The following is a 72,089-nucleotide window of genomic DNA, read 5'->3' as shown; positions in this document are numbered from 1 at the left end:
AAGGATGGATGAATGAAATATGGACAGAAAGAAAGAAAGAAAAAACCCTGAAGAGTTAAAGAGAAAACCAAGAGAGCACCATACCTGAGCAGGAAGGTACACAGGGACGAGTCAGACGGCCTGATGTGAAGAAGTCTCTGTCTTCAGACTCTAAATGTACATTTTATTTTCTGGAGTAATGACGAAAGCCACTTTCACACTGTTTCACTGTTTCCACACTTTGATCCATGTTTTATGGAAACATATACGACAGCTGCTTTGATTGAATAAACAGATGATTCACACGTCAAAGGCAAGTTTATATTATTTTATTTAATTAAACACACATGTTGGTTCCTCTGTCTGTGTTCAGGTTCTGGAAGGAAACATGAGGTTCAACAGGCTGCAGGTTCCTGTTCCAGTCACACACACACACACACACACACACACACACACACACACACACACACACACACACACACACACACACACACACACACACACACACACACACACACACACATCAGGATCATTTCTTTTCTCACATTATGAAGCATTCGTGCAGCATTTGTTCCAAAGCTTTCTAAAATGTTCAACAACAGTATGACAAAGGGAGCAAGAAGTCTATTGAACTTTTAACCTTCACGACCTCTGACACTCACACACACACACACACACACACACACACACACACACACACACACACACACGCGCGCGCACACACACACACACACACACACACACACACACACACACGCACACACACACACACACACACACACACACACACACACACACACACACACTGATAAATACTGACAGTGTTTGAGCATTCTTCTGATGAAGCTCTCTCCTGTTAACCTCCTGCAAACACATACACACTGTCACGTTTCACACACGTCTACACACTGAGCATACACACACGTCTACACACTGAGCATACACACACGTCTACACACTGAGCATACACACAAAACCCCAGTGAAACACACACTGAGGACAAACAGAGAGTTTTTCTTCTTGGTGAGACTGAAGAGTGGAACCATGAACACTTCTCCACGGTCCTGTTTCATCAGACTGGTTCCAACATATTCACCATATGTCTGTAATTATGACGTTGTGTTTGTCATCTTGTAAACAGGGAAAATGATTGTGTCTGCCAACGTGTCCACGAGTCACCGCAGAACTATTCTTCTCTCACCGCGGAGCACGAAGTGCAGACAGCTCCCAGCTTGTTGGGGTTATCAGCAGTTCTCAGGAGGTAAATCATGTCATGTGTTCATAACGGAGAGGAACGCTGGCTGACTGGAGGTCTGCAGGTTATAAAGAAGAGAGACAGAACCGGAGTCATTATCAGGAACTCTGAAGGGGACAAACTAACTTCCTGATGGCTCACCTGCAGAGTTGTATGGAAACACAAAGAAACACAGCAGTGTAAGAACTCTGATACTTCAGTAAAATTATTGATAATCAATACACAACAAGTAGTTCTGACCCAGAGATCTGATTGGTCAACATGCTCAAATCATGATGACATCACATCCTGCTCATCACTACAAATATCACTCCACCTCCTCAATGGGAATATATTTAAAATTTTAAAAATTTCCCCTCGGGGATTAATCACCTAACCTAACCTGGAATTAGAATAGAATTTCATCTAATAAGTAATATAATGTAGTTTCTACTTGTTCCAGATCTATTAAATGTCCCATTTGGTGAAGTCGGGTCTCTTTTGGTCCTTTTTGGTCGCTCCGAGCACCCGTACCGTAACACCACGGATAGTCACGCACTTACAATCCTAGAGGAGGCTAGCTGGACCGGTTTGGTTTGAACACATGACACGGAGCTAAAATGTTAAAAACACATGAGTCCATGGATATCTTTGTTCATCAGATATCTTTGTTCACCAGATATCTTTGTTCATCAGATATCTTTGTTTACCAGATATCTTTGTTCCTCAGATATCTTTGTTCATCAGATATCTTTGTTCATCAGATATCTTTGTTCACCAGATATCTTTGTTTGTCAGATATCTTTGTTCGTCAGATATCTTTGTTCGTCAGATATCTTTGTTCACCAGATATCTTTGTTCATCAGATATCTTTGTTCACCAGATATCTTTGTTCGTCAGATATCTTTGTTCACCAGATATCTTTGTTCATCAGATATCTTTGTTCATCAGATATCTTTGTTCATCAGATATCTTTGTTCATCAGATATCTTTGTTCACCAGATATCTTTGCTCGTCAGATATCTTTGTTCACCAGATATCTTTGTTCATCAGATATCTTTGTTCATCAGATATCTTTGTTCATCAGATATCTTTGTTTACCAGATATCTTTGTTCCTCAGATATCTTTGTTCATCAGATATCTTTGTTCATCAGATATCTTAGTTCATCAGATATCTTTGTTCATTAGATATCTTTGTTCATTAGATATCTTTGTTCATCAGATATCTTTGTTCCAACCAGACTGAGCTAGCTGATCAGTTTAGTGTTTCTATTTTTCTGTATTTATTCAGTTGGAGACTAGAAATCCTCTCTGTTGCTAGGGTGGTTGCTAAGGGCCGGACTACTTCCTGGAGTAGGAAACATTACGTACGTTACATAAGAGTCTACTGATTTTTTTCCAGTTCTTAGTCATACCTTGTTTGTTGCCATGGAAACGGAGATGCACGAACAAAAAGTTTAAAATCTTGAGAGTAAGTTGCTCCACATTTTAATTACATGTTTTATTTAGATGGTAACTTGTTGTATAATTTTAACGCCATTAACAACAGTCGTGCCAAGAAGGACGTTGAAGCACTCGAGTGTAATCTTGCATAAACAATCTCCTCCAGACATGTTGGAAGATGAATAGTCTGCTTAGAATTTAAATTTATGTCTTGTGATTTTCCATAAAAAACATTCCTTCACCTGGTTAGAAACTCAAAGTGACTCCTCCCTCTTCCTCCTCCACTCTGGGATGCAAATATTTTACCTTTCTACAGAGAAACTTTGTTAAAGAGAGATGAAACTCAGATCCTTCAATCAACAGAGGTTGAATCTCTTAAGTTGGACAGAAACTGATTTTGATTTCCAAACCGACCTCTGGATGTTTCTGCATTTTGTTTTCTTGGAAATCAACAGTAGTTTCTGCTGCTCCGTGGATCCGAGCCTGTTCGGTGCTGAGAACAGATTCAGGAATGCCTTTCAGCATCTCAGCTTTGCTGTGCTTGTGTTTCTGGCTCCAGCTGTAGCATGACCTTTGACCCCCTCTGTCTTGTTTGCCCTCAGAGTTACTCAGGCCTGAATGCCCTCCGCAGATCTGCATATTGTCAGTGCAGTCAGTGGGAGGCTGGGCCGGGGAACAGCTGCTCTGTCAACACGTTCTGGTACGACCCGTGTGACGGTGTCACTTCATTGTCTGATTCAACAACAACATACTGATGGTGGGCTGCTTACAAAGCAGCACAATGGAGGGAACCACGACCAATAAGGGAGTAACAACCAGACTTTTTAAATAGACTATAAACTCAATTTAATATTATTTTCTTAGTCCCCAAAGAGATTACCTCACCTCGCCTGGTGCGAACCAGAACCTAATTTTCCTCCATGAATACGGTCTGTCCGCCTCCAGAGAATCGTTAACAATCGTTCAATCCTATTGGGCGAAGACCTCCGGCTCATTTTAACCAATCAGCTCTCACCAAAACCTCTGCAGCAGAAGATACCTCACATCAACTGAGCTGCTGAGACAGTAGGTGGTGCTGAGGCTCCGCCCACAAAAAGAAGAAGAAGAAGAAGAAGAAGAAGAAGAAGAAGAAGAAGAAGAAGAAGAAGAAGAAGAAGAAGAAGAGGTGTTAAAAGGAAGCGTATTCGTTTCAAATAGCATTCTTTTTCTTTTTACTACAAACGTTGCACTACAGATGTGACAAAGTGGGTCAAAGTTCAAGACGCATGTTTATGATGAAGTAGTCCGTCCCAATGGGATTCATACGACATACAACAGTACATATGTAACTGCAGTACGTACTAAAAGTCAAAAGAAATACTGTGAGATTCAGAAAAGTGAAGCTGTGAACCACCTTGTTTCTGTTCAAGCCACGTTCTCCTTGTTCTCCTGATGACCTCGCTGCACCACACACCAAAATAATAATCTAGTTTCCAAAAGGAATAAACAGCGAACTGATACCGTAGTACTGACATTTTTGTTTTGCAGAGAACCACCGACCCCGCTAGATTTACTGTTGTTTGAAGGCTGACTGACTTTTGTACTAAATCACACTCAGCCAGCAACCAGGACCACTTAACGTTTGGAAACGAGCCAGACGTGAAGGCAGGAGGAGTCTTTACAGACCTGCTCAGGTTCTGGACGGAGTTACAGAGTCTCACCTGACACATGTGGGCTCCCACATGCTTTTTATACTCACACTTGGTAGCATGACACACCCATGTGGGCTGATTGTACTGGTCAACTGGCCTGCATGAAGCGCTCCCTGCAGTTTGTGTGTGTGTGGTGTGTGTGTGTGTGTGTGTGTGTGTGTGTGTGTGTGTGTGTGCGTGCGTGCGTGCGTGCGTGCGTGCGTGCGTGCGTGCGTGCGTGCGTGCGTGCGTGTGTGTGTGTGTGTGTGTGTGTGTGTGTGTGTGTGTGTGAATAATAAAAGTGAATAATTAATGGCGGTGCAGGGTCTGGGGGCAGCAGCAGCTGCTGCAGTGTGGAGAGGGACAGGAGGAAGTTTCATGGTGTTTGTGTGTGCATTGAGGGTCAGAGAGGATTCCCCCCCCCCCCCCCCCCCCCCCCCCCCCGCTGAGTGCTGATCCTCAACCACAGCTGTTAACAACACAGAGGATGAATGCTGTAGTGTGTAAAGTGTGTGTTGAGGTGAGAAATCAAGGTGAGCTCTGATGTGCAACAAGAGTTCGGCGCTGACAGCGACTCATCAGCAGTAGATCTAATTATACCCGGTAGTACAACACACTTCAGCTCCAAGAAAACCACATGTAGAGAAGTCAATGAAATCTTTTTATCAATTCAATATTTTAATAGTATATACAAAGTTATGAAATGCAATAAAAAAAAAAAAAAAAAGGATATTGTATGAAAATAAGACTCAAGCTGAGACAAACTGGACTTATTCTATAAAATGTGTACATTCATGCTTGAGTTATCTGGATAACGACACAGTCAGTGTCCACGTGTAGCAGGATGAGGGGAAAAGAAAGAAAAAGTACCGAAGAGCCACCGTGTCAGGGAGGAGGTGAATGAAGCACACCTGTTAACACCGGACACAAAAGCCAAAGCAGCATGGAGGAGAACTGAAGGAGGAGATAATTCAATGTTCAATTCAGTTTCTGGACATATTTACTCTAAAAAAAAGTGAAGTTTAGTTTATCCAAGAGCTCTTGTGGAGATCAAGGCCCTGTTGGAGCCGTGTGGATCGCTGTTTGGCTGAGATACGTCTCTGTTAAAGACACTGCAGGCTTCTCCCTTTCCTTCCTTTACGTTACCCTTTCAACCCTAAATCAATGAATCCTCATCTTCCTGGACATTAGAGCCTTGAGGTGAGGTAAGCAAGCTCTCCCTAACTCATTTGTATTTGCATTTCGTAAAACGGGTAGAATTGTGATTATTCTCCTGTCTGGCGCTCAACTCTTGTTTTGACTATTGTGGAGATAAACTACATGTTAATCAGTGACTGTGCAGTAAACAAACTCTGGTCTTGTACATTGTCTGTACTGTGTAGTCTTGCTTGTTATATTTATTGTACACGTAGCTCTTTCTGTACTGCAGGAACATCAACATAAATGGAGGCCAGTGTGAGAAGCTGCAGAGGAGCAGCACTGTCCTGGAGGTTTGGAGGCTGAACCAAAAACAACAGAACAGATGAGGCTGTTGGGAAGATCAGCAACAGACGGTCACACTGCAGCTCCTCCACACTGAAAGGAAGTCACATGTATCTCAGCCAATAATTTTGTTCTTTCTGCAGTTTTTCTAAAGATACATAAAGTTTAAACAGAACGAAACCTGCGATTTTGAAAAACAATTTGATCAGAAACTGAAGAAGAAGAAGAAGAAGAAGAAGAAGAAGAATGAGCAAAATGTATATCGTGTAACACTTACATTGGTACACTAAATGAGAGCAAGTGCAAATAAACAGTCTGAACAAAAGACAGACAGACAGACAGACCTACAGACAGACAGGCAGACAGTCAAACAGACCTACAGACAGACAGGCAGACAAACCTACAGACCTACAGACAGACAGACAGACAGGCAGGCAGACAGTCAAACAGACCTACAGACCTACAGACCTACAGACAGACAGACAGACAGGCAGACAGTCAAACAGACCTACAGACCTACAGACAGACAGGCAGACAGACCTACAGACCTACAGACAGACAGACAGACAGGCAGACAGGCAGACAGACCTACAGACCTACAGACAGACAGACAGACAGACAGGCAGACAGTCAAACAGACCTACAGACCTACAGACCTACAGACAGACAGACAGACAGGCAGACAGTCAAACAGACCTACAGACAGACAGGCAGACAGACCTACAGACCTACAGACCTACAGACAGACAGACAGACAGACAGGCAGACAGTCAAACAGACCTACAGACCTACAGACCTACAGACAGACAGACAGACAGACAGGCAGACAGTCAAACAGACCTACAGACAGACAGGCAGACAGACCTACAGACCTACAGACCTACAGACAGACAGACAGACAGACAGGCAGACAGGCAGACAGACCTACAGACCTACAGACAGACAGACAGACAGACAGACAGGCAGACAGTCAAACAGACCTACAGACAGACAGGCAGACAGACCTACAGACCTACAGACAGACAGACAGACCTACAGACAGACAGGCAGACAGACAGACAGACCTACAGACCTACAGACAGTGTTTGGGGGAGTTGAGTCAGAGGGAGGTGAAGGGCGGCCTGGTGGGAAAGCGACCGACTGTCTGACAGACTGAATTGATTATTCCAACAACAGCATTATCTCAGAGAGCACGTGGTGTCTGGAGAGCAGCAGAGTTTTCCTCTGAGACATCACCGTCCTCCTCCTTCACACACCAACACACCGCTGCATCGCTGCTGCTGCTCTTTACAGGAGCAACACCAACCCTCCATATTCATGAGCAGCCAGGAGGGAACATGTGCTCAACCACAGATGGAGTGACGCTGCATACAACCAGAGAGTTTACCCTTCACATCTGCCTCCAAGCCCAGTTAATAAATGACGAAGCTGTTCTCAGTGAGAATCAGGCTCCTGGAGGAGGAAGAGGAGCTGCCTGAATACTGATGACTTGTGTTACCTATTTAGGAGAGTGCTTCCACACAGAGAGTTAATGTGTTCAGTGATTTCTCAGACGGCTTTTCTTTATGCTTGGAAGGAGACCATGTTGTCATTTGACACGTTGGCAGACGCTCAGTGTTTTGTTCTGGCTTCAGTCTTCGATCTGTTAGTGTTGTGTATGTGTGTTGGGAACAGGATGTGAGAGTAAACCGGGTCCTTCAACAACACATTTATCAACATGGCTGCTTGGAAACACCGATGCTCTCACATATTGGCATACAGCTCGTTATAAACAAAGTTTTCCGAGCACTTTCCATTCACCCACACACACATTCACACTCAAAGGGTTCAGACCTCTCTACTATCTGAGCCACAGCCAGGGCACCGACACCAACCATCATCCATCAGTGATGTCATCAACCATCATCCATCAGTGATGTCATTGTTGGTTTGTGAATGTTATGAAGCCTCCAGTTCAGATTCTGTCCGTCACCATCTTTGCTAGTTCGGAGCAGGAAGTGACCATATTTGGACGAGCTGGGGGAGGAGCCAGCGGTGGATCTCACTGATCTGATTGGAAACCTGACGATACTACGTCCCGCCCACCGATAGCTGTAACCTGACTGTACCACAGGCCTGTCAATCAAACAGACACAGCTGAACCCCAGTTGGACAACTCTCTGTCCTCCACTGTCACCTTGAACTACAGTACAGCATGAGGCCATGTGCTGAACCTCCTTCTGGTACTGTCTAGTCCTCCATGACTTATGGTTCCAATTATAGACTAGAAAAAATAATGTCCACACTATTTAGTGAGCCAGAAAAAGATTCAGTATGTCCCAATATATTGCATGGTAAATGCAGCGTGCCAAAATCACCAGGATGTTCTACTACATCAGGTCATATTCTGTAGTCTCCAGGCCGGCTGCTTCGCTGGCTGTTCTGACCCACAATCCTCTGCAGCATAAGATACACATGGACTGAGCAACAGAGAGAGATGGTGGTGCAAATACACAAAAGAAAGAAGAAGAAGAAGAAGAGGAAAAGAAGAAGAAGAGGCAATAAAAAGAAGTTTAACTTTAAGTTTAACTTTAAGTGTAGATCTCATTTCAAATTGCATCTTTTCTCGAGTCAGATCCACATCTCGCTCTTTCCTAACTCGTCCAAATACGGTCACAAAACAGTGAGATGGTGATGGCTGAAATACCGAACTTAAGGCTTCATAAGCGGGACGTCACTGATGTTTGCTGCTTGTTTCCATATTCAACCACAGCGGTAGACGGCGTTCAGCCCCTGACACCTCAACACCCACAAGAACTAGGAGATCACTGTCGGCTAGGAGCGACACACCCATCTACCTACATCCACATCTCTGCTGACCTCACCTGACCCATAAACTCCTCCATCCTGGTCAGAAAGGCACGTCAGAGCCTGAAGGAGTCTCACCTGTGCTGCAGGATACAGGTGAGCTGAAGCTCGACCCTGCAGAGCATACACACACACTGCTTCTCAGTTTGGCATCATCAGACCTGGTTACCCCTAAACATTTATTACAAGTGCTGCCTGGATGAAGCTGAAGACATCGTTAGGACGCCTCCCACCCTGACCGTGGACTGTTCACCCTCCTGACATCACTACAGGAGCAGCAGCAGGAGCAGGAAGAGCTTCCTCCATGAGGGGGTGACCCTGCTGAACTCTGATCAGCATCACTGCTCTCATTACTGTCCTGTTTACAGTCATTTGGAGTGCACGTGATTTGCACTATTTATATGTTGTGCAGACTAATTCACCTACATTGTTCAAACAATGTTCATACTGTACTTACAGTCTTACATCTGCACCCTCTATTATCTAACTCGATCCACTTCCCTTCTGCATGTACATATTTTTATATTGTGTCCCTCACTGTACGTATTGTAGGATGTAGCATCTCTCACGCTGGAGTACTTATCTGTAAATCTTACTATATTTAGCTCTTCTGTTTAGACGCTAACTGTGTTTCATTGGCGTCTGCAAGTTGAATCTAATCTAATTTAAATAAACTTTGTCTTTTGTAAAATTGTTTATTCCCTATAGAAAAATCCCCAACAGCCTGGGCTGCTGAGTCGAGTGGAAAGTGTGTCCAGAGCCGGAGGAGCTCTTCAGGCCATCGTGTCCACTTACAGAAAAACGAGCACAATTAGATTGTCTGCTGTAATCAGGTTAGTTGAAGAGGAGCACACTCACTTCAATAGAGAGAAAAAGGCTTTTAACCGTGTTGCATGAGGTAGTCAGTCTGTGTTCAAACAACTAAATGTTTAATATTCATAAAATGTGTCTTTTCTACAGAGAGTCACGGACCAGGTCCAACTGCTGCAGAGCCGTTTCCTCATCGACGCCTTTATTCAAGCTTCAGGTCTAAACCTGAGTACATGTCTGGACAGATGCTGCTGTTACAGCGTTGAGCTGCACATGTATGAAGATCCTTTACTATAATAATATGATTGATAAAACACTTGTACTAATGTTAATTGCAAAAGGTAACCTCAAAGTGTGAATAGTGAAAGCACACATTAGACATCGTAACCATCACCTTCTAATGGTGAGACTGTTGTTGGTGAAGGTGGACGACTGTTGAGGGACTTTTTGGATCAAAGTCTGGATCTTTGTGAGCTTCTGGACAACCTTTGTGTTTAACTTGTGGGATTCAGTCAAGGTGTCTAACTCCACCCCCACAGAGCAGGATGCATTGTGGGAAGACAGTGAGCTGGCAGAGGCAGTGTGAGGCATGTGGGTGTTACTTGGGACACGATCACATGACAGTGGCCTCCTCTAACAGGATAATGGTCCCTGTCACACAGCAGGTTTTGAGGTTTTGGGTTTGAGGAACATGACAGAGTTCGAGGTGTTGACTTGCTGTCCGTCTGATGGAACATCTGTAAACACCAGATGATGACCAGAGGAGCTAAAAAAACATGTTACTGAAAAACACACACGTCTATTTGCTTTTAAATTGGCTTTATTGTTAATGCCGTGGTTGTCATATACATTTTGTTGTTATTTGTTGCCCTTATTTTGATATATGTTTTCTCTACTGTGAACTTTTAACATTATCAGGTGGAAGCTTCAAATAAGCCCACTGGTTATTTTTTGCTTCTCCCTGCGCTTCACTTGTGTTTTTAAATTTGTGCAAAATAAATCAAATCACATCTTCACTGATGCTCTAATTACATTTCCTCACATTCCTCTGTGAGCTGCCTCGGGCACATAACTCTGATTCTCCAGCATTAACAGCCACTTCTCAATCAGAAAAGCTAATGATGGATATTAAGTCCAACACTGTGCCAAAGTTTCAGGCTGTCCGTCACACAGTACCATCAGAGAGGAGTCGGGTTCATCCTGCAGCAGGACAACCAACCTGCACAGGAGAGGCAGGAAGAAGTATCTTCAGCAGCAGCAGGAGGAGGAACGAGGAAGGAGGAAGGAGTCCTGCAGCAGATGATGTGAGACTCAGCATCATGGAGTCAATCTGACCGAACACAGGGACAGACTGAAGAACGTCTCTGAGAGTTCCTGCTGTCACTTCAAACCATTCAGTGATATAAATGATCAGAAAGCAGTGGAGGACGGTATTTATGTTGCTGAAAATATTCATGCAGGACATTTATTTGTACTGGAATAGTTTTACATTGCTGTGTTGGTATTTTTACTGAAGTTAATGATCTGATGACTTGTTCCTTCAGTGCCGGGTAGATAGATGAGCTGGACACCAACCTGCTGCTGCATTACCTCAACTCCAGTGACTGCATGGTGACGTCATGCCTCATTTCCAGATGATGAAACTGGATGTAAACCGAGTGCAGACAGTGTGACGATGACCACCACATGATCAGCCCCTCTGACTGCCGTCCACGCGCAGGTAGAGGTACAAGGGCTCCCCCTGCTGCCCATGCGGTGTAGTGAAAAAAAACAGCAGCTGAGCCAGCTGAGCCTTTGACTCCTCTAACGGAGAGCAATGCTGTTTTAATCGTTTTCATACAAATATGAGTATTTAAACCATAGTACACATTTTAGGGGTTAAAAGATGTTTTTTTCTTTAAACAAGAAACCAAAAGATTGAAGAGAAGGAGGAATGAAACCACAGATGCTCTCTAATGTATGTGTCTTTAAATCTGTACACATTAATAATTGTTCTACATTTCTTCCACAATAAATCAGCTGCATTTCTCACAAATCTCTCCCCTCATCTAACCTTCACCTGAGATGAACTCAGCTCATCAGTTTACACGCTGAGATCTTATTACGATCGGGAGCATATTATGGATTAAAGATAAGTGATAAAATGTAAATATCCAGATAGAGGCTGCATGTAAACATCAGGTGGAGACGGAGCCAGCGTGGCAGACAATGACAGGTTTTCTGACTCCAAAACAAATATTGTCTTTATCATGAAACAGACCAGAACATGTTTGAACATCAGCGGTGTAACTGTAGGAGTCACCGTGTGGCCACTGGTAGTATTACATCTGTTCTCCTGTGTCTTTAGTTGTCTGGTTTGGAGCTCTGTGCTGCTCCACATCCTTGTAAGACCAACTGGCTGTGAGAAGTGCACCAGGATTGGTCCTCCAGCTTCCCCCTCGTCTCCCTCTCCTGACACCCGCCCACATATAACAACACACTCCACACCAAACATTCACTTACCGGCTTCTGTTCTGACACACTGACAGTCTCCAGTCACGACCCCCAGCAGCAGGAAGTGTGTGTTCGTGTCAGGACTTCAGCCTCTCTTTCTCTGCAGCTGAAGTCCCTCCTACAGTACAGAAGCTCATTTAAACAATTCATTTATTTTTTATTTCCAGCCTCGATATGGAGTTTTGTTTTCAATAATAGATCTAACAGTAGAAGATTTCCCTCTGGTTGATCACCTCAGCTGCTGGTGTTGTGGTGTAGCTCGTTTATTTCTTACTCTACCAACAGGTCTGCTTCTCTTTTAGCTCTTTCATTCTTAAATACCTTGACATGCTCTGATCTGTGTTTTTCACTCCTCTGCTGGAAGCTTTTTATTGTTGCCAAGAATCACTGTCATTCCCTTTATGGTCCACTTTCTTTCTTCACCAGCTTCCAGTGGAGTGATTGGATTTGAAAGACTTATTGATTTTTCCTCTAAAAAAAATAAATAATTATCAGACTCAAATACAGAGAAACAGGAAGTTCAAAATCTAAGTCAATGCTTTCAGTCCAAAGTTTTAACCGATAACATGATCTTTAAAAGTTATCTTCTTAACAGCAGCTTTATGTGTGTTGTTCATGTTACCAGGAAGCTTGTGGGTTTGTCACGGTTCTCTGTAGCAGCTGTTCTTCCTGTGTTCCTTCATTCTCCAGGTGGATGCTGCTGGTGCTGCTGCAGGAGGATGCCCAACGTGTTAACACACTAGTCTGCACTAAACTACAGGATGAAGGATTAGTTCAACATGTCTGTTTACCTACGCTGCTTGTTATTGTGCATTCGGACCACAATCCTTCGTGTTACCGTCCTAAACGTGCAACAAGAACCAGTGTTTGATGATCTGGTCTCTGTTGGTGCAAGCTGCTGAAATCAAAGATGTTTGACCCTGACGTGTCTGTGGATCTCTTTCTGTGGTCAAGGTGTATTTTATTTATTTTGTATGTATAGCTTGATTGTCTGTGTGTATTTATACATTGGTTGTTATTTTCTTTTATGTTTTTCCCCCCAAAAACTTTTTTATTTTATTGTATTCTTTTTATATGCGTATTTGTAGGTTTTGATTTCTATGTATTTATTTTTCCCACCTGTATTCTTATCTGATCTGATCTGATCTTATATTATTACAGTGAAAACTAAATGGTCATGGAGCAGGTGACATGTAAACATCAGGCAACATGTTTCTATCTGTTTTATATGATTTTCTCTTTGTAACTTTGTTTTGTAAATACAGTTTAAAATTAATTTTATTACAGTTCCATCAATCCTGACCTCCTCCCCACTGTGCCTCTATAACCTGACTTCCTCCTTAAAAACAACATATCGTTAACACACCAATACCTAAATTACAAAAGCAAAATATTGACAATGTAGACTTCCTGCACAGAAAATTGTATAGTGCAATATTTAGTGAAAACAATGTTCCCTAGTTTAACGAGGAGTTCACTTCATTTCAAAAACTACAGAAAGCTGAACTTCAGGCTAAAAGAACAAATTTCCTCAAATTTCCAATCCCCCCTAAATTTAAAGAATTACATTCCAAAACTTGAAATGACATTTATCCCTCAAATGAATTCGTTCAAACAAGATTTAAGTTTGAGGTAGAGAACTGTCATTCACGCAGCACGAATATAGAAACAACTGAACATCTCGTTTATAATGAATCCAAAGATGATGGAGATCCCTACATGATTGGTTCAAATCCAAATCCATAAATATAAGATTTCCTCTCCTTTGAATTAAGCATTAACTTTGAAGGACAAACAAATTAAATGTCTTGTTAACAACATCATAATCGTAACCAAACAATATATACATAAATGTGGATTTGCTAAATCCTCTAGTGTGGAAGAAGTTTACTCTCACTCCTAAACAACTATATAAGAAAAATAAGGCAAACCCACGTGACCAAATATGATTTAATTTAACCCCTTGCTCTAGTTTGTTTGTTTTTGTTTTGTGAAATATTGTATTGTATATTAGGAAGTGTGACCTTACGGCATTTGATACTCGACTGACGTAAAGAAGCGAGACATTGTTCTGTTTTATGTTCTAAATAAAGATAATGGATTAAAAAAAACAACTGACTTTCTCCTTCAGCCACTAGATGGCGCTGTCACAATGAAACGCAGCTGCTTCGTTAACCTGATTCCCTGCTAATCTGTGTCGATCAGGTGGATCCAAATAGGTTACTGCTCTCTGTGGGTTCACAAAGGTTCTTCATGTCAGTGAGTTGGTTTTATTCAGACTTTGTCTTTTAATATAAACATGATCTGAATCCATCTTTCTGTAAAGTCTGGCTTTCAGGTTCTTCTCCTGAGTTAAAAACAAATAAGTTTCTGTGAATAATGAGCTATCATTAAAAAAAATTGTTTCAATAAAGCCTATGTTTTTATTGTAAATGTTTGGTTATCACATTCTTATAAAGAGTTTGGACATTAGATGTTATGAATTTGTGAATTGAGAGTGCAGGAGCAGCTGGGAACAGAGAGCCAATTAGCGGAGAAAGGAGGCGCATGCGCGGTGCAAGCAGGGAAGGGAGGGGGGGAGGAGAGAGAGAGCTGGGTGATGGGATTAAGGGAACGAGGCAAAGGAGGAGAGAGAAACACACCAAGAGAGACACAAAGTCGGGGTACACCTGACCTCAGGAAGGGAGGCACACAAACACACGCACGCACGCACGCATACACATACGCACGCACGCACGCACGCACCGCACACATACACACACGTTGCTCACAGGCAGAGGCAGCGAGCCAGCCAGGAGAGAGCCGACCAGCAGCCATGACAGACACCGGTGAGTAGCTCCATGTTTATCCATCTTCTGAGTGTGTGTGTGTGTGTGTGTGTGTGTGTGTGTGTGTGTGAGAGAGATAACTAGGTAGATAAAAAGATGATTTAATGTTGGATAACACAGACACACACCACCTGTCAAAGAACTGTTTCCCATCAGTAAAACAAGGACTCCTCTTTTCTTTTTTCTTTTTTTTTTCTTATTGTACTGCATAAAATGTAAGATTGTCCGGTGTGTTTTGGTGCAAGGCGTGAGGTTGCACCACTCCCCGGGCTCGGAGCAGAGCGTCCTGGGGACACTCACAGTGTGTAGCTGCAAACTATCCCATCATGCATTACAAGCAGAGGCTCAACCATCAGCGCCAGCGCCGCCCCGTGTGGAGCTGTGCAGCCTCCTCGCTGCTCCTCGCTGCTCCTCGCTGCTCCTCTGAGGCGGCAGCGGCTCCTTTCATATCTGTGTGTGCGGCACGGACCAAAACAATTCAGATAATCTGCACAGCCTGTCCCCGATTAACCTCTCACCACACAGAGGCAGCATCACACATCTACCAGCTCGGAGACGTCCTGAGCATCAGTGAACAGATGTGCGTCTTTGGTCCTGCTGTTGCCGCGGGTTACATTGTGTACTTGTTGTGATGACCACCACTCGGCACATGTGTGTGTGTGTGTGTGTGTGTGTGTGTGTGTGTGTGTGGGAACATGCAGCAGGGTTGAAGCAGCGGTAATAAGCACCCCGGGGACTCCCTGGCAGAACACCATGAGGCTGAAAAGGAAATTGCTGGGCTGCTCTCTAACACACGAACACGTGCACATGGTCTCTCACACACACACACACACACACACACACACACACACACACACACAGAGGAGGGCATGTGGGTTAGATCCTGACGTAGCTGGCTGGGTATCAGCCTGATAGGCCCCTCCACTCAGGCTATTTTCATTCGACTTTCAGGGGATTAGCTCAGGTGATTACCATCTGCAGGTCTCTCCTCGCTGTGTGTGTGTGTGTGTGTGTGTGTGTGTGTGTGTATGCGTGTGTATGTGTGTGTGTGTGTGTGTGTGTGTGTGTGTATGCGTGTGTATGTGTGTGTGTGTGTGTGTGTGTGTATGCGTGTGTATGTGTGTGTGTGTGTGTGTGTGTGTGTATGCGTGTGTATATGTGTGTGTGTGTGTGTGTATGCGTGTGTATGTGTGTGTGTGTGTGTGTGTGTGTATGCGTGTGTATGTGTATGTGTGTGTGTGTGTGTATGCGTGTGTATGTGTGTCATGCACTGTAATGTATGTGTTTAAGAAGAATGAAAAGCCTGCGCTGTGTGTGGTTTAAGAGTGTGTTTTATTAATATTGAAGATATTTCAGTTCAGATGGCTTCGATCAGGTGAACGGAAACTCATCACTTTATTGACATTATTGGACAAGTCTAGAAAAAAAACAGCATTATTCTCGCTTGGGGGGTAGTTCAGGTCCTAGAGGAAGATTGTTGTCATGGCAAATAATATAGGTGTCGTGTATTGTTAAGGTGAGGCCATTAAAACACAGAGTTAAAGTTAAGGGAAGACTATGGACACTGAATGAATAAGACAACTGTTTGCTGCAGGCTTGTTTCTTTATGATCATACTGAATGAGTATGTTCAACAACGATAGAAGAGCTGATGATCTTATCATTATGAATATTTTATTTAATCCTGCTTATTTACAATATGTAATCGGAGATCTCTCGAAACCCTGAAAGAGTTTTTTTTTTTTTAAGACTACCAGCGTTGTGTTGAAGCTACTGTATTCCTGAACTCCACTGGTGTATCGTAAAACATGTCATAGAAGCACTGCAGGTTAGTGCTAATCACAGACTGAATATGAAACCACCGACTGAATATAAAAGAGTTCGTAGCTTCAGGTCTGTAAAATGGTTCTGATCCAGAAGTGTCTTCAGCTGCAATACCAGCGAGTGCCACTAGAGGTCGGCTCCAAAAAGCCTCCGGCTCCATAGACTCCCATTCAACTTCTCTCATCAAATCCAAAGTGAATAAAATGTGTCCATCAGTTATCTCGGTGTTGTTAGCTAAAGTCACTCCTTCTTATTAGTTTTCTGGAGGTCCATCTGAAAATAATCCCTCATTCATTAGAAAAGAAGATTCAAGAAGACCTGTTTTTGGGGGCGTGTCTGTTTGATTGACAGGCCTGTGGTGCAGTCAGGTTACAGCTATCGGTGGGCGGGACGTAGTATCGTCAGGTTTCCGATCAGATCGGTCAGATCCACCGCTGGCTCCTCCCCCAGCTCGTCCAAATATGGTCACTTCCTGCTCCAAACCGCTCCGAACTAACAAAATGGTGACGGACAGAATCTGAACTGGAGGATTCATAATGTTTTCAAACCAACGATGACATCACTGATGGGTGATGGTTGATGACATCACTGATGGTTGATAGTTGGTGTGAAGACATCCATAAAAACCTCACATCCTCTCTTTTTCTACAGTATGCAGAGTGTTTCCTTTAACTCTCAGTTGAAATGGACCAACACTCTTACTGTTCATATGAATATGGAGGGTCAGAGGTGATGCAAAATGTACTGAGGTAGCGCTGGGCAATAAAAATGATATTGTGATATTTTTAGGCTATATATCACAATATTGTGAAATATTCTCTAAACCACTTCAGAAATGCTTAATTGAACCCTTTGATGCATTAAAATATCACCAGTATGATAATTCTAGCAACATTCAACATACGTCTGCATTCAAACATTCTTGTTTATATTCATTAGTGGCTTCTGTTGGAACAATTTTAAACTTGCACGTAAAAAGGATGAAATCACAACCAAGTTAAATTCAACAAAACAATATTTATTTAAACCAGCCGGGAAGTTGCCTTTGGGGATATCAACAGCAGTACTTCTTATTGTTACCGATGCCTCATACCGGGATAGGTTTGTTCCGTTTGTTCATTTGATCAGACGACATCATGCCAGTATCGATCTAGAACTGGAGCCCCGATGACATCGTTCACTTTCACAGAAGCTGAAATACTTCGACTGATAATTCATTTACATTTCATTTACGATTCACCGCCAACACCGTCGACTGAACTGACGCTGTCGGACTCCTGCAGGAACTTTGGGGGATCTTCTTTAGATTTTGCTTGGTAAGTTGGTCATTTTTGTCTGCTAATGTACTCTGTTAAAGTCCCTGACATTAACCTGGTAGGATAACTCGCTAACTAGTTATTTAATTTTTAATTTACCAGGCAGCATTGAAAAATATTTAACCTTCTAAAAGATGTTTACATGTGAATATTTAAATCTACGCTGTCGGAGAAGTAACAGTAACTCAATGACTTCTGTATGAATCCTTAATAACACAAGAAAACTGGCTCATATCACTGAAATGTTCAATTATTCAGAAATGTATTATTTCACACTGATTGTGTTATTTTGAAGTTGAGGTATTTGAACACGCAGAATTAAAACAGGTGACATTAAAAATACGCTCCTCGAAGTACAAACCGAACGCACCAAGAATCAGTTTACCTTCTTTACCTTAATGTGATATTCCATTCTTTTGTTTTGTAATATTTTCTGTGTTCACCTTTATTTTTGCCGACAGATTGGATCCTCCAGGACATCGATGACGCCAGACACTGATCGGTTCACACATGCGGATTAAAGCACCAGATTTATCTCACGGAGTTTGTAAATCTGGTGTTTGGTGAGACATTCCTGTGTGAGATGGATGAATGCTGAGCATGCATATTAAAAACTTACATTGTTTTTCTTTTCAAATTGTTTTGAAAATTCTCCACATTAAACATAAATCTCACCTCCGTGTGGCTCGTCCATTTCTGTTTTGGAAAAGTCGTAATACAGGAAACACAAAGACTCGGAGGAAAAAGATGAGGCTGTTGGGAAGATCCACATTTTCCTCAGACGTCGGCTGTTATCGAAGTTATGAAGACAAACTCTACGTGGCTAAAATTACAATTATATTAACTTAACATCCAACCAAAACATGAACTTCCATGACCTCTGACCTTTCTGGAAACGTCAGCAAACACGTCACAACTCCGAATATCACAACAGGGCGTCGTTCATATGGACTTTTCTTTGTGCTCGGTAAACACGAGACAGGAAGAGAGGAGACGGGGAACAAACCGAATCTTAAAACAAGCACAGACCAAAACCAGGACAAACACTCTGCACCTGCTGACGCAAACCACCGATCCAACGTTTCTGTTCGCCCACGGCGTTCAGCTGCACACTGCACAGAATAAGATCTAAGATTGGTTTACATTAAAATGGTTTTCAGTCAACACACTTTATTTTGTTTGACTGTTTCCTCACATAAAACCCTTTCTAACTCGGGTGTTTCTGTGAATGACCTGTGGTACCCATGGAGATACTGGAGACGCATCAGTGCAGATCTGAAGTGCGCAAGTGAAGTTTGGAAGCCATTAATTAAAAGAGAAAAATGGGACTCAACCCAGTGGAAAAGATCCGTGGAGTTCTGTAAAAACCTACGAAGAGTCCGTTAAAACTGTCCAAACATCGGCTGCAGAGCCGAGCTGGGAGACTTCCCTCCTTTAATTAAGATTTAAAAAAGAACAATGAAAAGACTTGATGGAGTCAGACTCAAAATACCAACACAGAATGATATCTGAACCCAGGAAACAATATCTGGAAATCAGATGTCAAAGTAATACTACGAAAATAATCCCCAACTCACAAATAATCCAAATAGATAAAGAAAAAAAACAAAGATATTTTAAACTGAAAAAACAGGAATCCAATTCATACATAAACTAGAATGCTACATTTTACTAGACAGAGAATTTCAATTAGCAAAATATCTGAGCCAAATAAAACCTATAAAATACAAACCCCGACTAAATATAGAATCAGTGATCACAGACTTGTTGAAACTGGTCACCATTAAAGAACGAAGAAGAAACAGGAGATCTTGAAACTGAAATTCATTTTCTGAGAAGCTGCTCAAAATATAAATAAATTAGAGAAGACTTCTTGATAAAGTTCCTCCTGATAATGTCTTTAAAGACTGTCCTCCCAGAAGACTCACTGACACCTGCTGGGAGAAGACAGATTGACAATAGAAGATGTGTTTGATCATTTTATCTTTTATATTCTACTATTTATGTATAAGTTTATGCTTTGGCGACATGTTGAATCCAAACGTCGTGGCAATAAAGAGAATAGAACTGAATAAATGTGTGAACATGATGTCGCCCTTCATCTCCACCATGAACAACAAGAGTGTGTCAGTGTTTGAGTGAAGCAGAGTGTGGTGCTGGTGACAGATGGCTCACCAAGAGCACAATATTTTGTAATAAACGGAGGACTGGACGCAGATCAGAAGGTAAAAAGACAAATGTAATCTGTTTTAAAAAAGTTGGCTGTGGATCGCAGGACGATGCCGACGGGGAGGATCGTCAGAGCAGCGACTCGGTAGTGAGGAGGAGGCGGCAGGTGTGATGATTCCTGATGAGGAACAGGTGTGCAGAGACAGAGGGAGGTCACATGGGTCCAATCCCAAACCGGCCCGAGTACACCCTCTGAGGAAACTCCTAAAGAAGGTGGTGGTTCACTGAACAGCTGATGTGGTGTGCACATTTAAACACTCCAAAAGCCGTCCCAACAATCCATTGTCCATTCATTGGAAATGGATGATTTCGTATCACTAACTGGCTGTTTCCATCCTCTTTAAGGTAACTAAACATACTGTCGGAGCCTCTTTGTTCTTGTGTTTGGAGGGAGGAGAGGCTCTGCAGGCCGAAGGGGCGGAGTTCTACAGCTTCCTGGGAGTGTCCATGAAACAGACACACCCAGGAGGGTCGTGTTCACACTGCAGGAAAATTTGATTTTTTTTTTTCTCAAATCAGATCTTTAGGATTGACTATCTGCACTATTGCTAAAGTAAAGATATCGGATTTGGCGTTTCTGGACATCACCAATTTATCGTGCATCGGTTGCTATAGTAACGGCATACGCGCAGCTCCTAACACGGAAGTGGCAGCGGACCGTTTATTTCGGACTCTGTCCGTGGGCTGTCGTTGTCGTCTACAGCGGCAACATCTAGTGCTTCTGATAGCGCTCTGCTCGCGGCAGCAGAGATTCTGCTCACTCTGTCGCTCAGAAAATGACGTTATGACGCCAGGAATCTGATCCGAGCCAGCGGAGCGTCTGGACCAAGACGCATCGGCAAAAATCTGATTGGAATCACATTTCAAACCTCCTCTAGATGTGGTTTGGATCTGAATTGCAAAAATCGCATTTCATGTGTTTTTTTCTGCTGTTCAGACTTTCAAAAAAAATCTATCTGGATTTGACAAAAATGTGATTTGGGCAGGCAGTCTGAACACAGCCGTAGATGGGAGGACGTCAGGTGTAGTTAGGTCTCTTCAAACATGTGATTTCACACCCTGCGTTGGCGTGAAGGTTCTTCTCCAAACCAGCTGCCCTCAAGAACCTCCCTCCCTGAGAACGGGATGAACAAACGTTGGTTCTGTGTGGTTATTTCTAAGAGATATCATCTCCAAACTGTTCTGATTGGATCGATCTTCAGCTCTCAGGACTGAAGTTGTGTGTGAACCATCAATGTTTTAGAAGGTACAGCTTCTTCTTAGCATCATCTAATGAGTTTGGTCAGATATGAATGTAAGCTGTAACTTGACTGGTTGGTGAGGCAGACAACCACTAGACGCTCATTATATTAAGTCAGAGATTTCTTTCGTGCTCCACCATCTCTCAGTGTTAACACACAAGATTCCATCAAATGCAGGTATTTATGAAGCAGGACGATCTGCCAGGGGTTCGATAAGTTTTGCAAAATGCTGTGACATCTGAGTAATCTACCTACTTACCGTCCTCATGGCCAAGGAGTTTGTCTCTTTTAGGGTCCCTGAATTCCTCAGTGTGAATCATCCCGTCTTCAGGTTCCTGCCTGACATGAAAATCACAAATCTTACGTTACATTTACACTTTAAAACACTTTCAAACAGGATGATGGTGTTTTCTTTAGATACTATAGTGCTTTAACATTTAAAACCATCATAGAAAGAAAAAGAAATGGGCTTGGGATCATTTTGCTGTGTGAATATGATACTTACAATAGTTAACTGAATAACAAACAAGAACATGAAACATACTACTCTCAAAATAAAGGATTATGGATGGTTTTCATAAATCCAGATGATTGACGTCCGTCGTTATTGATGAGGTGAAGGAGTGAGAGGAGAGAGATCACTCCCCAGTTATAAGGTGAGGACATGAACGTGTCCTTGGCTTGATTCTGCATCAGCAGAGATTCGTCCCGGCTGTCGGTTGTCTCAGCAGAACCAACCCTCGACGACGTTGGGGCGTCCTGACGGGATCTTTACCCCACATCCACAATCAGAGTCTGTCACACCTGAGAATCTCCCTGACTGCTTTGATTCCACGTTTCAACCATGTTTTATAATTATTTTTGTAAATATTTTTGTAATACATAAAAAGATATCAGGGTACCAAAACTCAATAACCGCTTTGTTTTTCCGTATCCGGTAACATAATGTGGAGCATCAAGACACAAATAAACAACAACTAATGTGTGATAGTGATATTTGATAGTGAGTATATATTATGTAAGACAAGTGACAGTAACAATGGAAGTTCTGCATATTTTATTCTCCAATCATTTTTTCGTCAAAACTATGATAGATTTTTTTTATATTTGTTTTTAAACCAGAAGAAACAGTTTCTCACTGCTGAACAACTTTTATTTTGTTTTCCAGAAACAACGATGTGTCATCTGCATAATGACACAAATTTATGACCTTCATCTACTGGAGATAAACCGCTGTGTTCCTCATCAGTGAACGTGTTCAGTCTTTCGTTTATTATCTGTGTAACTTCTGACGGCATCGTTCATTTCAGTCTCTCTCCGATCTTCCTCACACGGCTCCTGTGTTTTTCTGAGGTTTTAAGGAAACAGTTCTTATTACGTGTCAGATTCACAGAGCTGAACAGGTTTTGGTGAAACACGCAGGGGTTGGATTACCATTCATCATTAACTCTTCCATTTTCCATTTCATTGTGTCTTGATCGAACATATGCATCCTCAGTTTTCTCTTCATGTAAGCTCTAATTTATGTTTTTATTTCTCGGGTCTCCTGTTTGGTGACAGTTTTTTTCCGAGAGGGATATTTGTGATATCTATAATACCATTTAAATGTTTTTCTTTCTTTCTGTTGGCACTCCAACTTATCTCTATAAGCACACGCCTCCAGTGTCTGTCCACGGTTTGTTTGACGTCTTTTTTCAGTCCCAGAGTTTTATGTTGGTCGGCTCGGTCCACAGGGACTCGTTGTCTGGTGAAGCCAGGCGGGTTGGATCATTAATCCAAGTATACATTCATTTGTCTTTGTGATTTACTCTTCATCTATCAGTGATGATCCATTTTAAGAAAGTCCAACATCACAGCTCAAGTTAACAGCTCAAGGTCTCAGTGTTTGATTCAATTACTTAGAAAGATGAGTTTTTTCGTCCCAATAATGACGTTAAAACACGCTCCAGTGTAATATTGTGATTATACAACAAGTTACCAACTAAATAAAACATATCATCTAAATGTGTTCATATTGGAGCAACTCACTCTCGACATATACAACTTTTTATTAGTGGGATCTCCGTTTCCATGGCAATACGAGGTATGACTAACAACTGGAAAACAATCAGTGGCGTCAGTAGACTCTTATATAACATAAGTAATGTTTACTACTCCAGGAAGTAGTCCGACCCTTGGAAACCACCTAGCAACAGAGAGGACTTCTAGTCTCCAACTAAATAAATACAGAACATAGAAACACTAAACTGATCAGCTAGCTCAGTCTGGTTGGAACAAAGATATCTGATGAACAAAGATATCTGACGAACAAAGATATCTGACGAACAAAGATATCTGGTGAACAAAGATATCTGATGAACAAAGATATCTGATGAACAAAGACGTCTGATGAACAAAGATATCTGATGAACAAAGATATCCATGGACTCATGTGTTTTTAACATTTTAACTCCGTGTCATGTGTTCAAACCAAACCGGTCCAGCTAGCCTCCTCTAGGATTGTAAGTGCGTGACTATCCGTGGTGTTACGGTACGGGTGCTCAGAGCGACCAAAAAGGACCAAAAGAGACCCGACTTCACCAAATGGGTCATTTAATAGATCTAGAACAAGTAGAAACTACATTATATTACATATTATATGAAATTCTATTCTAATTCTATATTCCCATTGAGGAGGTGGAGTGATATTTGTAGTGATGAGCAGGATGTGATGTCATGATGATTTGAGTAAATTGACTAATCAGATCTCTGGGTCAGAACTACTTGTTGTATAATTTGGGTTTTATGGTATAGCTATTAATATAAGATGGATATGTTTAGTTTAACTACTGCTCACACACAAACTAACTGTTTTTTGTTCCTGTTTCATATTGTTGATTTACCTCAGATTTAATATTCATGCATGTGTTTCTGAAAGGTGTTAAAGAAGAGATGTAAAGCTGGTATATTATTATTTGTCGTTGTTGTTGTGGCCTGTCTGTGACTTATGTTTGTGCGTGTTTCTCAGACTCTCTAAGCGAGGCATTAAAGGCCATCAGCGTGAGCACAGAGCTGATTGAGGAAGAGCTCAAGCCTCATTTGGACACAGTGTTGGCTTCGCTGCTGGAAAAGAGTAAGTTACGTAACACACCTGCACACACACACACACACACACACACACACACACACACACACACACACACACACACACACACTCAAGCAGTCGCGCTTTTAACCCCTTCATTTCCTGCAGACTAACTCCCCCTAACCACTATTCCCTATTTAACCTAAACCTCAACTCAAAAAGTTCTCTACATCCTCGTGGAGTTTGTGTGCAGACTGAGCAGGTGGTGTGAAGGTGGTGTAGTTGTCCTGTCATACTGTCAGCTTTAGTCTGTGACAGTGGCAGCGGAGAAGAGATGGAGGAGGGAAAATGTCTGTGACATCACTGCTTGTTAAAGTCTGAGCCAGACACTGATTCACCTGAAGTCCCATCAGGGATTTCGTGTGTGAACTGACCTCCTGTATTTCTGGTGTGTGTGTGTGTGTGTGTGTGTGTGTGTGTGTGTCCTTAGAGAAAGATGCTGCCGTGGAGGTTGTGCGGAGCGGGATCCTCCCCACGCTGGCTCTGGCCCTGCGGACTAGAAGCAGTCTGAGCTGCCAGGTGGCTCTGGTGGTGGCGGAGATGGCCCGAGAAGGTACAACACCGCTGCTGTGTGTTAGTAATATCATTAATAATATCAAACACACATGCTGTTTCATGAATCACTTCACACATGATGAGCCTTTTGGGGGCAATTAGAGTAGGAATATAATTGTCTTTCATTTCCCCCCTCGACTGATTTCAGCAGAAGACTGGTGCTGCTCTTTTAAAAAAAAAAACAACAATAACACTTTAATGCTTAATTATAGAGAAATGTTGAGTGTAAAAAAAAAAGTGTGCAGCATGTGATGTGAAGCCAGACTCAGGGTCTGATCCCACCTATGTAATGCACTGTGGCTTTAAATAGCTCCGGTTCAACCAGATATAGATGATATAAATCTAAAAATAGGAACATTTGTCACAGTGTTGACCTGAAAACTGTTTTTCTTTTTAAAGCCGTTATGTGTAGAATTATTCTGATTGAAGAGACATTAGTGAGTCCAAATCGGTGGTCCGTGTGCTGCTTCGAACCTTCTCCTGCTGCTGCATCCACGTTACGCTCATGTGGGGGGCAGCAGGTTTATATTGTGCACACGGTGAGTGACTGAGACATCGTGCTGCTTCTACACCTTCTGCTGCCGTGATGGAGGAAGACTCTCTGACACCACGCCGCCACACAGCTCCAACAGGGAAGCAGCAGCGTTCAGGAGGTGACGTGTCGTCCCTGTGTGTGTTGCAGCTGCGGTCCGGGATCCGTGCATCGAGGCCGGCCTGGTGAAGGTGCTGGTGCCCCATCTGAACAGCAACAACCAGGAGATGCTGCTGAACACCGGCAGGGCCATCGGACGCATCTGCTTCGACAACTGTGAGTGCGGTCTGACAGTGAGGATGATGAAGAGTGTGATGATGAGGCAGAGGCTGCGTTGTGTTGAAGCTTACAGAGAGCGACAGACAGAGAGTCAGTGTGCAGGTTCAAACAGGCACCAGATATGTGACTGAAAAAAACCTGATTCGTTTTCACCATCACTTTACGTATTGTATGGAAGAATCATCTCTACATCACTTACGTGTAAACATCAACCAGCGTGAGGTCATCATTGGTTTGTGAACGTTATGAAGCCTCCAGTTCATGTTCTGATCTCATATATTCCTCACTTTCTCACTGAATCCCTCCCCTCTCTCTGTCCTACCTGTTCACCAGCGTACCAGCAGGACCAGTTGGTCCAGAGCGGTGTGATCCCCAGACTGGTGACCATCATGAGGGAGTATCCAGAGAACGACCCGCTGGTCAACGTGTGCCTGCTGGCCCTCTGTAACCTGGCTGACATGGGTGAGTGCTCTGTTTGTCGTAGTAGTGATTTATTAGTAATTAGCTCTCGTTTGAGTGACTCAGTGTTTAGACTCGTCCCTCACAGCTGCAGGGTAGCCCGGGTGATTCTTGGTCATCCGTGTGTTGCGTTCTCCATCCTTCTGGCTGAGTCACATAAACACAGTCTGAACTGCTGACAGGTCCAAAGGTGCAGTATATGCTGACGAGCACCTTTATCATCTCGTGGCACCACATCAGGCCGCTGTAGTTTTAAAACTGTGACAGCCGAATCAGAGAGAAGAAGAATAAAAGAAGTCCAGATCCGACTTCAGTGTTTCCTGACCTGTAAAACAGATGAACCACAGCTGGTCCCAGAAGAAAGTTGACTGACTGTAATGAAGAAGAGAGGAGCTGCAGTGTTAATGTAGATGTCAGACGTACTGTGTGATCACTTCAACACCGTTTATAGTTAAAGATCTCTGTGTTTGCAGACTCTGCTCGGGAGGCGCTGGCCGAGCTGGACGTGGCCGACGTTCTGACCACTCAGCTGAAACGGGCTCCTGACGCTGAGCGCCGACACGTCATCCTGGAAATACTGGGCTCACTGGGAGAGAGCGGTAAGATGTGCAGGATGCTGCAGGAAAGAGGTTAGAAAAGTTACTGATGAAGAGAAGAATCACTGGGAGATTTTTCGACTGTTTACACGGAGGTCACTGACCCTGCAGAGCAGCCCATAAACAACAGCAGGCCGGAGCAGGAGAGTTTAAACCACAGACCGGATATAAAAGTGTTGGTAGCTTCAGGTCTGTAAAATGGTTCCGATCCAGAAGTGTCTTCAGCTGCAATACCAGCGAGTGCCACTAGAGGTCGGCTCCAAAAAGCCTCCGGCTCCATAGACTCCCATTCAACTTCTCTCATCAAATCCAAAGTGAATAAAATGTGTCCATCAGTTATCTCGGTGTTGTTAGCTAAAGTCACTCCTTCTTATTAGTTTTCTGGAGGTCCATCTGAAAATAATCCCTCATTCATTAGAAAAGAAGATTCAAGAAGACCTGTTTTTGGGGGCGTGTCTGTTTGATTGACAGGCCTGTGGTGCAGTCAGGTTACAGCTATCGGTGGGCGGGACGTAATATCGTCAGGTTTCCAATCAGATCGAATCAGATCTACCGCTGGCTCCTCCCCCAGCTCGTCCAAATATGGTCACTTCCTGCTTGAAATTATCACATCACCGTGATCTGACACTTTATTGTGAAAAACCTTGATCAGTGCAGCGTCCTCACTGAGGCGAGAAGTGTATGATTATATCACAAACACTGAAGATAGATGGATGTGAAGGATCTTAAACATCAGCGGTCATCCGCGAACTAAAAGAAGATTCTTAGAATTGTTACGTTTTCTAAGAATTTCCCCTTAAAGTTCAGAGTAGATCCTTTTAAAGATAAAAAGTCATTCACAAAACATATTAACCAGTAAGAGAGCTCCTCAGGTGGGTGAAAAACTTTACGGAGCAGGGAGGAGGACTTTTAATTGGATGAAGAATTTCTTAATCAGAGGAGAAAACTGCTGAAGTCCAGCGAGATCAGAGAAATATTCTTCAGACTCTGAATGAGGTTCATGAAAGTCTCCAGATTCTGTCTGCAGGATGATGTTTGTGGTGGATCTCATCATAGACGCTCACTTCTCAACTCAATAACACAGACATGAAAGTGCTGAAGATATTTGCTGAGTGTAGAAATGACTGTCGTCTGTTCAACCTTCATCAGCAGCGATCACACAAACACAAACACTTTCACAACCTCTACTGACACGCAGTTCATTTTATGTCCGCTGGAGGTCACTGTTCATTCTGTGATCATTATCACCATTATCATCTGTTCGTTTGATCAACCGATCACATCTTTTAAAAGGATGTGTCACCGAGCAACGGGGTCGACCACACCTCCTCACTGATATCAGGGTTTCTGTCCTTTTATTTGCTCTGAGAAGTTTTCCTAAATCCCTCCTGAGATATGACTCCTAGTTCAAAATGTTCAGGCTCCGTTCGCAGCTCTCTCCAGGAGGACTGTTTCTCATGATGCTGTACATTTACAACATCACACTAAAACGTGCATGTGAGCTGTTGCTAACGATTGAAGTGTTGAGGCTCACCTGGACGTGCTGTTCCACCAGACACACTGAAGCTGCAGTTCGCAGAGTCCGGAGTCCCGGAGGCTCTATCGGAGATGATCCGTTGTCTGCAGGGAGGTTCGGACCCCCACGACCTCTGCAGCATCAAGATCGCCTCCAACCTCATCGTGTCCCTGCTTTTAGGAGGTGAGCGATGACGGACATCTTTAGATGTGGATGTGGAAACACACCAGGCTCATTCAGAGCCAGATGTTCATCAACATGAGTAAATCTCCTCAGCGTTTATGTACTTTGGCTCCCCACGCAGATAAAATCTCTCCGTTTGGTAAATCTGACATTAGAACACCTTTTTTCATTCCTTTAATTGTGAGCACATGTCGGCTGAGCTGCTCTGTGTGCAGCCAGTGATGCTATCAATATCTACTGATGTGAGGTGTTTGTGGAACATCGGTAAATTGTTTGAAACAACCGAGTCACACACTTCCCCTCTAAACCGCATGAAAACTTCAGATTCGTTTTTTTAATTTTCTTTTTGTTCAAATTAATGGTGTAAAATTGGTAGTGAAGAAAGTAAACCGTTCGGTAAGATGTATGAAAGTCAGTATCAAACATTTCTGCAACGTCATCCATCCCTGTTCAACACCCTGTTGACGGTTTATATCCCACATCTGTCTCAAATATTTAAACCAGTCGGGATATGACGTGTTTACCTCATACAGGGATGTGACGTCAGTGCTGCTGGTTGTGTTGGATTGTAACGTTAAAAGTGTGTGTGTGTATGCGTGCGTGCGCGCGTGTGCGTCTGTGTGTGTGTCTGTGTGTGTGTGTGTGTGTGTGTGTGTGTGCGTGTCTGTGTGTGTGTGTGTGTGTGTGTGCGTGCGTGTGTGCGTGCGTGCGTGTGTGCGTGCGTGTGTGCGTGTGTGTGCGTGCGTGCGTGTGTGTGTGTGCGTGTGTGTGTGTGCGTGCGTGCGTGTGTGTGTGTGCGTGCGTGTGTGTGTGCGTGTGTGTGTGTGCGTGTGTGTGTGTGTGTGTGCGTGCGTGTGTGTGTGTGTGTGCGTGTGTGTGTGTGTGCGTGCGTGCGTGTGTGTGTGCGTGCGTGTGTGTGTGCGTGCGTGTGTGTGTGTGTGCGTGCGTGTGTGTGTGCGTGCGTGTGTGTGTGTGCGTGTGTGTGTGTGTGCGTGCGTGCGTGTGTGTGTGTGTGTGCGTGTGTGTGTGTGTGTGTGCGTGTGTGTGTGTGTGTGCGTGTGTGTGTGTGTGTGTGCGTGTGTGTGTGTGTGTGTCAGACGAGTCGATGCAGAAGTGTTTCGGTGAGGGATCTGGTCTGGTATACCAGGACGTCCTGTCCTGGCTGCAGAGCTCCAACACCCAGCTGCAGCTGTCGGGAGCCCTCGCTATCGCCAACTTCGCCCGGAACGGTGAGACAAACCGAACGCAGACATCTCAGTGACATCACCTCTACGTCCCCAACATCTGCACTTCCTGTCAGCACTTTGAAGCTCGTTGGCATCTCCAACAGCAGCATAGAAATGGCTCAAAAACACACGTGCCTCTCAGCAGATGTTTTCCAAATGTCCTGCTGTGTGTCTCTCAGACAGTAACTGTGTGAAGATGCTGGACCGCGGCGTGGTGCCTCACATCCTCACCCTGCTGGAGCAGCACGTGGACGAAGGAGACGTGTCCGTTCAGCATGCTGGACTGAGCGCGCTCAGAAACCTCGCCATTCCGGGTACTGTTTGTTTGTTTGTTTGTTTGTTTACTTGGATCCCCATCAGCTTTTGCATGGCAGCAGCTGCTTTTCCAGCTGTCTTTATAATTTTACACGGTGAAAAAACACCTTATAGAACAAAGAACAGAGAAAAAACACAAACACAAGAAAAAACAAATCGACTATGATCAACTAAAATAAATATCATCATTTAATATAAAATGCCTATAAGACGCTTACATACCCAGAATGCTTAACTGAGATTTCTTCATTAGGTTGTGCTTTTTTAGCATTTTCTTTAAACTATATATATATTGGTTTGTTATGAAATGTGATTTGAATGGAAACTCCATTCTTGCATTTCTCTGTAAATCCCCGTCCATTGAGCTGATGTCGTCTTGGATGTCGGTAACGTGAAACAACCTCCAGCGGCGTGACGAGTTAAATATTTGTGAGCGTCGGCATTAAACCATCAATTGTTCATGTGTTCAAAGCAAAACACAAATAAATCACTGAAGTTTGAACACTGGGAGCTGTTAGAGGCGTTTAGTGTGTGTGTGTGTGTGTGTGTGTGTGTGTGTGTGTGTGTGTGTGTGTGTGTGTGTGTGTGTGTGTGTGTGTGTTCATCACCAGGAAACATCCTCACAAACCTTCTGAAAAATAACTCCAAGAAGTTTCACTGTCAGCAAAATACAGGACAGCGGTCAACCAGGAAGAAACATGTTTCTAAAAGTCAACATGGTTTTATTTAGATTCAAAAGGACAGGGAGGTTCAAATATACCTTTTTTAACCCACACACACACACACACACACACACACACACACACACACACACCTGTGAAGTGAACCTGCATGTGTGTCTTGCAGCCACCAACAAAGTGCGGATGCTGGAGGACGGAGTGACGGAGAGGATAAAGACTCTGCTGCGCTCCGACATGCCTCCAGTTCAGTTTAAACTGCTCGGGACGCTGCGCATGATGGTGGATGGACAAGGTGAGCAGAACCGTCGCAGGACTTTAAACATCCAGGCATGAAACTTAATGCATGCCGTGATTAATTACAGTCTCCAGATGTGATTCCTTCTGTGTCACGTGGCGCTACTATCACACAATATTTTTTTATTTGGACTCAGAAATTCAGTCGTTCGTCCAGAAGATATCTAATGGACCACTAACTGTTGTTACATGGAGGCAGGTTTAAGTAACCAAGACCTTTACTGACGAGGAGCACGAGCACTGTGACCCGAACAGAACCAGAGACACGGAGCCGGCGGGACAGGATCCAAAGAACAAAGCATCACATGGAGCTCAACTTCCATTTGAGCTGAAACAGACACGAAAGCTGCCATTAGAACAGGAAATAACTGAAGCATTCGAATGCATCACCTGCCAACATATCTGCTGCTTTATTTATTGTACCCAGAAATCAACATGTTTTCATGTGTCTGCTCGGTCCTGAGAGAAGTGTCCACGGGCCTCCAGCATCAGAGAGGTCAGAGAGAGGAAGGACAGGTCAGGAACGTTGGTGTCATCGTTGAATGGTTTATTATCAGGCTGCGGAGAGGGGGGATTGGGGGGCGGGGGGGTGATCGGTCTCCTGTTCGTTATGGGTTACCTTTACATTTTTTAAATTCCCCCCGGCTCCGTTGGACACCAAACCGCATATTTCCTGGATGAGTCCACCGGTCTTATGGTCAGTAACATAAATCCACTTGATTATTCTATTTCTCCTGGAGACGCGTCCTCATCACAAGCTGGACCTGTTTAAAGTTGTCTCCAGCGTTTCCTCTGTGGTTTGGATGTTTAGTGTTGACGTGTTTGTTCCTCCTCTCTGCTGTTCTGTGTGCTGCAGAGGAGGCGGCGCTGGTTCTGGGCCGAGACGCCGTGCTGCTGGCTCGGATCATGGAGTGGTGTGAAGCCAAAGACCACGCGGGAGTGCGAGGAGAAGCCTGCCGCCTGCTGGCCGCTCTCATCCGGCACAGCCGCAGCCCGGTGAGCCGCCCGGTGATGAGCCGACCGCTTTCAGCTGAAGACCGAGTGTCTCTCTTCGTGCTCGTCATACTTCATTTAATGGCAGTCTGATTTCCTCTCGCTGACAGGAAGTTGTTCGCGCGGTAGCCAAAGCAGATGGGGTTCGGCACCTTATCTCCATGGCAACGAGCGAGCACGTCATCATGCAGAATGAGGCTCTGGTTGCCCTGGCGATAGCGTCTGCCATTGACATCGGTAAGGCACTTTCAGAGTTCCTGCAGAGTTTGACTGCAGCTGATACACTTGCACGTGTCCGTCCGAGGTTGAAGTTTGTCCATTGACAGCTTAACTTTGGGCTTTTATTGCGCCTTTTTTACAGTCACGTCACGAGTGTCGTCGTTATCAACTCGACTAACGTTCAGCTTCTCTTCTGCCTCGTCTGTTCTGCTGCGCTGCCTCTGTGAGAAACACAGATACACAGAAAGCTAACAGAAGAGCAGCAGCACAGAAACTAGCACGACTTCCAGTGACAGAAAAATGCATGAATGACTCTCATAATGAGCTGAAACTAAACCGGTTCACATGAACATGGTGTTTTGATTCATTCCCAAGATGGCGATCAGTGAAAGACTAGTAGGCAATGGGCGCGTCGTTAAACTCTGAAAAACAGCAAATATGATATGATTGCTGTGTTTTTGCAACTTAAGCGTAGACTACTGTGGTGTTTCTAACTTCTGCAGAATCTGCTGTCTGACCTTTGAAAGAGTCCTCTGGGCTGCTGGGAAGTTCTCAGCATTGATTGGCTACTACTCATGGGGTGCAACCAATCAGATAGAGCTGTGGGCGGGACATTGCTCAACACCCCTGAGTGGACACCGATATTCGGAGTTGGCCAGGCTGATAATCGGTCGACCCCCTAATCCTAAACCTAAGAAGTAGCACCATAATGTGACCCAGAGATGACAGAGTTTTACCACCTCAGAGATCCTTGATGCTCTGACAGATTGTAGACAGTATTTCACCACAAAGAGGAAGCTGAAACGCAGCTGTTCTCTGGATGTGGCCCGGAGCTCATCTGGTGAGTTTGAGGTGGAAACCCGTCTCGACTCTCCGCTGCTTCAGCACTAAAAAAAACGTCCATTTGGTTTGTTGTCCACAGCTGGTGGATTCGTCTGTTATCGTCATGCTGCTATTCCGTAACATACACATCTATGTTGTTTTATCAGAATCAGAATCAGAACCAGTTTATTGGCCAGGTAGGTTTACACATATAAGGAATTTAACTCCGGTCGTAACTTCACTCAGCGTGAAAAAAACTAAAACCAGACAGACATAAATAGACATATAAAACATGAATAGACATATTTGCATGTTACTAAACTTCCCGACCACCCTCACAGACAGTCAAGTTTTATTCCATATTTGCCTGACTGTGATTATTTGAGCTGATTACAATCATTTAGCAGAATCATCAGAATAGTTTCCATTCATTTTTATCATTATTTTCAGCGCTTGATGTTTGACTGATTTTTTTTTTGTATACTTCAAAAATGGGTTTGGATATTTAAGTTATCTTTTATGTCATATCAGAAAGCCTAAAGGGCAAACATATGTATATATATGTATGCGTAGTGACTCTTCTTCCTCATAAGCTCTGTTATTAAACGAGGATTAGTTTCATATTGTAACAGTGGCATCACGTCCACGGTGAGTTTGAGCTGTTTGAGGTTTGTGGAAAGCTCCATGCTAACGTGCTATACAAGAAATTAAATTCTAATTAATCTTTTGCACTTTCTTTTGATCAAACAAGGCAGCTAATGAGAAGCAGCTGATGATGACATAAAGAAAATAAATCATGCACCATGTTTGTCTTTAATTCCATTAATGACGACTTGGAGGGGAGAAGATGAGCAGCTGTGTGAATGTTGGCCGAGTCCACCGGAGGCTCACCAGCCTCTGTTTTTAGACTGAGATTATAAATACGATACCCAGCAGGCTGAGTTCCACTGTGGTGATGATGCAGGAGCAAAGAACACAAAGAGGAAAGCAAAATGATTCTTTGTATTTTATCAAGAGAACACTGAAGCATTGCATGGAAACACTCATGACGTGTTTTTTAGGATTTAAACTACTGATAGAAACGACGTTTAAACCCAATGTGCTACAACAAGAGAAACACCAGGACCCCTTTAAACTTCTGAGTTGTCGCTGTATTGCAAGATTTTGATATGACATGTTTGAATAGAAATGATGTAAATGTGTGTGTTTACCGACGTGTTTGTATGTTTGTGAACACTGCAGAGTCTATGAAGGATCCGTTCAGGGAGTCGGAGCTGTTGCCGATGCTGAAGAAGATGTTGGAGGATCCTGTGGGAGCCGTGGAGGTCAAGTTCAGTGCTTTAGGTCTCATCTGCAGCCTGGCTAACTCCAGTAAGTGTTTGATTTTACAGCAACTCAGAAATCACTGAGATTTTGTTCTAAACCAAATTTCTGCTGTCATGAGAGGACAAAAGACAAATGTGCAACAAGAACACCGAGCTCAAAATCATAAACATTTCCGTGTGGTTACACAGCAGCTGGGGGACATTTATTCTTAACCAAGATGGTACAGTGCAGAGTTGGACCGAAGATCTTGGTTTCTTTGGCACCCAAACAAATCTTTCCTTGTATTGAAGCATTTTGAGAAGGCGAAGTGACCCTCCAACCTCCAGCAGTTAGAGGAGCTAAAAAACAACCTGAGTACGAAAAGAAAATAGACTAAAGACAACACTAATATAAATGTTTTGTGAAAAATATTTGCTCATTTTGAATTTGATGGCAGCAACACGTCTCAACAAAGTTAGGACAGTGTCGTGTTTACCACTGTGTTGCATCACTTCTTCTTTTAACAACAGAGTTTTCCACTTCACCTCAGTCCATCTTCAATGATCTCGGTCCAGAGAAGGCGGCGGTGTTTCTGGATCATGTTTCTATCTGGTTTCTTCTTTGGAGAGTTTTAACCTGCATTTGTGGACGCAGCGATGAACTGTGTTCACAGACGATGGTTTTCACAAGTGTTCCTGAGCCCATGCAGTGATTTCCACTCCAGAATAGTGTGTTTTTGATGCAGTGCTGCCTGAGGGCCCGAAGATCACCACCATCCAATATTGGTTTCCAGCCTTGTCCCTTGTGTTCAGAGATTTCTCCAGATTCTCTGAATCTTTTAATGATATTATGAACCGTAGACGATGAAATCCACTAATTCTTTGTAGTTTTACGTTGAGGAACATTATTCTTAGATTGTTGCACTATTTTCCAACACAGTCCTTCAGAGTGGTGAACCTCTCCCCATCTTCACTGCTGAGAGACTCTGCCTCTCTGAAATCATCTTTTTATACACAATCATATTACTGATCTATCGCCATGGTAACCTAATTAATTGTGAGATGTTCCACCAGGTGTTTTTTTTTAGCTTTACACAACATTTCCAGTCTTTTGTTGACCCTGTCACAACTTTTTTGAGACGTGTTGCTGCCAACAATTTCAAAATAAGCACACATTTTTCATAAAAGAGGAACATTTCTCCATTTCAACATTCGGTTTGATGTCTTTGGTCTATTTTAAATTAAATATGAGTTTATGTGATTTGCAAATCATTGCATTCTGTTTTTATTTACATTTTACACAGCGTCCCAACTTCCCAAAGCTGATGTTATAAACTGGACAAAATTAGGCAAAAAGCAGACATGAAGTCATTTCTGCTGAAGGGTGTAATAGGAGCCTCTGGGGTTGAGGGTGTGGGTACTCTTTCCACAGAATAATATTTCAGCTATTGATGTTTTTGTTGAATAAATGGAAAAAAAAACCAGATAGGACAAAGTACAGTGACTAAACTGTGACTTGGAAAACAGTCCTACCAGGGTGTCGGCAAAAATGCATTAACTCAGTTGAGTTCGGTCCTGACTGCACATCTGTCTCTTTTGTTATGTTCCTCATTTTAAAGGAGACGTGGAGCTGACACACAATCCACACATGTACACAACACAGTCACACACAGTCACACACAGCTGCCGACGCTCACACAATACCCTTCCCACCACTCCTGTAACCGGTCTGATGCTCTTCTGTCTCGGTCTTTTCGTCCTTACCTGCTGCAGGTGTGATGAAGGAGGAGTTGAACTCTGTGGATATGAAGGAGAGCCTCAGTAAACTGACAGATCACAGCAGCAGTAAACTCGCCTCGCAGGCCAGCTCCATACTGACCCTTCTGGGCGACGCCAGCTAGACCGGCAGCTCCGAAGGATCTCGGCTGCTGTGCGGATGAATCCAGCTTCTTCAGTGTCAGACTTTTAATGATTTTTAGTTGTGTTGTTGTGTGTGTTGTCTGCGCTCTCATCAGGTTTTTGTGTCATCGCCTCCTTTGAAACTTTTATTTTTGACAGAAGAGGTATTTTGTGATTTATTCTTGAGATGCATGATGGTACGAATACTGATGAGTGACATTTTATGACCATTTGAAATACTCGAACTGCTTCGTCAACAGTTTTTACTCTTCATTTCTATGATTGTTGTACAGATGAAATAAAAAGCCACACCATCTGCTCCAGATGCAGATTTATGATGCAGTGTGTTCACACACAATCCAGTCAACAACATCTTTTGTTGAGCTGTTATTGTCTTGCTTTATGGTGATTGGCGAAGCTCTTTCAGAGTAATGGGACCAGTGATGTTAATGGCCGAGTGTTGTCACTAGTCACCACACCACCACTTTATGTCACTTTATGTGACATTTAACAAAGGCACTAAAAGAAAAGGTCATGTGGAGAACATGTCAAATGTCCAGATGTCTCAGTAACCCGGCAGGTATTCGTTGTGTTATGTTGCTCTGGATCGAAGTGATGTGTTGATGGACAGATGGACTGAAGTCAACTTCTTTGGGCTCCACTAGTGGAGGAAAATCTCAAAGCATCCAAACACTCGAAGCTCCCGATGCAATTAATTTATTAGAAACGATGATTAGGAGCAAAGTGCTCCAAACGTCACTGATGTTGTTGTTAATAAATAAACTGCATCGGGAGCTTTGAGTGTGAATTACTTACCTTCCAATCATGAATTAAATGGCCTCAGCTGCCGCGTGGAAATTTGACAGAGTCCCACTCTGTAGTCTCACACGGCTGCCTACATTACTAAACCAGAGGATTTTCCCTTTTATGTCAATTTTAATTGCAGTTCATTTGTAGTAAACCGGAGTTGCTGAAAATAGCAACAAGACACAAGCATGAACAAAATAAACCTTGTGTGGAAACAAACTGTAAATAGGCCTGGATCTGCACTAAGACCGTTTAGAAGATCAAATAAAACTTAAATGCTAAAAACGAATCTGTAAGTACCAGTTCAGCTTCAAGTATTTCATAAAAGTTTAGAAATTTTCTACAATATTATTCATATTATTATTGAAAATGCACAGAGAATATTTAAACAAACAGACTGACCTCTCTATGAGGTGAATAATGTGTCCCTCCGTTGGTTCAGCTCTCATCTTATTTGTGAAAATAAGCACGAAAGTTTGAAAGAACATTTTCACAAAATACGTGACAAAGTTTTAGGACTGTGCAGCAATATTGTTTGACTTAAAGTGGTTTGAATGAAGTTTGACTGACAGATTGGTGATATCAGTGAATGTACTGCGGTTTACTTCCTGTATCTTCTTTCTGACGTATTTCTGACTGAAACCTGGTCGAGACGACCAAAACCTTCTCCCATCGCCACAATCTTTGTTTTATAAGCAGCTCGTTGACCTCCGTCAAAGCACTTTAAACCCGACGGCCCTGTGTGTAGATCCCCGCCGTCCCTGAGGAACAGAAAACTAGTAAAGGAGCCACGTGTTAGATGTCGTCCCTGAACTTTCCCAGTAAGAACTGTACATAAACTAGGAAGGCTGTTGGTGTCCTGTCGCTATGTGAGCAGGTGTGGATCAAATTAGAAACAGGTTGAGGAGCAACTCTGTCGGTCAGCGTCCTACAAAACAAACCAGAGACTTAGGTGGAAGTATTGTGTACCTGAAGGAGACGGTATGAGAAACAAAAATGAATTTAACTGTATTAATAAATTAAAAGGTGGAGAACAGCCGTAGAATTGATCTCTTCTTACCCCTAAGATGTTGAATCACAGTCCTTTCTTCCTCCAATTTACCACTCAGTCCTTCAATGGAACCTGATTCACACCATGTCATCACACTGTAAACTGCTGGTTGGATTTTAGTATGAATGACGTGGTTAAGTTTAAAGACGTGTTAATGTGATGCAGGTTGAAGTTCCCTCAGGAGCTGCTCCTGGAGGATTATTGATTATTGATTATTGAGAGGTGGGAGCGTCTTCATGGTGCCCGATAACCACTGTGAAGGCTGAGAGATGTGTTTTACTTTGGTCTAAAGATGATGATGATGATGATGATGATCTTTTGTTGTACAGTTTCCTTTTCCCCAAAAAAATAACAACAGTGGTTTCACTGCAGCGACGCGACGCGCGCCTCAGGACAAACAGCTGGATGTTCTCAAAGACCTGAAGGACACGAACACATCGCGACTCCTCCATCCACCGTCCATCTTTTAATGATGCCTCTCAGCTTTTGAACGCAGCTTCGGGTCAGAATCAGCAACTCTAATCTGCCACAGACACTGAACTCATCTGGCTGTAATGAATTTGTGACTTTAGAGTCAACTTTTTAGTAAACTGCTTGCACATGTGGCTCCGGCAGAACATCTCCTCTCCTTTAAACACATCTGACAGGGCAGCAGCGTAGAAGCACAATGTGAAGAAGATACATTTGTGTATTATATAGTCATCTGATTTAGTGCCAGTGCTCCCAGCAGCTCAGTGTGCATTAATAGTGCTGATCATAGGAAAACGCTGAGCACGTGTGCTCCTACAGCATCATGTGAATAACGTGTCGATGGACATAAGCAACATGTTTGCTGTGATGTTTCATGTAATCTCTGTGTTGACATGTATTGTGGACACATAACTAGACATCACGTGACATCTGTCAACAGATGTGTGCTTTCGGGGGGAGGAGGGTTGGGGGTTACTTTGGACATTTTGAAGGCTTTGTTCTCGAGAGAGCTGAATAAAGTTATGCGATGTCTTCCAAACACGGTTTCTCCGGTGTTGTTTTCTTCACTCCTCATGTCGAAAATACATGTTTCTGTAATGTTTTAAAGTTGTCAGCTGACTTGTGACCTGTGACATCATTCGGCCACAGTCTTCCTGGTTTGTGGCTTGTGGCTCTTTAAACACAACCATCAGGGAAGCAGTCACTGTGTTTGATCTTGGTATTTTTTTCTATAAATGAAGAGCTGGAGGGGTGTGGGGGGCTTGCATGGATATTAATTTTATTTAAATGTGTCAAAGGTCAATAAATGAATGAATTATTAATGACCCTAATTGTATCATTATTATTGTTGTTATTTATTTTTTGAAGACCTTTTAAAGACTTCATTCTTGGTGCTGGTTAAATATTTCAAGTCCTGACTCCACCCACTCTGCTGCCTGTCAGGCTGCACTGAGGGAGTAAAAGTGCCCACGAGCTTCGGACCGCGTCATCAGAGGAGGAAGTAGGATGTAAACACGAGGAGGTCCAAAGTCTGTTGGACTTGAGAAGTGTTTGCAGGTAAGAAGTTCTTCGTCGTCTGATTTACTAACTGTCTGACATGTTAGTGGTCCAGAGTCACTTCCGGTGGAGACTCCATTCTGCTGACGGTGCACTTTTTATCTGCTACAGACAGAAGTGTGTGCGCGTGGACGTGAAACTGTGGCTACAAAGTTACCTGCGTCACAGGTGCGTGTGCACCGTATGGACTGAACCACCGTCCGGACAGTGTTGGTGCTGGTGTCGGCTCACAGATCAGAACAGAACTCAGGAAGTCCACTTCAGCTCTGCTGAGGCTGAACCGTTTGTTTTCCTTCTTTTAACTGGTGCACAGTCATCCGAGGGATGATGATGATGATGATTGATGATGATGATGATAATGATGATGATGATGATGATGATGAAGAAGCTGTTCAGTAAGGATGCTGCTGACTGTTGGAGAGAAGTGAGAGTTCTAAATAACTCAATAAACGAACTGTTTTTATTGACATCAAACCAATATATAAGTAGTAAATGGAAAACTACATTTTAAGGTTGGGGGGATAAAAATGAAAACGTGTACAAGAACCTTTAACTTGGTGCGAGCTGATATAGTTTGAATCGCTTTCTGCTTCAGGGAGCTCCAGAGAACTTTTTGTTGAAGGTGATAAAACTCTGCTTCTTATCTGTAAATATACATTTATGGATTTGGGATTTTTCTATTCATTCATGAGACCAAAATACACATTCTTCTAAAATTATAATCTTTCATCAATATTTTCAGGTTTTGCCAGAAATTCTTCTCAAAAATGGGCCAAAATAAATGCACAACAGTCTCTGGACACTCATCACAAAAAACTACACTTTACATCTTTCTTAGATTTGACCTTAATATAGGTTTTGGCTGGATAAAATTGATGAATGAGTTTGAAAGAAACTTCTGCAACTTAAACTAATTAACTAAACTAACTAACTGGAGTCTTCTCATCACCTGATTCCTCTGTGTTCAAAGTGAGGTGATGATGACGCCGACGGCGATGATTCAGAGGTGATTACGTCACACGAGGTGCACCAGGCTGCAAACGTGTGGTTTGGATGGTGTTACTATGGTTACCGTTGAACACCTGTAACGTGTCGTGTGACGATCGCTGGTCTCTGAACCACCTGCTTCATGTTTCCCGGTGTTGCAGTCTCTGCTGTGTTGGTGTTCGTCGTTCAGGCCGCGGTGGTGAAGCAGGCCGCCGGCACAACAACAGGAGCTCATCACTGAACATCCCAGAGAGGCTCAGGTTCAGGGAGTTTACTCCTTCTGTCAGCCGTTGATCATGTTGAAGCTTTACTGTGCAGAAGAATTTCTTTGTATGTAGAGCAAAATGTCAAAGCACAAACAAGTTTTAACATTGTTAAAACTTTGAATGAACTAGAATGAAACTGCAGAAGGACTTTTTAGATGCTGCTTGAATCGGTGTTGATTCAGTGACAGTCGTGATCGAAACATCGATCATAACGAGCGCTTTCAATTTAACGTTGTTTCACTGGGAGACTTCTGACTTCCTGCTGAGCTCAGCAGGCTGTGCAGGTGAAGTGGTGCACAGGTGTCTCAGCTTTTCATCTTTATGTTGATGCCCTGTCGCAGTGACTGAAGGCAGATGTGTGACTGCTCATATTTCATGTCTGCAGATGATCTTGTCGTGCTGCTGTGGAACATTATATCACACACTGCACAGATCTGAAGAACCAACAGGATAAATGTCTGAAGGTTCCTGACTTTAAATGGTCTTATAATGTTCCTGGAGTCTGTGTGAGGTCAGATATCTATAGATCATTTTACTGATGATGATATTCACAGGGAGATTCAGTCTGTGCACAGATGGAGTGAGGACTTGTTCTCCGCTGCTCTACGCTGCCCACCGGTGGACAAACTGCAGAGACGTCACAGAGGCAGTTCAGTGGGAGTGAAACACTTCAAATCTGTGCTAAGATATCTCCTGTTTGAATTCATTTGTTGGGTGAATCTAAAGCTCTTATCACACACAGTCGGAGCTGTTACTGTCTTTTGTCTCTGATAAAGTTTTGAACTGAACTGAGCTACACTGACGTGTGTGTGTGTGTGTGTGTGTGTGAGTGTGTGTGAGTGAGTGTGTGTGTGTGTGAGTGTGAGTGTGTGTGAGTGAGTGAGTGGCTGAAGGATCTGTTTTAATTGGATCTGTCCTCCTCTGTCCTCCTCTGTCCTCCTCTGTCCTCCTCTGTCCACCTCGTCCTCCTCGGCGCTGCAGCGGATGGTATCAGGTCCAGGATGACTCAGGTGAGCTGTCAGCCGTGGGGAGAGGCGTCCGGCCTGGGCAGCGTGGACCTCTGGGTGCTGCAGTCCTCCCAGGTGCGGGTGGAGGTCATGACCCTGGGCGCCGTCATCAGGTCCGTGTGCAGCCGAGGGAAGGACGGTCGGATGGAGGATGTAGTCCTGGGCTACGACCACCTGGAAGGTAGGAGGGACCGAACAAACCTTTCACCTGCACACAGACTAACGAGGCTGCGCAACAGAATCAGGAGGAATGAAATCAGACATCAGATCACATTCAGTAGTCTTCATCATTTCCTAGAGGAAGAGTTGTCAGATGGAGCTGAGGTGAGTTTCAGACAGCCGTTGGTGTGGTGCAGTTATAATGAGCTGTGTTGTGTTGCCAGGTTACGTGTCAGATAAACGGTACCTGGGTGCTGTGGTGGGCCGAGTGGCCAACAGGATTGCAAAGGGACGCTTTGTATTGGAGGGACAAGAGTACCAGCTGGATGTCAACAACGGACCGAACGCCCTGCACGGAGGCCTGCGGGGCTTCAGCAAGGTGAGATCAGTAAATATGTGTCTGTGTTTCACTCACTTGAATGAGTTTGGAGCAATAATTAGTAGAACCGTGGTGTAAAATTAGCTTTTGTTTTCCCGCTCTACTCGTTTCTCCCAGTCACAATTCATTTGTAAAGAGACTCAGAACATGAAGCATGTTGGTGTGATCATAACCCGGATATAAAAGAGTTCGTAGCCTCAGGTCTGTAAAATGGTTCTGATCCAGAAGTGTCTTCAGCTGCAATACCAGCGAGTGCCACTAGAGGTCGGCTCCAAAAAGCCTCCGGCTCCATAGACTCCCATTCAACTTCTCTCATCAAATCCAAAGTGAATAAAATGTGTCCATCAGTTATCTCGGTGTTGTTAGCTAAAGTCACTCCTTCTTATTAGTTTTCTGGAGGTCCATCTGAAAATAATCCCTCATTCATTAGAAAAGAAGATTCAAGAAGACCTGTTTTTGGGGGCGTGTCTGTTTGATTGACAGGCCTGTGGTGCAGTCAGGTTACAGCTATCGGTGGGCGGGACGTAGTATCGTCAGGTTTCCAATCAGATCAGTCAAATCCACCGCTGGCTCCTCCCCCAGCTCGTCCAAATATGGTCACTTCCTGCTCCAAACTGATCCAAACTAGCAAGATGGTGACGGACAGAATCTGAACTGGAGGATTCATAACGTTCATGAACCAACGATGACATCACTGATGGTTGATGACATCACTGATGGATGACGGTTGTTCACAATGTCCTGATTCAATTCGGTTCAGAATATTTCAGTTACCAATTTTGTTTGGAAATGAAACAAAATCTGATTCTCTGTCAAATAAGTGGCGCAGGAAGGTATTCAACTGTAATAAAGAAACAAACCGCAGCTGGAAAAATGCAAAACAAATACAGAAATTTTGATCTTATTTTCTGAGAGGATAATAAGTGTGATCATAAGAATAACAGCATTGTGGCATTAAAATGAATCTGTTCATTCAGATCAAGTGTGTTGAATGTAAAAACAACAGCAACCTCAGTTCAGACATTCAGGTGTGAAAACACCTTCAGAACCACCAGTGTGTGTCTGTAGGACCAGTTGTGTTACTCCGTTCGGTTCTGGATATTTATCCATTTCTTTTCTTAAAGTAACTGTAAATATCTGAAAAAGTTTGTTTTTCTAAGTTATGTTAGTTTTATTTATTGTATCAAGGAATTAACAAGTTCAGAAAAATCTTGATTAATATTATTAGAGATTGTTTCTGCTATTTATATATCTGTTCTGGATCACTGGTGTAAATGTATAAAAAGATGGTTAATAAACAGTAAACCAATAACTGAGTGAGTTTTCTGAGGGTTATTAGTCACTGAGCTCTGCCTGCTTCCGTTTCATGTATGTTAAGCAGAACACGTGTGTTTGCGTGTGCAGGCTCTCTGGCTCGCTGCAGCGGTGGACGGTGGCGTGCAGCTCAGTCTGACCAGTCCGGATGGAGACCAGGGTTATCCCGGAGAGGTCCAGGTCTCCGTGTCCTACACCCTACAGGTAAACACACCTGAGGCACACACTTCTGTCTATTGATTACCCGAGGTTGACCTTTGACCTTTGATCAGTTTTAAATTGATGATTTGACAGTGAACTCTGCAGCCGAACATCCTTCGATGAAGCAGAAGAACCTGTTGATTCATTTATCATTTTAATTAACAGTATTTGTCCCAAAACTCTTTTGTTACCTGAAGATATTTGTTCACACGTTGCGAAACGCCACGTTGAGTTTGTTATCATTTATCATTTTTATTCATTTGTTTTAAATATAAATAAACTGAATAAAATTTGTTTTGTGAGGGGGAAACACTGACTGCTGAATACCGAGCCCGGTCCACCAGAACCACCCCCATCAACCTCACCAACCACTCCTACTTCAACCTGGCTGGACAGGTAAGACCACCTGATCAGTCATGTGATCGTGCAGGAGGTTGATTATCGTAGAAATTAAAGTAGGAACAAGACTCTCCAACTTCAAACTGTGCTGCAGCTCATTTTACTGGAAACCATTGTGTCCCAGTTCAGAGGCGAGATGAAGATCAGTCTCTCCTTACTGGTTCTCAGCTCTGAACCGGCTCAGGATGTTGACTAACAAGGCTGTAAAAAAGAAGAAAGAGGGAAGCTTCAAAAGAAGATAATTAAGTAACCAGTTATCATCTTTTTCATCAAAAACCAAGAACAAAAAAAAATTCATTCTTTATTTGTTGTTTTAAACTGCAGCCTGATAATCTTTATGCCCTCATACTACAAAAAAAAGCACGAATCACAGGTCACATTCCTGCATTAAACTGTGCATCTTTATTTCTGCTATCAGTCAGAGGATATGACCGAGCAAACTACACTGTTACACACTACTACACACTGTTACACACTACTACACACTGTTACACACTGTTACACACTGTTACACACTGTTACACACTACTACACACTGTTACACACTGTTACACACTACTACACACTGTTACACACTACTACACACTACTACACACTACTACACACTGTTACACACTACTACACACTGTTACACACTACTACACACTACTACACACTACTACACACTGTTACACACTACTACACACTGTTACACACTACTACACACTGTTACACACTACTACACACTGTTACACACTGTTACACACTACTACACACTACTACACACTGTTACACACTACTACACACTACTACACACTGTTACACACTACTACACACTACTACACACTACTACACACTGTTACACACTACTACACACTGTTACACACTACTACACACTACTACACACTACTACACACTGTTACACACTACTACACACTGTTACACACTACTACACACTGTTACACACTGTTACACACTACTACACACTACTACACACTACTACACACTGTTACACACTACTACACACTACTACACACTGTTACACACTACTACACACTACTACACACTACTACACACTGTTACACACTACTACACACTGTTACACACTACTACACACTACTACACACTGTTACACACTACTACACACTGTTACACACTACTACACACTACTACACACTGTTACACACTACTACACACTGTTACACACTACTACACACTACTACACACTACTACACACTGTTACACACTACTACACACTGTTACACACTACTACACACTACTACACTGTTACACACTACTACACACTGTTACACACTACTACACACTACTACACACTGCTACACACTGTTACACACTGCTACACACTACTACACACTGTTACACACTACTACACACTACTACACACTGCTACACACTGTTACACACTGTTACACACTACTACACACTGTTACACACTACTACACACTACTACACACTGTTACACACTGCCGCACACTGCTACACACTGTTACACACTACTACACACTGCTACACACTGTTACACACTGCTACACACTACTACACACTGTTACACACTACTACACACTACTACACACTGTTACACACTACTACACACTACTACACACTACTACACACTGTTACACACTACTACACACTACTACACACTGTTACACACTACTACACACTACTACACACTGTTACACACTACTACACACTACTACACACTGCTACACACTACTACACACTGTTACACACTACTACACACTGCTACACACTACTACACACTGTTACACACTACTACACACTACTACACACTGTTACACACTACTACACACTACTACACACTACTACACACTGTTACACACTACTACACACTACTACACACTGCTACACACTGTTACACACTACTACACACTACTACACACTGCTGCACACTACTACACACTGTTACACACTGTTACACACTACTACACACTACTACACACTGTTACACACTACTACACACTACTACACACTGCTACACACTACTACACACTACTACACACTGTTACACACTGTTACACACTACTAAACACTACTACCCACTGCTACACACTACTACACACTGTTACACACTACTACACACTGCTACACACTACTACACACTACTACACACTACTACACACTGTTGCACACTACTACACACTAATACACAATGTTAAACACTACTACACACTACTACACACTGTTACACACTACTACACACTACTACACACTGTTACACACTACTACACACTGTTGCACACTACTACACACTACTACACACTACTACACACTGTTACACACTACTACACACTGCTCCACACTGCTACACACTACTACACACTACTACACACTGCTGCACACTACTACACACTGCTACACACTACTACACACTGCTACACACTACTACACACTGTTACACACTACTACACACTGTTACACACTGCTACACACTACTACACACTGCTACACACTGCTGCACACTACTACACACTGCTACACACTGTTACACACTACTACACACTACTACACACTGCTGCACACTACTACACACTGCTGCACACTGCTACACACTGCTACACACTACTACACACTGTTACACACTGTTACACACTACTACACACTACTACCCACTGCTACACACTACCACACACTGCTACACACTACTACACACTGTTACACACTACTACACACTACTACACACTGTTACACACTACTACACACTACTACACACTGTTACACACTGTTACACACTACTACACACTACTACCCACTGCTACACACTACCACACACTGCTACACACTACTACACACTGTTACACACTACTACACACTACTACACACTGTTACACACTACTACACACTACTACACACTGCTACACACTGTTACACACTGCTACACACTACTACACACTGTTACACACTACTACACACTACTACACACTGCTACACACTGCTACACACTGTTACACACTGTTACACACTACTACACACTGTTACACACTACTACACACTACTACACACTGTTACACACTGCCGCACACTGCTACACACTGTTACACACTACTACACACTGCTACACACTGTTACACACTGCTACACACTACTACACACTGTTACACACTACTACACACTACTACACACTACTACACACTGTTACACACTACTACACACTACTACACACTACTACACACTGTTACACACTACTACACACTACTACACACTGTTACACACTACTACACACTACTACACACTGCTACACACTACTACACACTGTTACACACTACTACACACTGTTACACACTACTACACACTGTTACACACTACTACACACTACTACACTGTTACACACTACTACACACTACTACACACTGTTACACACTACTACACACTGCTACACACTGTTACACACTGCTACACACTACTACACACTGTTACACACTACTACACACTACTACACACTGCTACACACTGTTACACACTGTTACACACTACTACACACTGTTACACACTACTACACACTACTACACACTGTTACACACTGCCGCACACTGTTACACACTACTACACACTACTACACACTGCTACACACTGTTACACACTGTTACACACTACTACACACTGTTACACACTACTACACACTACTACACACTGTTACACACTACTACACACTGCTACACACTGTTACACACTGCTACACACTACTACACACTGTTACACACTACTACACACTACTACACACTGCTACACACTGTTACACACTGTTACACACTACTACACACTGTTACACACTACTACACACTACTACACACTGTTACACACTGCCGCACACTGCTACACACTGTTACACACTACTACACACTGCTACACACTGTTACACACTGCTACACACTACTACACACTGTTACACACTACTACACACTACTACACACTGTTACACACTACTACACACTACTACACACTGTTACACACTACTACACACTGTTACACACTACTACACACTGCTACACACTACTACACACTGTTACACACTACTACACACTACTACACACTACTACACACTGTTACACACTACTACACACTGTTACACACTACTACACACTACTACACACTGCTACACACTGTTACACACTACTACACACTACTACACACTGCTGCACACTACTACACACTGTTACACACTGTTACACACTACTACACACTACTACACACTGTTACACACTACTACACACTACTACACACTGCTACACACTACTACACACTACTACACACTGCTACACACTGTTACACACTACTAAACACTACTACCCACTGCTACACACTACTACACACTGTTACACACTACTACACACTACTACACACTACTACACACTGTTGCACACTACTACACACTACTACACAATGTTAAACACTACTACACACTACTACACACTGTTACACACTACTACACACTACTACACACTGTTACACACTACTACACACTGTTGCACACTACTACACACTACTACACACTACTACACACTGTTACACACTACTACACACTGTTACACACTACTACACACTGCTCCACACTGCTACACACTACTACACACTGCTGCACACTACTACACACTGCTACACACTGCTACACACTACTACACACTGCTACACACTACTACACACTGTTACACACTACTACACACTGTTACACACTGCTACACACTACTACACACTGCTACACACTGCTACACACTGCTGCACACTACTACACACTGCTGCACACTGTTACACACTACTACACACTACTACACACTGCTGCACACTACTACACACTGCTGCACACTGCTACACACTGCTACACACTACTACACACTGTTACACACTGTTACACACTACTACCCACTGCTACACACTACCACACACTGCTACACACTACTACACACTGTTACACACTACTACACACTACTACACACTGTTACACACTACTACACACTACTACACACTGTTACACACTGTTACACACTACTACACACTACTACCCACTGCTACACACTACCACACACTGCTACACACTACTACACACTGTTACACACTACTACACACTACTACACACTGTTACACACTACTACACACTACTACACACTGCTACACACTGTTACACACTGCTACACACTACTACACACTGTTACACACTACTACACACTACTACACACTGCTACACACTGCTACACACTGTTACACACTGTTACACACTACTACACACTGTTACACACTACTACACACTACTACACACTGTTACACACTGCCGCACACTGCTACACACTGTTACACACTACTACACACTGCTACACACTGTTACACACTGCTACACACTACTACACACTGTTACACACTACTACACACTACTACACACTACTACACACTGTTACACACTACTACACACTACTACACACTACTACACACTGTTACACACTACTACACACTACTACACACTGTTACACACTACTACACACTACTACACACTGCTACACACTACTACACACTGTTACACACTACTACACACTGCTACACACTACTACACACTGTTACACACTACTACACACTACTACACACTGTTACACACTACTACACACTACTACACACTACTACACACTGTTACACACTACTACACACTACTACACACTGCTACACACTGTTACACACTACTACACACTACTACACACTGCTGCACACTACTACACACTGTTACACACTGTTACACACTACTACACACTACTACACACTGTTACACACTACTACACACTACTACACACTGCTACACACTACTACACACTACTACACACTGTTACACACTGTTACACACTACTAAACACTACTACCCACTGCTACACACTACTACACACTGTTACACACTACTACACACTACTACACACTACTACACACTGTTGCACACTACTACACACTACTACACAATGTTAAACACTACTACACACTACTACACACTGTTACACACTACTACACACTACTACACACTGTTACACACTACTACACACTGTTGCACACTACTACACACTACTACACACTACTACACACTGTTACACACTACTACACACTGTTACACACTACTACACACTGCTCCACACTGCTACACACTACTACACACTACTACACACTGCTGCACACTACTACACACTGCTACACACTGCTACACACTACTACACACTGCTACACACTACTACACACTGTTACACACTACTACACACTGTTACACACTGCTACACACTACTACACACTGCTACACACTGCTACACACTGCTGCACACTACTACACACTGCTGCACACTGCTACACACTGCTACACACTACTACACACTGTTACACACTGTTACACACTACTACACACTACTACCCACTGCTACACACTACCACACACTGCTACACACTACTACACACTGTTACACACTACTACACACTACTACACACTGTTACACACTACTACACACTACTACACAATGTTAAACACTACTACACACTACTACACACTGTTACACACTACTACACACTACTACACACTGTTACACACTACTACACACTGTTGCACACTACTACACACTACTACACACTGTTACACACTACTACACACTGTTACACACTACTACACACTGCTCCACACTGCTACACACTACTACACACTACTACACACTGCTGCACACTACTACACACTGCTACACACTGCTACACACTACTACACACTGCTACACACTACTACACACTACTACACACTGTTACACACTGCTACACACTACTACACACTGCTACACACTGCTACACACTGCTGCACACTACTACACACTGCTACACACTGTTACACACTACTACACACTACTACACACTGCTGCACACTACTACACACTGCTGCACACTGCTACACACTGCTACACACTACTACACACTGTTACACACTGTTACACACTACTACACACTACTACCCACTGCTACACACTACCACACACTGCTACACACTACTACACACTGTTACACACTACTACACACTACTACACACTGTTACACACTACTACACACTACTACACACTGTTACACACTACTACACACTACTACACACTGTTACACACTGTTACACACTACTACACACTGTTACACACTACTACACACTACTACACACTGTTACACACTGTTACACACTACTACACACTACTACCCACTGCTACACACTACCACACACTGCTACACACTACTACACACTGTTACACACTACTACACACTACTACACACTGTTACACACTACTACACACTACTACACACTGCTACACACTGTTACACACTGCTACACACTACTACACACTGTTACACACTACTACACACTACTACACACTGCTACACACTGCTACACACTGTTACACACTGTTACACACTACTACACACTGTTACACACTACTACACACTACTACACACTGTTACACACTGCCGCACACTGCTACACACTGTTACACACTACTACACACTGCTACACACTGTTACACACTGCTACACACTACTACACACTGTTACACACTACTACACACTACTACACACTACTACACACTGTTACACACTACTACACACTACTACACACTACTACACACTGTTACACACTACTACACACTACTACACACTGTTACACACTACTACACACTACTACACACTGCTACACACTACTACACACTGTTACACACTACTACACACTGTTACACACTACTACACACTGTTACACACTACTACACACTACTACACTGTTACACACTACTACACACTGTTACACACTACTACACACTGCTACACACTGTTACACACTGCTACACACTACTACACACTGTTACACACTACTACACACTACTACACACTGCTACACACTGTTACACACTGTTACACACTACTACACACTGTTACACACTACTACACACTACTACACACTGTTACACACTGCCGCACACTGCTACACACTGTTACACACTACTACACACTGCTACACACTGTTACACACTGCTACACACTACTACACACTGTTACACACTACTACACACTACTACACACTACTACACACTACTACACACTGTTACACACTACTACACACTACTACACACTGTTACACACTACTACACACTACTACACACTGCTACACACTACTACACACTGTTACACACTACTACACACTGCTACACACTACTACACACTGTTACACACTACTACACACTACTACACACTACTACACACTGTTACACACTACTACACACTACTACACACTGTTACACACTACTACACACTACTACACACTGCTACACACTGTTACACACTACTACACACTACTACACACTGCTGCACACTACTACACACTGTTACACACTGTTACACACTACTACACACTACTACACACTGTTACACACTACTACACACTACTACACACTGCTACACACTACTACACACTACTACACACTGCTACACACTGTTACACACTACTAAACACTACTACCCACTGCTACACACTACTACACACTGTTACACACTACTACACACTGTTACACACTACTACACACTACTACACACTACTACACACTGTTGCACACTACTACACACTACTACACAATGTTAAACACTACTACACACTACTACACACTGTTACACACTACTACACACTACTACACACTGTTACACACTACTACACACTGTTGCACACTACTACACACTACTACACACTACTACACACTGTTACACACTACTACACACTGTTACACACTACTACACACTGCTCCACACTGCTACACACTACTACACACTGCTGCACACTACTACACACTGCTACACACTGCTACACACTACTACACACTGCTACACACTACTACACACTGTTACACACTACTACACACTGTTACACACTGCTACACACTACTACACACTGCTACACACTGCTACACACTACTACACACTGCTACACACTACTACACACTGTTACACACTGCTACACACTACTACACACTGCTACACACTGCTACACACTGCTGCACACTACTACACACTGCTGCACACTGCTACACACTGCTACACACTACTACACACTGTTACACACTGTTACACACTACTACACACTACTACCCACTGCTACACACTACCACACACTGCTACACACTACTACACACTGTTACACACTACTACACACTACTACACACTGTTACACACTACTACACACTACTACACAATGTTAAACACTACTACACACTACTACACACTGTTACACACTACTACACACTACTACACACTGTTACACACTACTACACACTGTTGCACACTACTACACACTACTACACACTGTTGCACACTACTACACACTGTTACACACTACTACACACTGCTCCACACTGCTACACACTACTACACACTACTACACACTGCTGCACACTACTACACACTGCTACACACTGCTACACACTACTACACACTGCTACACACTACTACACACTGTTACACACTACTACACACTGTTACACACTGCTACACACTACTACACACTGCTACACACTGCTACACACTGCTGCACACTACTACACACTGCTACACACTGTTACACACTACTACACACTACTACACACTGCTGCACACTACTACACACTGCTGCACACTGCTACACACTGCTACACACTACTACACACTGTTACACACTGTTACACACTACTACACACTACTACCCACTGCTACACACTACCACACACTGCTACACACTACTACACACTGTTACACACTACTACACACTACTACACACTGTTACACACTACTACACACTACTACACACTGTTACACGCTGTTACACACTACTACACACTGTTACACACTACTACACACTACTACACACTGTTACACACTACTACACACTGTTACACACTACTACACACTACTACACACTGTTACACACTACTACACACTGTTACACACTACTACACACTGTTACACACTGTTACACACTACTACACACTACTACCCACTGCTACACACTACTACACACTGTTACACACTACTACACACTGTTACACACTACTACACACTACTACACACTACTACACACTGTTACACACTACTACACACTGTTACACACTACTACACACTGCTCCACACTGCTACACACTACTACACACTACTACACACTGCTGCACACTACTACACACTGCTACACACTACTACACACTGTTACACACTGTTACACACTACTACACACTACTACCCACTGCTACACACTACTACACACTGTTACACACTACTACACGCTACTACACACTACTACACAGTTACACACTACTACTAAACACTACTACACACTGTTACACACTACTACACACTGCTCCACACTGCTACACACTACTACACACTACTACACACTGCTGCACACTGCTACACACTGCTACACACTGTTACACACTACTACACACTACTACACACTGCTGCACACTACTACACACTGCTACACACTGTTACACACTACTACACACTGCTGCACACTGCTACACACTGCTACACACTGTTACACACTACTACACACTGCTACACACTACTACACACTGTTACACACTGCTACACACTACTACACACTGCTGCACACTACTACACACTGCCGCACACTGCTACGCACTGTTACACACTACTACACACTGCTGCACACTGCTACACACTGCTACACACTGTTACACACTACTACACACTGCTGCACACTGCTGCACACTGCTACACACTGCTACACACTACTACACACTGCTACACACTACTACACACTGTTACACACTGCTACACACTACTACACACTGCTGCACACTACTACACACTGCCGCACACTGCTACACACTGTTACACACTACTACACACTGCTGCACACTGCTACACACTGCTACACACTGTTACACACTACTACACACTGCTACACACTGCTACACACTGCTGCACACTGCTACACACTGCTACACACTGTTACACACTACTACACACTGTTACACACTGCTACACACTGCTGCACACTGCTACACACTGCTACACACTGTTACACACTACTACACACTGTTACACACTACTACACACTGCTACACACTGTTACACACTACTACACACTGTTACACACTACTACACACTACTACACACTACTACACACTGTTACACACTACTACTACACACTGTTACACACTACTACACACTGTTACACACTACTACACACTGCTACACACTACTACACACTACTACACACTGCTGCACACTACTACACACTGCTACACACTGCTACACACTGTTACACACTACTACACACTACTACACACTGCTGCACACTACTACACACTGCTACACACTGTTACACACTACTACACACTGCTACACACTGTTACACACTACTACACACTGCTGCACACTGCTACACACTGCTACACACTGTTACACACTACTACACACTGCTACACACTACTACACAGTTACACACTGCTACACACTACTACACACTGCTGCACACTACTACACACTGCCGCACACTGCTACACACTGCTGCACACTGCTAAACACTGCTACACACTGCTACACACTGTTACACACTACTACACACTGCTACACACTGCTGCACACTGCTGCACACTGCTACACACTGCTACACACTGTTACACACTACTACACACTGTTACACACTACTACACACTGCTACACACTGTTACACACTGCTACACACTACTACACACTGTTACGCACTACTACACACTGCTACACACTACTACACACTGCTACACACTACTACACACTGTTACACACTACTACACACTGTTACACACTGCTACACACTACTACACACTGCTACACACTGCTGCACACTACTACACACTGCTACACACTGTTACACACTACTACACACTACTACACACTGCTGCACACTACTACACACTGCTGCACACTGCTACACACTGCTACACACTACTACACACTGTTACACACTGTTACACACTACTACACACTACTACCCACTGCTACACACTACCACACACTGCTACACACTACTACACACTGTTACACACTACTACACACTACTACACACTGTTACACACTACTACACACTACTACACACTGTTACACACTACTACACACTACTACACAATGTTAAACACTACTACACACTACTACACACTGTTACACACTACTACACACTACTACACACTACTACACACTACTACACACTGTTGCACACTACTACACACTACTACACACTGTTACACACTACTACACACTGCTCCACACTGTTACACACTACTACACACTGCTCCACACTGCTACACACTACTACACACTGCTGCACACTACTACACACTGCTACACACTGCTACACACTACTACACACTGCTACACACTACTACACACTGTTACACACTACTACACACTGTTACACACTGCTACACACTACTACACACTGCTACACACTGCTACACACTGCTGCACACTACTACACACTGCTACACACTGTTACACACTACTACACACTACTACACACTGCTGCACACTACTACACACTGCTGCACACTGCTACACACTGCTACACACTACTACACACTGTTACACACTGTTACACACTACTACACACTACTACCCACTGCTACACACTACCACACACTGCTACACACTACTACACACTGTTACACACTACTACACACTACTACACACTGTTACACACTACTGCACACTACTACACACTGTTACACACTACTACACACTACTACACACTGTTACACACTGTTACACACTACTACACACTGTTACACACTACTACACACTACTACACACTGTTACACACTACTACACACTGTTACACACTACTACACACTACTACACACTGTTACACACTACTACACACTGTTACACACTGTTACACACTACTACACACTACTACCCACTGCTACACACTACTACACACTGTTACACACTACTACACACTGTTACACACTACTACACACTACTACACACTACTACACACTGTTACACACTACTACACACTGTTACACACTACTACACACTGCTCCACACTGCTACACACTACTACACACTACTACACACTGCTGCACACTACTACACACTGCTACACACTACTACACACTGTTACACACTGTTACACACTACTACACACTACTACCCACTGCTACACACTACTACACACTGTTACACACTACTACACACTACTACACACTACTACACAGTTACACACTACTACTACACACTACTACACACTGTTACACACTACTACACACTGCTCCACACTGCTACACACTACTACACACTACTATACACTGCTGCACACTACTACACACTGCTACACACTGCTACACACTGTTACACACTACTACACACTACTACACACTGCTGCACACTACTACACACTGCTACACACTGTTACACACTACTACACACTGCTGCACACTGCTACACACTGCTACACACTGTTACACACTACTACACACTGCTACACACTACTACACACTGTTACACACTGCTACACACTACTACACACTGCTGCACACTACTACACACTGCCGCACACTGCTACACACTGTTACACACTACTACACACTGCTGCACACTGCTACACACTGCTACACACTGTTACACACTACTACACACTGCTACACACTGCTGCACACTGCTGCACACTGCTACACACTGCTACACACTACTACACACTGCTACACACTACTACACACTGTTACACACTGCTACACACTACTACACACTGCTGCACACTACTACACACTGCCGCACACTGCTACACACTGTTACACACTACTACACACTGCTGCACACTGCTACACACTGCTACACACTGTTACACACTACTACACACTGCTACACACTGCTGCACACTGCTACACACTGCTACACACTGTTACACACTACTACACACTGTTACACACTGCTACACACTGCTGCACACTGCTACACACTGCTACACACTGTTACACACTGTTACACACTACTACACACTGTTACACACTACTACACACTGCTACACACTGTTACACACTACTACACACTGTTACACACTACTACACACTACTACACACTACTACACACTGTTACACACTACTACTACACACTGTTACACACTACTACACACTGTTACACACTACTACACACTGCTACACACTACTACACACTACTACACACTGCTGCACACTACTACACACTGCTACACACTGCTACACACTGTTACACACTACTACACACTACTACACACTGCTGCACACTACTACACACTGCTACACACTGTTACACACTACTACACACTGCTACACACTGTTACACACTACTACACACTGCTGCACACTGCTACACACTGCTACACACTGTTACACACTACTACACACTGCTACACACTACTACACACTGTTACACACTGCTACACACTACTACACACTGCTGCACACTACTACACACTGCCGCACACTGCTACACACTGCTGCACACTGCTACACACTGCTACACACTGCTACACACTGTTACACACTGCTGCACACTGCTACACACTGCTACACACTGCTGCACACTGCTACACACTGTTACACACTACTACACACTGTTACACACTACTACACACTGCTACACACTGTTACACACTACTACACACTGTTACACACTGCTACACACTGTTACACACTGCTACACACTGCTACACACTGTTACACACTACTACACACTGCTACACACTGCTACACACTGCTGCACACTGCTACACACTGCTACACACTGTTACACACTACTACACACTGTTACGCACTACTACACACTGCTACACACTGCTACACACTACTACACACTGCTACACACTACTACACACTGCTACACACTACTACACACTACTACACACTGCTGCACACTGCTACACACTACTACACACTGCTACACACTACTACACACTGCTACACACTACTACACACTACTACACACTGCTACACACTACTACACACTGCTACACACTACTACACACTGCTACACACTACTACACACTACTACACACTGCTACACACTACTACACACTGTTACACACTGTACAAGTAAGAACTATGAAGTCATAACTGACAAATTTACAAAACGTTATAAAGTCATTTTTAAGCCCCAACAACAGGAGCTGCTCTACAAACTGACTGAATACCACAACTTCCTGTATCTGTTTCAAAATAAAAGCCCTTTAGCGCTCCATAACAGTGCTTCAGTTTTCACCTCGTCTTAACGACCGCTTTAATCAGTCCTAATAGAAAACTCCTGCACACTGTCTGCACCGACTTTTATAGTTTCAGTCTTCAACCTTCATCTGGCAAACTGAACATTGTTTCCGTCCCTCTTTTACTGGACTTCACTCTTACATCTGGCTGGCTGGTGTCCATTTTAATTAGACCGTCCTTATGTACAGTATAAAACCAACAACAAGGTTATTTACATCATCATTTTAAATCTTAGTGAAACTTGGGGTCAAATATTTCTGAAACTGGTCCAGTATTGAGCCAGAGCAGAGAAACAGGCGTGATGTGATGTGTTGTACTGTAACAAACACAGGATGGGCTAAATCTCCTGCAGCAGCCTTTACATACAAAATGTAATAATTCTTGAAGTTAGAGAGCATGTGAGTTTAAAACATCGCAGCATCGACTGTTTTTCACAATAAAAGCCCTTTTGGAGCTCATGGATTCATCCTGTTGAGGATCTGTTTGGTCGTCCTGTGGACAGTTGTTCAACGTGGCCTGAGGGCGCTGCCACTGTTAACAGTGAAGTTCATCCAGTCAGGCCCTTTCATATTCATATTTCACTGGAAGAAGAATTGACTGGTGTTTGTTCCAGGGTGCAGCAGATATCTACGACCATCACGTGTCCATCAGTGCTGCGTCCTACCTGCCCGTGGACGACACGTCCATACCTACAGGTAACGCATTACATCATACACGGTCTCTCATGAAGGAAGCAGACGGAGGCAGAAATGGGATTTACAAGAATCTGAAATGTGTAAATGTGCGTATGCATGTAAATCTGGTACAAACACATAAACTGCTCTCTCACGACACTAGCAGGATTAAAGCAGGATGGGTTTCACATGCTGACATGATAATAATAATATTATACAATAAGTAGTTCTGACCCAGAGATCTGATTGGTCAACGTCCTCAAATCATCATGACATCACATCCTGCTCATCACTACAAATATCACTCCACCTCCTCAATGGGAATATAGAATTAGAATAGAATTTCATCTAATAAGTAATATAATGTAGTTTCTACTTGTTATAGTTCTATTAAATGACCCATTTGGTGAAGTCGGGTCTCTTTTGGTCCTTTTTGGTCGCTCTGAGCACCCGTACCGTAACACCACGGATAGTCACGCACTTACAATCCTAGAGGAGGCTAGCTGGACCGGTTTGGTTTGAACACATGACACGGAGCTAAAATGTTAAAAACACATGAGAACATGGATATCTTTGTTCATCAGATATCTTTGTTCATCAGATATCTCTGTTCGTCAGATATCTTTGTTCATCAGATATCTTTGTTCATCAGATATCTTTGTTCATCAGATATCTTTGTTCATCAGATATCTCTGTTCGTCAGATATCTTTGTTCATCAGATATCTCTGTTCGTCAGATATCTTTGTTCATCAGATATCTTTGTTCATCAGATATCTTTGTTCATCAGATATTTTTGTTCATCAGATATCTTTGTTCATCAGATATCTCTGTTCGTCAGATATCTTTGTTCATCAGATATCTTTGTTCATCAGATATCTCTGTTCGTCAGATATCTTTGTTCATCAGAAATCTTTGTTCATCAGATATCTCTGTTCGTCAGATATCTTTGTTCATCAGATATCTTTGTTCATCAGATATCTCTGTTCGTCAGATATCTTTGTTCATCAGATATCTCTGTTCGTCAGATATCTTTGTTCATCAGATATCTTTGTTCACCAGATATCTTTGTTCATCAGATATCTTTGTTCACCAGATATCTTTGTTCATCAGATATCTTTGTTCATCAGATATCTTTGTTCATCAGATATCTTTGTTCCAACCAGACTGAGCTAGCTGATCAGTTTAGTGTTTCTATGTTCTGTATTTATTCAGTTGGAGACTAGAAATCCTCTCTGTTGCTAGGTGGTTGCTAAGGGTCGGACTACTTCCTGGAGTAGTAAACATTACTTATGTTAAATAAGAGTCTACTGACGCCACTGATTGTTTTCCAATTGTTAGTCATACCCCATGTGTTGCCATGGAAACAGATCACGCTAGCAAAAAGTTTAATATTTTGAGAGTGAGTTTCTCCACAATATGAACACATTTTCATTTGCACTGCATTACGTATTTTATTTAGTTGTTAACTTGTATAATTGCAATAATATTGCTTAAATAATAAACTTTATTTGTAAAGCACCTTTCATACAAGAAATGCAGCTCATAGTGCTTCACAGCAAGAAAATGAAAAAAACAGATACAAAGGAACATTAAAAACAATAGAGAAAATAAATAAATTGCATAACAATAGATAAAATGCATAAACTTAAACATAAAATAAAGCTGTATGGATTTTAAAGGTAGCTCCAGTGCAGGAGATCTGCAGGAGTATCTAGTTAAAGACTATAGTAAAGAGAGATGTTTTGATCTGTCTTTTAAAAGTATGACGTGCAGGAAAGGTGGAGTTGAAGCTGTTAAAGGTGTTTTAGACTTTGTGGTTTGTACTCCGACTGTCACAGTGTTTCAAACAGCATCTTTAAATGTCTCTCAACCAAACACACAAGATGACTGTCAGTTTCTGTGAACGGCTGAGTTGGAGGTGTTGTTTTAAGTACAGGATGATCCTGTCTGTTTGTCCAGCGTTGATGCCTCTCCAACAGGTGGGAGGACAACGCTGCTCACACAAGGAACGGCGTCTATTTCCAGACACGGACCTGGATCTGTGTTGAAGTGTTGAGCTCATGTAGTTCTCATGAAAACGGTGTTTAAAGATGAACACTGTGATGTGGATCCTGTTTTCTAACAGAGGGAGGTCAGGAACGTCTGCTGCTCGGCTGCAGTGCGGTGGTGTGTGTGTGTGTGTGTGTGTGTGTGTTCCAGGCCTAAGCCTCGGGTCAAACCTGACCTCTGACCTTTTACCACACTCATCAGAACCTGCATGGATCACATTTTACATTTGTGCAGGAACTGCTGAAGACAGAAATGAAACCAGAAATATGTTTGTCAAACCCCAGATGTGCACAGCTGTACTGCAGCTGTCCTCGCTGTCCGTCCATCTGCTTGTGCACACGCAGCGTTAAATAGAGAAGCTGTGCAATACAAAGAAGAAGCAGCAGAACAAAAGACACGGGGACACCCAGTGGAGCGGAGGGCCGTCACATGTTACCACCAACCATCAACCATCAGTGATGTCATCGTTGGTTTGTGAACATTATGAATCCTCCAGTTCAGATTCTGTCCGTCACCATTTTGTTAGTTCGGAGCGGTTTGGAGCAGGAAGTGACCATATTTGGACAAGCTGGGGGAGGAGCCAGCGGTGGTTCTGACCGATCTGATTGGAAACCTGACGATACTGCGTCCCGCCCACCGATAGCTGTAACCTGACTGCACCACAGGCCTGTCAATCAAACAGACACGCCCCCAAAAACAGGTCTTCTTGAATCTTCTTTTCTAATGAATGAGGGATTATTTTCAGATGGACCTCCAGAAAACTAATAAGAAGGAGTGACTTTAGCTAACAACACCGAGATAACTGATGGACACATTTTATTCACTTTGGATTTGATGAGAGAAGTTGAACGGGAGTCTATGGAGCCGGAGGCTTTTTGGAGCCGACCTCTAGTGGCACTCGCTGGTATTGCAGCTGAAGATACTTCTGGATCAGAACCATTTTACAGACCTGAAGCTACGAACTCTTTTATATTCAGTCTGTAGTTTTATATCCAGTCTGTGGTTTTATATTTTATATCCGGTCTGTGGTTTTATATTTTATATCCAGTCTGTGGTTTTATATTTTATATCCGGTCTGTGGTTTTATATTTTATATCCGGTCTGTGGTTTTATATTTTATATCCGGTCTGTGGTTTTATATTTTATATCCAGTCTGTGGTTTTATATTTTATATCCGGTCTGTGGTTTTATATTTTATATCCGGTCTGTGGTTTTATATTTTATATCCGGTCTGTGGTTTTATATTTTATATCCAGTCTGTGGTTCCCACTAACTAATGAAACAACAGACTGGACATTGTCACATTATTTTCGTGTAGTGTTTTATCCATTCACGAATGAGTTGCCTCATCTACCCACAGGAGAGATCCGAGCAGTGGACGGGACCCCCTTTGACCTCAGGAAACCGGTTCTGATCGGCGCTCGGCTGAAGGAAGTTCCAGGTCCAGGGTTTGACCACAACTTCTGTCTGTCCTCACCCAGAGATGCATGGACAGAGAGACACGCTGCCAGGTCTGCACAAGTCACGTCCTCTCGCTCACACAACAACAACACTATTATCTTTATTAAGGAAAACATCTTTCATCGTTTCAGGGTGTGTCACCCTTCCAGTGGGCGTGTCCTGGAGGTGTCTACTAGCCAACCAGGAGTCCAGTTCTACACCGCCAACTTCCTGGACGGCTCTATAACGGGGAAGGGCGGCTGTCGCTACGGGAAGCACAGCTCCTTCTGTCTGGAGACCCAGAACTGGCCCGATGCTGTCAACCAGGTAGGACGGACAGAAACTCACGCCTACATCCTCACACAGATCAACTCTCTTTTATTGTTATATTCTTATAATGAAATTGCAGTTTTCTTTGATGACTGAATTTAAAATCTAATAAAGGGTCCAATCTAAAGGATTTATTGACTGATAATGGTGTCAAAGCATTGAAAATTACAATAAAAATAGAGGTAGCAAATATATAAAAAAAAAATTTAAAAAATGCCCAGTATATACAATCTCCTGTATCGGTCCTTGTGACAGCAGCTGGATGAGTCTGGTGGAGAAAGTGCTCCGCTGTCCCGGCAGAAGGTGGTGGAGAAGGTGGTCCGGATTATCCAATATGGATCAGTTTAAATGCAAGTTTGTGCTTCTGAGTCGGAGATGTAACTGCAGCCTGACTGAAGAATATCTCCCTCAGATTTTAGCACGATGTACGTCAGGGACCTGCAGACGGGACCTGTAGGTTTGGAGACTGATGCTGTGTGTGTGTGTGTGTGTGTGTGTGTGTGTGTGTGTGTGTGTGTGTGTGTGTGTGTGTGTGTGTGTGTGTGTGTTTCTTCAGGCTTCATTTCCTGACTGTCTCCTGCATCCCGGTGAGGACTACCGACACGTCACTCGCTTCACTTTCACCACCGTCTGATCTGGTGTCCACCATCAGCAGCACCGAGAAGCAGAAGATTTTTTTTTTTTTTTTTTTTAACGTGTATCGTACTGTTGCATGTTTTTTCCGTGCTCTGCCGACTCTGCAGGATCCCACAGCTGGTCCGTGTGAGGTCTGGGTCTGCAGCAGGAAGCAGGTCGGCCAGTTTGTACAAACTCTGCTGGTGATGAAGTGATTTCTGATCATGTGACACACTTCTTACATTAAACAGAAAATCAATCAGCGGTCCACTCAGTCTCTGGTCATCTGTCCCACTGTGTCCTTCAGCATCAGTGTGTGTGTGCGGCAGGTGGACGCTGCACACATTATGCTACGTAACGTTTGTGTGAGCCTTTACCTGTGTGTGTGTGTGTGTGTGTGTGTGTGTGTGTGTGTGCGCATGTACATGCATGAGTAAGACGTGCTCACGAACACTAGGTGAGGAGGCGTGTTTGGGTGGAGAGGGTATCCTAACTACTTTGCCAGGACATTTTGTGTTGCTATGACAACCTCTCATCCATCAGAAGCTGCGATAGAAGCCGGTGCAGAGCTGGAGAACAACAGGAAGCTGTTCTCCGTGGATCGGTGTCTGTGTGGCTCCTCCGTGTTCTTTATTGACTGAATGCAGCCGAGTCATCGCTCTGAAGTGAAGCCAAAGCCAAAGGGCCTTAAAGTGCAGTTCCACCGACGGCCACCGGGGGGCGGCTCCTTCTGAACTCCTCTCATGACAAACAAAGCCAGTATCTTTTTTCCCACCAGCCATCGCTGTGTTTTTAAGAGTCCCATCTTATCGTTGTGTCCGAGGTCTCACTTGTACGGAGCTAAACTGACCTTTAACCCCCAGAGATTTGTGTTGAAGCAGCTCAGACCTGCTCCCGTGGTTCTTGTTTACGAACACCTGCAGCAGGCATCCCTCAGCTGAAGCTGCCGTTTCCTGGGGGATGCTCATCTTCGCAGGATACGAAGAAGACGCTTCACCAACCACACAGGCCGTATCTCTTTCAACCTGGAGGCCCAAAGATCGCATCTGTGATGTCACAGAACCAAGCTGTTACTCACTCAAGAACAATTCATATTCATACCAAGTTGATTCATTTAGTTGAAGCTCCATCCAGTGACCTGTGTCACACTGATGTGATGAGTGATGTGATGTGATTGGCGTAAAGGAGAGAGGCTCCTTCTTTACTTTTTTGGGGGGCTTCTCCTTATTTTTAGACTGTTGATGGTTGATTTATTGTTCAGGTTAAATTCATAAATAGACACAAAAGTTTTTGTCTTTGTACATTGTACTTGGTTTGATTTCATTACTTAATTATTTCCATTTTTAACATTTTTATTTTAATTTCATCCGAAATGATTGGTTCCAAAAACAAGAGAAAGAAACAAAAACTGACTTTTCTGTTTCTTTCTCTTGTTTTTGGAACCAATCATTTCCCTCCGTTGATTAAATAAACAGATTGAGAAATAAAGGTCACTGTGACCTTTGTGGCCATAACTCAATAATTCATGTGTTAATTATGAGAACATTTCACACAAATAATTAAGAGGATAAAATGATTCTTATTCTTTCCTGTCCCTCATTCAGCTCCTTCACTGAGGAGCAGAAGGAGACTGAGATCATGATTCACTGATGAGATGCTGAACTGGTGACGTCACCCCGGGGGTCCATCTTTAAACTGCTGCTTGGACAGATCTTCTGTTCTGTCAGGATTCACGTCGTGTGTGAACCATCGACGTTTTAGAAGTTACAACTTCAGGCAGACAGCCAACCACCTCTGAGGGAGCTTTTCCTCTCCACTGTAGCTCGTGGGAAAATGAAGTTGTTGATATTTTCTGTTTAATGTTGTGAAGTCTTGGTGTTAAAATATTAAGTGCCTTCACATGACCGATGTTGTGATTTGGTGATAAAAAAAAAATTGAATTGAATAGATGTCTTTTAATGTTTTCACTTTTGTGGTTAGTTGCTTTTTATTCATGTTTAACCCCTTCATGCACTTTGTGCGTGTGTGCGTACTCTTCCTCTCCAGGTACCTCCTCCTCTCAGCTGGGTGATTAGCCGCACCTGAGTGTGATTGGCCATCAGGGGCCGGGTATAAAAGCCTGGAGGAGCATGCAGTGGTTGCCATGGCGGCCATCTGACACCTTGATGCGAGTGTTGTGGCAGACTGTTTGAGTCACTGTGAACTGGAGTCGGTCACTTCCTCCCTGCAGCTGGGAGGGTGTTTCTTCTTTGGGTTGAAGTTTAGTTTGTTAGCAGCAGAGGTTACCAGTTGTCCATCGGTCTTTTGTTTTGTAAAAGTAGTCCTTCAGGATCCAGCTGATCGTTCCATCATCACTGTGCAGGTAGTCCACCTGAATGTAAACCCGGATGTAGACCTGAACTCTGTTTCACTGTGGACATGCAGAGTATTGTTTTTGGTTTTAATACAATGAGAGTAGATGAAAAGCGTAGTTATGGATTGAATCGGTACACAGTTAAAGCAGTGCTGCAGTACAAACGCACATGGAAGGAGATGCAGAATTGAGGGTTGTACCTTTTTGTCAGTATATGTGTCTTATGTTTGTTATTAACGTCGGCAGTAACGACACCCGGTTACACCAATCGGAGGTCACTAAAGTTAATGTTGAATCTGTGTGAAACTTTGCAAAAACAACGTGGGACTCCGTAGTTTTCTCTGGACCCCTTCCTAACCGGACCAGTGATCATCTGTTTAGCCGTACGTCTTCACTTCACCGCTGGTTGTCGAGGTGATGTCCCGCTAACAATGTGGGCTTCATTGACAATTGGAATACTTTCTGGGGAAAACCTGGCATCCAAGTTGAATGGGAGTCTATGGAGCCGGAGGCTTTTTGGAGTCGACCTCTAGTGGCACTCGCTGGTCTTGCAGCTGAAGGCACTTCTGCGTTGGCCTCATTTTTCAAAGCCAGAAACTACGAACACTTTTATATACAGTCTATGTTTGGGGTCAGTGTTTTGTAGTGCACAAAATGTACGTGTGTGTGTGTGTGTGTGTGTGTGTGTGTGTGTGTGTGTGTGTGTGACTGTGAGTGTCTGTCTGTCTGTGTGTCTGATGTTTGTTGTATGCTATCAGAAAGCATAACTACATGCAAAGGAAGGTGGAATATAATTTCGACTTTGTGTCGTGTTGATGGAGATGATCCAGATGGAAACTTCTTGAGGTGACTGTATATTCAAAAGATGCTCTGCAGTCCAACATGAGCCTTAAAACAAGGTTTGAGGGAAAGATGGCGATGGAGAGAGGATGCAGCAGAGAGGTGATGAGGTGGTGAGTGGGAGAGCACTGCTTTTATCTGGATCCTGGAACAATAAGAGACAGAAAGTGAGGCTGTGCATGAATCATGTTAAACTGCACTGGAAGCACAAACCAGAAAACCAGGTTATTCCTAATTTTACATGTTAATGCTACAGTTGTTGCCAGTTTTACATATTTATATTCACATTATTGTAGGTTTTACATGTTAATATTCAAGTTATTGCTGGTTTTACAGGTTGGTATTCAAGTTATTGCTGGTTTTGCATGTTAATATTCAAGTTATTGCTGGTTTTACATGTTAATATTCAAGTTATTGCTGGTTTTACAGGTTGGTATTCAAGTTATTGCTGGTTTTACAGGTTGGTATTCAAGTTATTGATAGTTTCAGAGGTTAATATGTAGTACAGGGCTTTTACACGTGTACAAAAATGTAAAACCAGGTTTTTGTTGTTTTCTCTGACTATTAATTCTCCCCAACATATGAGAAAAAACGTTCATGTTATTCCTTCATTTCATTATTCTTTTGCTTTTTGCTGGTTTTCTTCCGCTTGCAGCTGTGAAGACCAACTTTTCCCAGTTAATTTACAATGTGACATGCGTCTATCAATTTTTATTAATTTTATTTATCTGTCAATCATCTGCTCCAAACCATGGATGTCTCAGAGCACGTTGATCCTGCAGACAGCAGACGTTTGACCACACAGACTCCCTGGGTTAGCATCCCCAGCTACAAGCCTCCCATCTGTAGTCTGCTGTTGATTCATGTCAGGTGAATCAGTGCTACATCACGGTTCAGGGCAACAACAAGCCTGAAATCCTGGCAGACGTGTTGGCAGAGTTTGTGGTGGAGACATTTTTCTTTTGACCCCCAGTCACACAGCTCTCATTTAAAAGTAACTGTTTCCTTCCTGTTCGGTCTCAGAGTACAAAACTTCCTGTAGCCTTCATCACCTCAATTGTGCTGACAGGTTTGGTACATGAAGTGAAGTGTACGATTATTCTCAATCCAAAACTGTACAAACTGCTACAAAACCTCAAACTCATTATTACGTGACAGTCATTAAAGAGACGAAGTAGCTGGCTGTGCTACAGGGAAGGAAAACTCAACAATAATTAAAATTTGGCAAGTATGTAAGCTGATATAATTACCGTCTCTGCTTCACACTCATTATTAATGTGTGTGTGTGTGTGTGTGTGTGTGTGTGTGTGTGTGTGTGTGTGTGCTTTTGAAGGTATTAAGTGGGAGGATCATTGGAAGCGTCTCGTCTTTCAGCTGCAGTCTTGTCCAACAGGCCGAGCTGCCTGAAAGCTGATCTCAATCACAGCGTCGGTGTGAAAACAGGCTGCAGCGGAGAGGAGAGGGACGGAAGGTCAAACGGGGAGGGACAGGAAACAACTCCTCTCTATTACATCACTCTGAACGTGACTTCACTTTCAGACCCAACAACCACCGCCACACATACACACACTCACACACTCACACACTCACACACACACACTCACACACTCACACGGACGTGGACGTAGTCACGCAGGCATTACATGCAGCTCAAAAAGCTTTCAGAGGATGTGAACTCATGAAACTACTGAGACCACTGTCTTACAGACATGCCGTTTGAGCCTCTGAGTAACTTGCAGCACGTCTGAAACGTTTTAAATTTACAAAATAGCTGCGAGTGTTGAGAGGATTTATTTTAACGGCTCAATCTCCCAATTTTACACAATAAAATCAGATTACGTGTGATGATGAGTACCATCAGCATGCTTTAAACAGGAAACAGCCATTGTCTGCACACACACACACACACACTTCCCCAAACAGCACAGCTGAATTACATACTTAACGTGAGTTAGTCACAAGAACTGAGACAAAACCATGGCGTCCTAAGAGTGCAGTTAAAAGAGGAAACTGATAACTGATCAAAAAGGAAAACATTTTCCCTCCAAACGTCTCACATGGTTTCATTTCAATAAACGTTCAGATTGTCCGATATCTCATCAGAAACGTTCCAACGATCCGATATCTCATCAGAATCCTTCCAACGATCCGATATCTCATCAGAAACGTTCCAACGATCCGATATCTCATCAGAAACGTTCCAACGATCCGATATCTCATCAGAAACGTTCCAACGATCCGATATCTCATCAGAATCCTTCCAACGATCCGATATCTCATCAGAAACGTTCCAACGATCCGATATCTCATCAGAAACGTTCCAACGATCCGATATCTCATCAGAATCCTTCCAACGATCCGATATCTCATCAGAAACGTTCCAACGATCCGATATCTCATCAGAAACGTTCCAACGATCCGATATCTCATCAGAAACGTTCCAACGATCCGATATCTCATCAGAATCCTTCCAACGATCCGATATCTCATCAGAATCCTTCCAACGATCCGATATTTTAGCAGAAACCACAGATCAAAAGTTCATGAAGTGAAAACAGAACTGTTTTTTGTCTTCTTTCCTTTCACAGTAATCATGTGACGAGCTTCACATTTATTTAAGTACTTCAAAGCCAACCGTAACAAGCTACTGACACACTGACTGCATCATCAATAATCTATCAATAATCTGATGTCATATATAATCTGTCAATAATCTGATGATATCATATATAATCTGTCAATAATCTGATGATGTCATATATAATCTATCAATAATATGATGATGTCATATATAATCTGTCAATAATCTGATGATTTCATATATAATCTATCATTAATCTGATGATTTCATATATAATCTATCAATAATCTGATGATGTCATATATAATCTATCAATAATATGATGATTTCATATATAATCTGTCAATAATCTGATGATGTCATATATAATCTATCATTAATCTGATGATTTCCTATATAATCTGTCAATAATCTGATGATGTCATATATAATCTGTCAATAATCTGATGATGTCATATATAATCTATCAATAATATGATGATGTCATATATAATCTGTCAATAATCTGATGATGTCATATATAATCAGTGAGAGGGACGAACCAGGACTTTTTCTTCCAAATTTGACCTCCATGTTGCTGCTGATACTTCAGGACTCTTATAGATCAGAACCGTTGTTTTACGTGTCCGTATCGGTACTGAAGAACCGGATGTGATGACTTCCTCCACCAGTGCTGCCCACCGACTGTGATTAGTGGACGACCCCCTTCACCTCTGGAGGCCCAAAGCCTCCACTGTCTGTTTCATGCAGCAAAAAGACTTTTCGATGCATTTTAATTTTGCAGCGTCACCAAACTGACAATTAAAATTTGAAACTCTTGCGCAAATCCCTAATCACCCTGTAATATCAACACTTACTATGAAACACTGTCCATCAAGCCACTTCCTTTTGAACACATCGTCCCCATTAAAGCTGCTATCTAGTGAAATATTATCAAAGTAGAAGCAGCTGGTAAAATGTTCAGACTCTTTTGGGAGAAGGCAGCAAATATTGTGACGTGGACAAATAAAACCAGAAGTCTCTGTAGGGTTGGATGAGAAGTGAAAATGTGCTTTCTGCTGTTACACAGAGGAAATGACTCCTGATGTTTCTCACAGGAAGCCCAGAGTTAAAAACTTGGAGCGTGAAGTTTGAAAGTTACACCAGGAAAGAAGAGAAAAACACAAAAAAAACACTGCAGAGCTGCATTTAGGAAGGATTTAATGTTTCTGGGCCACATCAGAGACAAAAGTCATGACAGGCTACTGAATACGCAAACCAAATAATACAGTAAAATACTATACTCTGTCGGATGCATCGCATTGTAATGAATGTAAAACACATTAAAGGGACAATCAACTTTATGTCCGAATGATTTGTTTTTCCTGTGAAAAACTAGATTAATGATTCATGACAAATTAAAATCAAATCAGAAGTTAAAGTGAGGAGGGACGTTTTATCCTTGAAGAAAGAAAGAAATGAACATA

At 43.0% G+C, this 72,089-nt stretch overlaps 2 protein-coding genes across 3 annotated transcripts; both read left to right on the top strand.

Moving 5' to 3' along the window:
- The first annotated feature begins 14,548 nt into the window (after nucleotides 1-14,548).
- Nucleotides 14,549-36,715, top strand: LOC138213511 (rap1 GTPase-GDP dissociation stimulator 1). The gene is made up of 14 exons (XM_069174669.1): nucleotides 14,549-14,787; nucleotides 24,404-24,508; nucleotides 24,951-25,073; nucleotides 25,758-25,883; nucleotides 26,220-26,348; nucleotides 26,819-26,944; nucleotides 28,497-28,640; nucleotides 29,738-29,869; nucleotides 30,046-30,180; nucleotides 31,028-31,153; nucleotides 32,012-32,151; nucleotides 32,259-32,385; nucleotides 34,432-34,560; nucleotides 36,267-36,715. The coding sequence occupies exons 1-14, from the start codon at nucleotides 14,559-14,561 to the stop codon at nucleotides 36,392-36,394; spliced, it is 1,899 nt and encodes a 632-aa protein (XP_069030770.1). The 5' UTR covers nucleotides 14,549-14,558; the 3' UTR covers nucleotides 36,395-36,715.
- Nucleotides 36,716-39,694: 2,979 nt separating this feature from the next.
- On the top strand, nucleotides 39,695-65,123 carry galm (galactose mutarotase). Of its 2 annotated transcripts, none has more exons than XM_069174748.1 (9): nucleotides 39,695-39,777; nucleotides 42,012-42,218; nucleotides 42,421-42,575; nucleotides 43,980-44,093; nucleotides 44,394-44,486; nucleotides 60,354-60,435; nucleotides 63,825-63,975; nucleotides 64,057-64,231; nucleotides 64,791-65,123. In XM_069174748.1, exons 2-9 carry the CDS (start codon nucleotides 42,032-42,034, stop codon nucleotides 64,866-64,868), a joined length of 1,035 nt encoding a protein of 344 aa, XP_069030849.1. In that variant the 5' UTR covers nucleotides 39,695-39,777; nucleotides 42,012-42,031; the 3' UTR covers nucleotides 64,869-65,123. The 2 variants fall into 2 exon arrangements, with proteins under 2 accessions (XP_069030849.1, XP_069030850.1); XM_069174749.1 differs by lacking the exon at nucleotides 39,695-39,777 and adding an exon at nucleotides 39,872-39,945.
- The last annotated feature ends 6,966 nt before the right edge of the window (nucleotides 65,124-72,089 follow it).

The sequence above is a fragment of the Embiotoca jacksoni genome, unplaced genomic scaffold, assembly GCF_022577435.1.
Source record: "Embiotoca jacksoni isolate LCO1_2020_lvr unplaced genomic scaffold, fEmbJac1.0.p SCAF_60, whole genome shotgun sequence".
Taxonomy (NCBI): Eukaryota; Metazoa; Chordata; class Actinopteri; family Embiotocidae; genus Embiotoca; species Embiotoca jacksoni.
Note: the sequence above shows the minus strand (reverse complement) of the source record. Positions and strands in the feature narration are given on the sequence as shown.

Bases quoted from the DNA above. Each gene is read 5' to 3' on its own strand.
- galm (XM_069174748.1), top strand. From the start codon at position 42,032: ATGACTCAGGTGAGCTGTCAGCCGTGGGGAGAGGCGTCCGGCCTGGGC. The intron at 42,576-43,979 runs GTGAGATCAGTA...TTGCGTGTGCAG, and splicing joins GCCTGCGGGGCTTCAGCAAG to GCTCTCTGGCTCGCTGCAGC. The intron at 64,232-64,790 runs GTAGGACGGACA...GTGTTTCTTCAG, and splicing joins GGCCCGATGCTGTCAACCAG to GCTTCATTTCCTGACTGTCT.
- LOC138213511 (XM_069174669.1), top strand. From the start codon at position 14,559: ATGGGATTAAGGGAACGAGGCAAAGGAGGAGAGAGAAACACACCAAGA. The intron at 29,870-30,045 runs GTGAGACAAACC...TGTGTCTCTCAG, and splicing joins CGCCAACTTCGCCCGGAACG to ACAGTAACTGTGTGAAGATG. The intron at 32,386-34,431 runs GTAAGGCACTTT...TGAACACTGCAG, and splicing joins AGCGTCTGCCATTGACATCG to AGTCTATGAAGGATCCGTTC.